General features: G+C 40.5%; 1 protein-coding gene across 1 annotated transcript; it reads right to left on the bottom strand.

Moving 5' to 3' along the window:
* Nucleotides 1–29381: 29381 nt before the first annotated feature.
* Nucleotides 29382–57455, bottom strand: RAB11FIP2 (RAB11 family interacting protein 2). Its single transcript, XM_027897012.1, has 5 exons — nt 57007–57455; nt 45634–46076; nt 44467–44929; nt 34197–34242; nt 29382–31151 (listed from the first exon to the last, which is right to left on the bottom strand). The coding sequence occupies exons 1-5, from the start codon at nt 57357–57359 to the stop codon at nt 30924–30926; spliced, it is 1533 nt and encodes a 510-aa protein (XP_027752813.1). The 5' UTR covers nt 57360–57455; the 3' UTR covers nt 29382–30923.
* Nucleotides 57456–72089: the final 14634 nt, after the last annotated feature.

The following is a 72089-nucleotide window of genomic DNA, read 5'->3' as shown; positions in this document are numbered from 1 at the left end:
GGTGTGTCTGATGGAGTGGATCTCGTGCAGGGTCTCCTCAGCGTTCCTGCAGCCTGATGTCATTTTACATTTCTCTTCAACAACAGACTATTCAACTTAATGTGACTTAATAGTGATGTGTTTTTTGCTGCTGTTCTAACTGCACACACAGCTGTATCAGTCTCAGCTGATGGAAGCTCCCCAGGCACACCCAGCATCAACACTGTTCGATCAGCCCTGCCATCCCTGGCCTTGTTCACTCGCATGCCTTGACCAATCCACCTCCTTTTCCAGGCATTAGTTTGCTGTCTCCCTGCTGGCTGTGCCCGGGCCTGGAACTTCATCCTGGAGAACACCAGTTCCATCTACTGAGAGCAGGAGTAAAGCCCTGTGATGGCTGGTTCAGAGCCCCTGGCAAAGGGCAGCTGATCCACTGATCCCTGGATGTGCAAGATCGCTGTGTGTGTGTCTGCCTGCTGTTCCCACCACCTGCTGTGTTTTGAGGAACCCTGAAGGTGAAAGCCCAGTGTTACAGAAACCTGACTTGGTAACCTCCCAGAGTCCCTCTGAGGCTTGGCAGAAAGCTGTGGAGTGATCAGCTCTTTCCTGTGGTGCTGCAGGGATGATGTGCATGGGATAAATTGAAGATAAACTGAAGAATGGAGAAAACCCCCTTTCTGAGCTCTGGAATTCCCCCTCAGACAGTGGCATTGCTGTTCAGTCCAGGAAAAACAGTATCTGGGTTTGCATCTACGAAAACCCCAGCTAGCAATGAGAACATCGTGCTGCAGGACGAGGATATAAAGGCACAATTCAAATTCCTTTACTGGCAAATCACAGAATATCGTATTTTAAGATCACAAACTCTTCACAAATATACGAGCTCGGAATATTTTATGAGGTTTCTGTAAGTTATTAATCTATTGTGGTTTATTTAGTGATTGCCCTGTACCGTAGGGCACATTTTACAGTTGTCTTGACTACAGACAAATGATGAAAAATAAACAGGGATATTTTTATGCATTCGTAAACAGAACAGATCTAAATTTAGCTTAATAAGAGCTGTTTATTCAAGTACTGAAATACTTAGAGTGAAATATTTGTAACAATCATGTAAAACACTAGAATTCAAGGTTGCCTTGGCACAACTCTGAGAGCTCACTTTTGGCTTTTCTCATGCAGGGAAACTCCCTGTGTGTCCCATCTGTGTCACTGAAACCCCCTGACCAGAGCACATAATCCCACCCAAACCAAGGCTTTTATGTTGAAGGCAAAGTATATAAAGTAAATAAACTAAAACTGCTGGAAAAAACCCACAACCAAACAAAAAACAACCAAACAACAGTATCCTTTGCAGTGGAATTTTAGCTCTGATTTTGGGAAGATGCATGCAGGTGTGTATCTCCTGCTCTTTGTGGGATTTTCGTCTGCATTCCAGCATGTGTGCTGGTGAACCACTGTGAACTGAGTAATCTTATCCAGTTGATTTTTTTTTTTAGACTTCATTTTAGCAAAGCTTAAAATTAAAATTAGCCTCACCAATAAAAATGTTGAGATATTTGAATTCAGTGGAGCTTTTGAACACTGGTTAAATTTTAAAATCTATGCTGGTTAAACATGAATTATCATTTCACTTATGTATTACTTTTAAAAAATATTACAATATAGAAGAACTGTAGAACTACACAGCCATCCACTAAAGCGAGAATATAAATTCCCCAATCTAATAGTTATTTGGCTGAGCTAATATTGAAACACTTAATAGCACTTAAACAAAAAAAAGTTCAAATTTCTTTTAAAAGTAGTATTCTGATCATGAGATTTAAATTATCATATTCATTAGAGAAATCCTGTGCTGGGAGAGAAACTCTAACATTGTGTTGAACTGAACTGACACACAGAAATGTATTTGCCTTAGAAGAAGATAGACACTAATGTGGGATATATTGGCACAAGGAAATATCCTTTGTCAGGGCTACTGTATTTTTTTCCCAGAGCAAGTTATCATTTAACCTTCCCCCCACCCTCCTTTTCTTTTTTTTTTTTTTCCAAAAGACAATATTTTGAAAGACTAAAGTCACAGCAGTTGCAAACCCCGACAGGAGCCTGCAGAAGAAGATGACGTCTTCATTTTCATTCTAAACATAAATAAAAACATGAGTGTTTACTTTTAAGCCCGCAGCCCAAAGCTTCTGATTGATGCTAGCTGGGAGACAGGGGCCGAATAAAGGGCCATTATGTTTTGCTGAGAGATGCAATTGCCTTGAACTTGCCAGGAGTTCAGGTGTGGGTATCCCTGTCCCCCGAGCGCCTGCAGGAATGTCGCTCCCTGCGCTGCTGCCCGTGCATCTGCCTCGTGCAGCCCTTGTAGGCACCGGCTCCATTTCACCAGAATAACTTCGCTATTCATCGACAATGAGGTTCAAATTGTACTTTTCTTTAACACAACATTAACTCTCAAAGAGCTGGAAATTCGGTATTCTGTTCCCCGAGCTTAGATTCCAAATCAGTCACTGAGAACATTATATGAGCAGTAATCCCATTAAATATATCATCTTGCAAATATCTAAATCCAGTTAATTAACTTGTATTGCAAAAGAACTCCAAGATATATTTTTCAGTGAGCAAACTTACATTTTAGGTTTCTAATTATATCAGAAATAAGTTTCATATCTCCTTTTCACTCATAAAATCACCTAAAAATCTATAAGCATTGGCAAAATAGGTGTTACATAGAAATCAAAAAAATCTGAGTGCTCTTTGTTAAACTCTTCTGGAGAGATTATATACAAGAGAGGCCCTCTAAATGTTGAAAAAGAGGGACATTGTCTAAGAAATTTGAAAACATTTTCCACTTACTAACTAAACAGGAACAAATGGCTGGACAGGTAATAACTGAGGTCATTTTGCAGTTCATGGTGAATGCACTTGGAAATCAGTTTACTGAAGGCTAGAACTGGTGAGAGCATAAGATCCGTAGCCGAAAAAAAAAATTTTCTTTGTACCCCAATGTGATTTAAAAATTGGTAAAAAGAGATTTCTGAGGAGATATGGAGTAAGCTGTTCTATCATGCCCTAACTTAAGGGCGAGGCACTCCTCCAGTGAGGATAGATTCAAAGTAAACTGCAGCTTTATTTCACCATGTGATTTCACTTCACAAACAAATGCTAAAATAAACCCTGTCTCTGATGGTAAGAGAACAGGTATGTTTTACTGCAGCTGATATTTTGGATTGCAGTGTGTTGTCTCCCAGCTGCACTGCCTCGTGCTGCTCACACACCCACTGGCCATCAGGGTCCCTATGCCAGCCATGCCATGCCATGCTGTAACATCCCTGGGATCACTTCTACTCTGTGCTCATACACAAAGTCACACACGATTTTAGACAGAACCCCCACCAGCTTCAGGCATAAAGGGCCCTCTGTTTTCAAATTGTGGTTAATGGCAAAGATTAAAAACCAAAATGGGGCAGAAAGGATAAATCCTGCTGTCTTTTAAAAGACTGACCACAACAGACAATATATTTGCCTATTAAAGTAGAAGAGAGAATATTTTAGAAACAAATCAGCCACAGCATGTGGTTTGGTGTTTTATTAATTGAATTCTGCCCATATTAGCAAGTATTACTACTTTTTTCCTTCAAATTATGCCAATTATGACTTCTCTTGTGAAAATAATGATTCATGTTTTAGATTGGGTTGTGTGAACATGAAACAAAAGCAGTGTGGAGTAAAACTGAAAAGAATTTCGAATTATTTCCCTCCAGTTTATCAGTACTTCAGGTCACAGTCCACTCACCAATTATCCAAATGGTACTCGGTCTCAAAGGGGCTAATAACTACTTAGTCATCAAAGAAAAGCTTCTGGGCTTCACAAAACCTCCCCAGCCACATCCTCACTTCCAGCTGCCATGAGCTGTGCCGTGGCACTGCAGCGTCACTACACAGGAGGTTTCTTGTGAGAACATCAAATAAAGCAGAGTTTTTAGACCTTGGGCTGTAGCTGCAGGCATGGCTGTGATCGTGCATCCCTTTCAGATCTAGGAGTTAAATGGCCAGTCCTCCAACATAAAGCCTTGAGGTTATGATATAGCATCATCTGCAGCTTACAAGTAATAAAAAAATGCAAGTATTTTTCTCTTCATAGATTAAACAGCTGCTTCTTGAGTCCAAAGTGACCTTGAGCAGCACTGTTGTCTGCAGCCCAGTGCACTATCTGCACTTGGCTCCTTTTCAAGGGCTTGGACAACAACTTAATGCCAGAAACTTCACCTCACATTTTCCACTCAGACATGACAATTGGATCAACAATAAAGGATATTTCCTTTCCCTTTTGGCCACCTTGAGAAGCACACATCATCATTTCTTCATCTCTGGCCTCTGGCAGGAATGCACAGTGGACAGGTAATTTACTCTACGATATTGTTTACTATTTAAATTTAAAAAATCCGAAATCAAACCCTTGTGATTTTTCCTGAAACCTCTGAGATATTATGACTTGACTGTAAAACAAAGTGTGTTCTTTTAGCTTGCCTAAATATTCAGGTTTATTTCCAGTGAAAGGGTTAATACCTGTATTTTACCCTTTTGGGATCAAGTTGTTGAAAGAGGGAAAGCTTCATGCACCGCAGGAACCTGCACTAGTACCCTAATGACAGTATAATTAGAAGTATCATTGTGGTAATGATTCTTTTCATCTGGCAAGAGGCCTCAACAAAAAAGATCTCTTAGTCAGTTAGTTTAGTTTCACCTGCCCATTCTCCTACCTCTGCAATCCTCCTTTTCTAGGTCAGCATCAGAAGTTAATACTGGGTGTCTGACAAGGCTTCAGACTTTGTGCTCATCAAACTAATTAAAGAGAAACACATCCAAAGCCTGGTGAATTATTTTACTTTTCCAAAATGCTGCCCATTCATCTTGTTTAAAGATTTACCTGGCTCAGTGGGTTTGGTTAATGAAAAGGACAATGGGGCTCTTGTCAGTGGAACCTGCAGTCACTTGGTTCAGGGTCAGCAGGTTGAGCCAGAGGCCTCCATGTCTATATTTAGTCTCTCTCTACTTTAAAAATCCAAAGGATTGAAACATTACTGATTTTTATCAGTATGCCACAGTGTGGAGGCAAAGACGGACACTGTCTTGATCTCCAGCTTCATTCAACTCTTTTTTTGGTTTGTGTAAGTTAAGTAGCACACAGCAGATCCCCCCTGGTTGTCCTGGGTATGGTTAGGTAGGGTGGCTTTGTGATAACACTAAAACCAAGTCTACATGTGGGGTGTGGCCTTCAAGTAAACTTAAAATGTGGTATCCGATAACTTGCTACTGGGGAAAATTTACACCAATTATTCACATCTCATAAACTCTGAAAGGACAACAGAAAACATAAAATAGGGCATATGATACACCTGAAATACCAGTGAGCTTATAAAATAAAAATAAATGCCTTGATCCTGCAAACATTTTGGCATAGTTAGCCATACTATCACAAACATCCTTATTATTCAATTGGAGCTTTGGGTTTGCCATAAATTAGAAACAAGGTAAAAAGTCACCTCCACGTAATTCCAAACCCAGTAATAAAGTAGATTTCTGCTCCCAGTCAGTGTGGTCCCCTTTGTTTCAGCAAAAGCATGCAATGTCTACATGACTCGCTGACCTTGGACTGCGTCTCTGTGTCCCCCTCTCTGTTTGCTGCTGGCTGTGCTGGGGAGGGCTGAGGGTTCCCCCTCTGCTCCCCACCTGCCTGCAGGACAGCAGGGAGGCTGCTGGGAGTTGTTGCCTCCCTGTGGCACGGGCAGCCAGCAGGAAAGTGCCCAGCAGGGATTATAATCTGCCCTCTAGTGCTTCATACAGTTAACATTTGGCAACATTTAACGTTATTTATGCATTACATAATTACATGCTCATTACATAATTATTTCATTATGCAACAGTGGCCGTGCCCACGCTTTACACCTTTCCAAGAGGTTCCTGAATATCATCAGTGCGCTGAGCATCCGGCAGATCGCTGATAATTACGGGTTGTGATCATTATAACTCCTTCTACTGATATGTTTAGAGCCGTATCAGACACAAATCGTGCCTGCTGTCCTGGCCAGCCAGTGCTGCACGGAGCCATCTGCAAAGCACACACCGAGGTTGTGCAAAACAGCCACCCAGCGCTTCCCTGCAGCGCCTGGGGCCAGCGCTTTCAGCTGTGGGTGCTGTTGAGCAATGATGCCCACATCCTCTCCTGTGAGGCCCAGGAAGATTTCCTTACTGGTTTAATGGCCCCAGAAGCAGGGCTGAAACACAGCTTTGGCCAAGGCACAGCACGAGAACAAAGATGTTTGTAGTCTGGAGGGCAGGGCATGGGCCCTAATATTTAGTCTTGTGAGAAGTCTTTGACAAGTAAAGGGCTTTGTCCTGTGTTACTGCACCTTGCTTTTAAGGCGGTCCTTGAGGTTCTGTATCAAGAATAAATTGCATCATGCCAGAAGAGCTCAGCAGTGCATCATGGCAGGGCTCTACTGCCCCATCACAAGCACTGTTTCAGGGATCTGGAAGGGCTTCCATAGCTGCCCCAAATGCCAAGCCTTCTTCAGGGAAGGCACCATAATCCTGCTGTGACCCTGCTCATTCAGCTGGGCAAAAACACCAGTAAGGTGTCAGGAGAGCCTTGGTCCCTCGTTCTGTCTGTGATGGACACTGGTCCCAGTGCAGAAATGGAAGAACACGTCCTACAGTGCTGGCTGTGCCTCCAGGAGTGCTGGGGCACAACTGCAAGGAGCACATCCCCCTCTCCCTGACCCCAGAGGTGCTGGGTGCTTCATGTCCCATCTCCCCCAGTCAGCACAGCTGTGGAAACCCACCCTCGGCCAGCAGTCACTTGAGCCTTGCAAATAAAACCCTTCTGGGCTCAGTCATTTTATCTGCCCTGTCATCTGGGAAATGCTTTTGGATAAAGGGACATTTATTGAACTGTCTTTTATCACACAAGTATTTCTACCAAAGAAAGATTTCCAGGATTCAACTCTGTGTATTTAAAATGAAAAATTCAAAGAAGTTTCATCGCTAGGCTTTCACTTCTCAATAATTATGTCTTAATTGTTCTGCGAGTGTGTGTTAAAATTTGTCAGATATTGGAGTAATTAGCATAGAAAAAAATCCACCTTCCTTCTGCTTAATAAATTGAGAAGTTGTATTCTAAATGCTGCGTTTGAAATGTAGTCATGCTCTGGAATCCTCCCTAGATTTTAAAATAGGTAAATACTACACTGGCATGTTAGCAAGGGAGAAAAAAAAAAAAAAAAGAAAAAAAAAGATTTTAAAGACAGATGAGATTGTTGGAGGAAAGAAAAGTGTCATCTTTTCCACATAGCAAGTTAGATAGCAAATATAGTCACCTGAGGAAAAGGAGATCAGACACCGAACTCAATTTTTATTGTATTATATTTGAAGTACCACTTCATTCCCATGAGAGAATTTCATGCAATCTTTCACACTGTACTTCTGCAAGAGCCATTTGCAACCATGCTGCCTATGGCTTTTCAAGACCTAAATTTCCAACAGAGGAAGGTAAATTTTTTCAGCGTGTCATCAGTCATAGTGCACCCACCCACCAAAGCCTGAACATTTCCTGCAGCACCTTTGAGAGAAAGATTTCCTGATACCTGCAAGCCCTGTAAGAATAATATTGTTTACAAATGAGAAATTCTGGTGCCTGATATGCCAGGCAGCACTAGGTGTTAGATCTTCCTTCTCAACACAGTTACATGGTTCCAGGTGTTAGATTTTTCATTATTTAAGAGCAGGTAGAAAAGCCAGACAATAAGTATTCATAAAATGTCAGACGTTCTCCAAAGGGATGTTTGAGTTAATACAGGCCATAAAGCTCTCACTTTTATTAGGTTTGAAAATGATAGTTATTTGAAGGAAATTATGTCACTAGTTAAAATATTTTACCAGAAGAAACTGCTTAGCACCATATCTTTAAACCACCAAGAAAGAAACTCCAGGGTTTCCACTACATTACAGCCTTCTGACAGCTCTTGTTGGTGTTGCAAAGCAATACGGGTAAAAATAAGGAATAATCTTCTCATCCTGGGTCAGAATACCAAGGCCATCAACACTGGCTTTGCTCAGGACATACTCCCAAGGATTTTTTCTGAAGCTGCTTGGTGGTTAGCCGTTCTGGCAGCCCTCTGTGTGAAGTCCTTTGCAACGCTCCATCTGCATCAGGAATACCTGGGAGCACACGGGTTGAACCAGGGTCAGCTGAAGGCCAGCTCACCTCCAAAACACATCTATAGCTGGGTGCAGACAGAGAACCAGTTTGAGAGCAGGATTTAGAGCCCCAGGGCGATATGAAACAGCTCCTGGCACTGCCCTGCAGCTGGAACGGTGCTGGGGAGGTTGTTGTTGCAGCCCCACTGTGTGCCTGCCTGTGTGCTTAGCCCAGCAGAGCAGCGGCAGCTCAGGGGCTGGCTGGGACAGGGGGATGGCAAACACAAACCTGCAGGGTGGTTCTCCTCACTTTCTTGTTCTGTGGCTCTGCAGCAGCCAATGTGTTCCCTGGAATCAGCCACGGGCACCTCACCACTGTCCCATCACAGCAAAGGGTGGCTCCAGGAGGGGAAGGGCCAGGAGACACCAGGTCAAACAAACAGCAGGGACCAGGGAAGCAGAAGCCATGTAAAAGATGCTCCTGCTATTGGTGAGGTGTGGATAGAAAACAAGAATCAAGCTACCTGGGTTTGGATGCAGAACGGGTTCCAGCTCCTGCCAGAGTTTTGGGTCTGTGACAAACACTTACAGAGTGTGTTTGTTTGAAGTCTTCAGATCAAACCCAGTGCATAAACCTTGCTGTCACTTACACCTTCCCAAAATTCCCAAGATACTAAAAACCCCAAATGTCTAGAGCAAGAGGAAGAGAAGTAATTCTCTGAAATAGCTGAAAACTATGGATTAGTAATAGCTGAAAACTTAAGGATTTCACACTGACATAAATAGATAGTAATTTACCTGTATAGCTTTACAACGCTCTCAAGAGCTGTTCACCTCTTAGTGAAGGATTATTGCTGTTAGTACACTTGCATTTTAAAATAGGATAGACAAGTAAAAGTATCCCATCACTATCCATGTTTCTGACCTCCTGAAAAGGGTCAGAAATCAGGTACACTGCATAGGATATTAGCTAATTAAGAGGTGGAAGGGACATTTATTCTGTATAGTACATGTTTTCTGAGCAGGGGCAATCAAATCTCTTTATCTGTTATTATAAAATACTCTGAATTAGCCAATAAATTCTGTAGCAGAGAATGTTTTTTGTCATGTCTGTCAAAGTGCACCATCAAAATTGTTGGTGACACACTGGTTGTGGTACAGCTGATGGTTTGCCTTTGTGACTTTTGCTGGTTCCTTCAATACAGTCATTCTGAAGGCCCCAGATGTTCAGTCTAACAACTCACAGGCCTTATTTGTGTTACAAGCCCCCCACTCCTCAGTACGGCTGTGCTCACTCCTGTAACCACAAAGTAGGTATTTCTTTCAATAACATTCACTTGTCATTAGAAAAATATCCTAATTATGAATTCAGAAGTGACAGATTGTGAGATTCAGTTTGCAAAGATGATGTCACTGGTGGGGAATTGGTGGGTAACCTGCAATTACCTCTTTGAATAAAGACATCAGTGTTGTATCTCGAGAAATAATGGCTAATGATATGTCTTCCAAAAGGAAATAGCGTTATTAATTACCTTACTGTGAACACACCACTTATTGACAGCTTTGAAGGCCATTCATCCAATTAAGTATAATGACTAAAAGCTTCATTTGGCCTTCATGGTTATACAGATGGGCTAAGAACAGAGAGCAAGATTCTGATTTCATTTATAACCTTCATAAATATTCAGAGAAAGTCACAAACACCCATGGAGCTACCCTGGTTTCTATTGCTGTGATTAGAGTCAGACTGTGGCAGGTAATGATGGTATAGAAAGCACTGTAAATTGATACCTCTAATACCTTGAAGACTTATTGTTGTGCAATAATACAATCTGTCATCTCTTCTGATTGTTACTAAGCACTTTGCTTCCAAGCACTTTCCTATCAACATTTAGGGGGTTTTTCTTTCCCCAGCTATCATCCAGGCCTGCATACATTTCAGTGACAGATGATTTAGTTGCAATCGCTGCCCTAAGTTAGCTCTTAGTGACACAGCTAATTTTTGCAACATTTTGCAGTTTCCATATTGTTTTCTCCCTCTGATTAATCTAACAATCATTCTAAAAATCATTCATTCATATCATACTTCCCCTCAGTTTCATGGATTTGCTGCTGATTGTATTCACACACTGCTGTTCAGAACAATGCAACTGAAGCCAACAGAATTTCTTTGGAGAACAGAATCTGACCTCAGGTATAAAGAATCATTTTTATGGACCCATCTGGGCATCTCTAGAGCCCTCATTAACATGCCACGTTGCTGATTAATTATTTTAATGGATGGTAAGACAAATCCTTGTGCACAGGACAATGCAGGTAGATGTCTCTAAGATAACTGTGTGGCTTTTAGCATTGCTTCTGCCACCACTGGCTTTTATCTCTGAACAGCAACAGGTTGCTAACGATGTGTAGTTATCATTTTCACATTTTGGAACATCAAAAATGCTGACAGACTAACGTGGCAGCAGTTTGCAAGCGCCCAGGTGGAACATCAAAGACCTCACTAAAGGTTTAGCACACACCAGAGGTGGCAACACTTTTAGATCTGCCTGTACCACGGGTCTAATCGCCCCGAAATCTGACGCTGGTGCTCACATGACACCCAAGAAATGCTTTTTTTGTTGAGTGCAAAGCAACATTACAGCCAAATGGCAAAGTGTCTGCAAGGGCTTTGTTCCTGTGCAACACCAGAGAGCCAAGAAACCCACAACCTTGTAACAGCTGACATTGTAGAATAACTTAATGCTGCCAACAGGTCTTGGGAGAATGCAGAATTATATGTAAATATATCAAGTAAATGTTTCTAAGTGATAGGTCTTCACCTTGTGCAAACAAGTTGCCAGAGCAGTATTTATCCAAAGGGTGCCTGATGCAAAGGAGTCAGATGGGTTGTTTATGCAGAGGCATTCAGTCTGCATTGCAATGAGTGCAGGCACAGAGGAGAAGTGTTTCTAGAAAGCACCCCCTTCATGGGAACGACTGTGAATGAAGGGAATGTGGTGGCAGCACTTTGAAGCACCATTTTAATACTTTCTGCCACTTTGCACTGCCTGTGTTCATAACACTCAGGGCTGACACAAAAACAGGGAGAGGAACTGTTACTAAGCAGGTCAGAAACACAACCAGTTTGTGGATGAGCCTCCCACACCTGTGGAGGGTACCAAACTGTGGAAAACACACTCTGGCCTGAGGATGCCTGGAAACCCATCAGCCCAGGGACAAATTTACTGTTTTGAATTTGAAGCCAGTAGATAATAATCTGTTTTTGCTTGTTACCTGATTTCTATTACCAAGGTCTCTTACTGTGGCAGACAGTGCTAAGGACTGGCCTCCTTTGCTTTTCCTGGCTATTCTTCAGAAATGACATCTGGCCCCACAGTTTCTAAGGCAGGGCAATCATTTCTGTTCCTAAGAAAGTGGGGTGTGGGGATAATGAAAATACAAATAAAACACAAGTGGAGCAGATGGAGCCAAGGGAGGACTCTGTGCTTTGGAGCTGTGCAGCGATGCAGGGTGGGCTCCACAGCAGGGCTCTGCAACCTGGCCGGTCTGGATGGAGATTCAGACTCAGCTGTGGCCCTGGAACTCAGAGTTTGAGACATCCTAATTTATGAAAGCAGGAGTGAAAGTCACAACTTGGGAGATGCAAGTTCTGAGCACTCCAGTGAAAGCATGGGGAGGGCAATGCCACTGTGCTTCAGAACACCTGCCATAAGCCAAACTATCTTTTGATCCTGCAGTTGGTTACATGTCAGTAACTACACAGAATGAGGAAAAAAGATTCAGAAGTCTCATAAAATCACTAGGGCAACTGTTTTAAATTGATCATATCATATAAAAAAAAAATCAAAACTTATTTCCAAGAAGTAATCAAAATATATTTTCCAATAAAGCATTTAATTATGGCAGTTAGCATGACAAGTAGAATAAAAGAACATTGCCAGTGAAGATCTATTTTCTCTATAGTATCTTAATTCAGGACCTCATTTTCCAAGCCTGTTTAACAGCAAAATAGCAGCATCAATTTCATATGTTCTTTTTCTTGTTACTAAAGGTACTCATAAGCACCAGGTTTTTCAAGAGTGCAGCTTAAGTCAGCAAATACATGATAAAATTTAGGGCTGTCTCCACAGTATAAAGAGAAGAATGTAAAGCTTTTTACCTTGCAAGTCCACAATATTAAGGCAAGGTTTATGTAGGCTTTCAGTTCCCTAAACCAAGTCACTTGGTTTAAGTGGGGCCTTTGTAGCAAAAAAAGGTGGATTTGAAGAAAATGTTGTAAGTGCCTAAAGTAAATGAAGAGAAAATCATTGGTAACAGCAATGCTGCCAACCAAAAATTACTGAACTCAGTCCCTGTGCACAGAGACCACCATGAAAAGAGTAAAGTCAGAAGCAAAGCACAGCAGAAAGAATGACATTGCATGCCAGAGCAGTGCATGGCAGATTACACACCTGTGCTGCAAACACCTGCCCCACATTCCCTGCTGTCCACAGCAGTGCTGGTAATGTCCTATTAACTTTGGGTTCCATTAAGCAATTAGTGGCTGACAATGTTTTAGGAAATCTAATGCAATACTTGCACTTCCATAATTTACACCAGTAGCCAGGCTATCTATTTATCGTACATAGCAGGAATTAAAACTGAAACAATAGTGTGGAAAATATATCCCAGTAAATTATCTCCACTGCATCATTGAGACAGAAATGAAAATGAAAAAAAAAGAGATAAAAAATTAAAATTTTGTCAGGAGCACATTAAAAATAAAATAAAATAAAATAAAATAAAATAAAATAAAATAAAATAAAATAAAATAAAATAAAATAAAATCTGTGTTCTGTTTAGTGTTCTTGCCATGAGAAAATCTCCCAATGGAGTCAATGAGAGATTATCTTGGGCAGGGAGTACTGAGCTGGCCTTAACACATTAAAAGATAAATCATATATAGCTGATGCAAGTCGGGAGGGGGGAGGGGAAGGAAAGTGTTATGGGAAATGTTTATCTTCTCCAAATCTTCCTGGAGGGCAGTGTAAAAAAAAAAAAGTTGATGTGATTGAAGCATTATGTCTTTACTTGCCAGGGGAAATACAGGATGTTAGGAGGTCGATTAACTTGCCTTCACAGTGCGACCATGTGGCCCTAAATTTGTATCATAATTGACTTTTTCTCTTCTGAAGTTCTCCAACTGCAAAGGCACACTCAAAAGGTGTGTTCACTGCAGTTAGAGAGTGGGATGGGAGATGGGGCCACATTTACAGCCAGAGCTCATCTGAACTTTTTGCAAATATGAGGAGGGTCAGCTCCAAGAGTGTAGTTTAGGTCCATGCTTAGCTATAGGTAATGGAGTCCAAATTGTGACTCCTTTAATCAGAGGAACTACAGAGCAATACTGCTTTTGTCAGTGTTGCTGGGGCTTGCACTGAATGTCTTGATGTGAAGACCATAATCTGATCTAAAACTTGCCTATTTATAATCTGCACTCTGTGAACTGTGTGTATAATTTTGTTCTGATCTAGGATAGACCCTCTGCTAAATAACTATTTTTCTGTGGCTTCCCCCAGCTTTGTAACTAACACTTTTCTTTGATTTACAAAACAAAGTTCTCCCCCTTGGTTGTTAGGGCTTTCTGTTTCAGGCTGGGGCAGCGCTCCTGGAATGCAGCAGAGCATGAGTGGGTGCTGCACCTTCACTCCCAGCAGGGCAGAGTCTCCCAGGAGCAGCACCCAAAGGTTTGGGGAGGGCCTGACCAAGCTCATCCCTCCAGCAGAAAGCACCGGAGGCAAACACGTGCTTGCCAGCTCATGCCTCTAAAGACTGCAAGAACAAGCTGTTCCAGAGCATATATCATGAGATTCCCAACCTTGCTGACACCTCGATGCCTGTTGGAACACCAGTGAACAGCATCATTACTCCTAAACTCGTTAATAAGGTCGCTCACTCTCGTGTGGCTCTGCAAAGGTGTAAGATTATCCACCTGCATTAGAGTGAGCCCACAACTTCTCCCAGTGCCAGTAGAAAATAGCCTTATGGTAAAATTACATCAAATTAGGGATTAGGAAATGTTAAGAATATAAGTTTATAAAGTCAAGTGTTTCAAAGCTGAAAAATAACAAAATTAGGGTTGTCTTATTATTCTCATCTGATTTTTCCCAGAGGATGTACTGTGCTCACATTAAGAGCTGAAATTATACTTCTTGTTCTTGCCCTGCCCTTCTCAGTTGGCAGGAGGAGATGAGCTTTAAAGACTCATTTCTCAGAGACATTTACAGGCACTCATCTGGCTCACTGTTTTTCACTTGTTAACTATTTTACAACCTCCAAGCGACATGAACTGGTGCCAGTGCCTCAGCAGAGGATGTGGGAGCTCAGAGCCCACGGTCAGTTTGGACTGGTGGATGAACAAAGAAGGATTTTTCAGGAAAAGGAAAAACGTGTGATGTGTAATTGAGGACTGCCACACTGGCAGAGTACCACTCTCGAGGCAGGTGACTCGGACTGAGGAGCACATTTGGGGTTTTTTTCACTTCTCCCAGTCCACATGGCTGTCACCACTCCAGGACAGCTGTCAATGTCCCTGCAGGCTCCTGTGCCCTGCTGGACTCGCAGATTTTTACCACACCTCTTTGTAAATAGCTGCTTGGTCACACCAGTGGGTCCTAATTAAGCCTTTTAGACTTCTCCATTGCAGAGTCCCCGTGATCTGTCATGGAAGGGATAACTTACAAACAAACCTGATCCTCTTCACAGGGATCATCCAGAACAGAACAGCAGGGCCAGGGGATGGTTTGCTAATTATGTCCCCAGCCTGAAAGACAGTGGCTCTGGTTCAGCTTCCCTCCTCATTACAGCTTTCTGCATGATTCGTGGCAAATCGCCAGAGCCATCACCTGCCAAGGGATGCAAGCACAAAAAGGAAGGAAAGGAGAAAATGCAGGCACTCAGGTGCAGCTGTGTGACTGCCCAGGTCACACGTGCACTTACATCTTCAACAGCAAAACTCCCTCCGAGCCTGTAGCCCAGCACCCCCATCCCCTGAGGGCTCTGCCCAGCTCTAACACTCTGCCTAGATGGGTGGCACTGCCTTCAGCACTGAGCATCCACCAACACCTCCCGCAGCTTCGTGGTACCCAGTGCCACCACCACTGAGTTAGAGAGCTGAGATTGTGCCTCCTGCCTTCACCAGCCCTGTCCCCTGTGTGCTCCCTGCAGTGCTGGCAAAGCTCCAGCTGCACGAGTGGAGTGTCCTTGTGCCAGCACTGCCACAGCCAGTGGCAAAAGCATCTTCCTGGGAAACAGATGGGTTGGACCCAACACAGCCATGCAGAACAGGACAGAGGACCCGAATTTCTTATGGCTTGGCCAAAGCCTCTAACCATTAATGTGCTGTTTATCCTCCTCACATTCCTCTTTCCCTTCATTAAAATAAAATTTGAAAAAGGCCAGTATCACTTCCATTTTTAAAAGGAACTACAGAAGCATCTTAATTACAGAATAGACACTATCTGAGTGGAGTCTACATGTCACTTTGGCCCAATAAATTAAAATACCAGCTTAAATATTTCATATTGTCCTTAAATTCACTTGCATCAATGTATAGTCTGCAGTGTATGGCAAAAAAGCTTTCCCACACATCAGTGACTGTAAAAAACTCTATAACCATATACAGAGTGTGTGGCAACACCAGAGTGAGTCCAGAGAAACAGAAGTGGTGTAATTTTCATGCTACAGACTGCATTTATGTTACTTGATTATCAAAACCTTCACTCCATTTGCTGTAACAAAGGCTCCAAAATTGGAGTGCACCTGTGGGACCACTGTTGACAAGATTCATTCAGAGATGTATCAACAGTTCGGGTCCCGGTTCAGGAGAAGGTTGTAGAACATTCACAGTTCATAAACCCCAACATAACAACTGCCAAGCCCTAAAATCTCTTGCTTTCAAAAGAACAATTCGCTCCTTTATACATCAAACAGCAATTTTCTCAACTGCAGTAATTTTGTACGTGATGATAATTCGGATGGAAATCAGCCCAATAGTTCCTCAGGAAATGTAACGCAAAGAAACTCTCTAAACTAACTGGTGCTCCTTTTTCAATATTCATGTATTATTTAAATACTTAAATAGACTTTCATTTCTTTGGAAGAACTGGGTACCTGTGCTCTTGACACTTGCACGGGTCTTTCTCTCCCAGGATTAGTCTCACTGTAGTTTGCAGGATTTACCATGACTACTTATAATCACTGGTTGAAAAATTGACAGGCCAAGGGATTTTTCCCAAGAAAAGTACTTTCTAGGCTTAAGAAACAGATATCTTGGTAATCAAATTCAGAAAGGGAAGGCACATCCACGTAGAGAAAGGCCACTGTTAGCTGGAGTGTGACAGATCTAGTCCATATTAATTTGTACTGGCCTGATGGAAATCCAGGACTTTGCTGGACTGACTCCTGACAATTGCAGATCCCAGGCAAACAGAACAAGATCTCACTGTGGTGACTTTCAGACTGACCCATTTGGGATAATTTGCTTCACAAAACCCCAGACTGGGAAACCTGGGAGTTCTTCCCAACTCCCCCAGCCCCAGGGAATGCCAGACCCACTGCAGATTGAACTCTGCTTTACAACACCTTGCAGTATCACCAGAAACCCTCCAGGTTTTAATTACTGTACATTAAGTGCCCTAAGCCTTCCTTAGAAAAAAAAAAAAAAAAAGCTAAGAAGTCCATCAAACCCAAACAGTAAGTAAATAAATAATAAAGTCCATTTCAAAAGATTTGTTGTGTTCTTTTCAGTTTTGTTTTTTTTGTGTGTGTGTGTAAGTATGCCTTTTTGGACCAGGAGTTTTGCTTCAGTTCAGTGACCTGAGATTTCAAAGGTAGGTTACAGGTTCCAGCCTAACCTTGTCTCAGTTTACTTCAGGGGAGTGAGTCTGAAGGCCACTGGTTCTGATTAGTAATTGGTTCATCCTGAAAAAAGGCTGAAAAAAAATCCAACAGGAATTGAAAAACGGAAGAGACCATATTTTCTTCTTTCTGCCTCTGTATAACACAGTGTAAGAGGGAGAAATTTATCATTTCTAAAATTATGAAGGATAAGGATGAATGTAAGTAAATCGATTCAATTTTCTAATTAAATACCATATTCCCTTTGTTTAGTAATTGAATTTAGATGAATTTATATTGTTTTCTTATGTATCTAGCCTACTCAAGATAATTTATTTCAGTAGCATCAAGATTAATTCCTAGATTTTTATCCATTGAAATTATAATTTCTATACAAATGAGGATACAATCATAATCCAACCCATAATAAATGCAAATAGAAACAAATCTATACAAGATCTTAAATAATGGATACAAGATAAAGTGTGCCCTATATGTAAGCAAATTTAAGACAAAGTTTTGGCAGCCTTAAAGTTGTTCTCCTTGCTTATTAATATCAGTTAAATTAAATATTTATATTTGGGCTTAAATCAGCTCAACATGGCTTGGTCTCTCTTGGCTTTACTGCAAACCTCTAATGGCACATCTCCATTTTCACCAGAGGACTGGGCTGGAGAATCCTGACAGAATATTTAGATAAAATTTTATCCTTTTTACAGGCTGGCCCCTTCTAACATGACCCTCGAAGAACACATAATACACAGTATTATGATAATTTTCCATAAAGCTTGTGGTTGTCCTTATTGCTACAATAATAATTTTGGTGTTAATATTGCTTGACTATTTTTCACCACAATAAAACCATAAATATTAATATTACTTGCTATTATTAGTAAACATAGTAACCTCCATAGTAAACATTAGTAAACTCCATATTAGTTTTCATTAAAGTTTGCTTTTAGATTTCTAGAAGCAGGAGTCAATTTTAACATCAGCAGAGAGGCAATACTTACTTTTACACATCTCTGGGGGGTTCTGAGATGTCAGTTTAAATTCAGTGTTAGCAGATCAATCAGCTGACTGGAAGAGCTAATCCCATTCCCACTGCTGACAACCATAGTCCTGTTAACATAAACAGGGCAATGTAGAAGAATTATGGATTACAAGGGGCTTCTACCTGTTTGTTTGTTTTTACATCTCAGAATATGTTACCCAGTGCAGTCCTGCCTTTTGAGATTCAAAACCACGAGAGCTGGTTACACTCCTGTGAAGAAACTATTTAATTACCCAGATTTCCTGGAAAGGTGATGTTGCCTGAAGGTGCTGGAAGCTGGACTAGATGATCCAACCTGAGGTCCCTTCCAAGCTGAGTTATTCCATGATGAAGAGACATCCCATCCCAGTGAGTCACTGGGTACTTTAAAAACTGACTGGGAATTTCTTTCCCCCCGGTGCTTTGGTTGCAAAGAAATAATTCAGCTTTCTTGGTTAGACTTGCTAATGCCCTTATTGCACACACTGTTTCTTCTGGAATGGACATAAAGCAGACAAGGTGCTTAAATTCAGCTTTTTCCCCTCTCTAAGGCTGTGCCATTATCTTAGTTTTTGAGAAGCTTTTCCTGCTGCCCCAGCAGACAGTCCCCTGACCCCAGGGGGGTGCACAGGCAGCAGAGGGAAGGGCTTCCAACGGGGCAGATCCTGCAGGGGAAGGAGAAGCTCCTGGTGCAAGGAAAAGCTGAAATCAGGAGTTCACCTGCAAGCTGTGGAAGGCAGAAGAGATGCCTTGGGGTCTAAACAACATCTGAAGATGAGAGCAGGTCCTGGAGGGTGACAGAAGGTTTGAATTGACTTCCTTGGCCAGTGACTCCCTGGCATTGCAGTAATATTTACAGACACACACGCTCACCTTGCATCAGAAAAGGGGAGGCTGTTTGGCTCAGCAGGACTCACAGAATTCCTGCAGAATGAACTGGACAGCAAAGTGCCATGGATTTGGCTGATTGCACATGCTCAGGAGGAAGCATCCCTGTCAAACACATTTGAACAATTACTGTAGCAAATCTGTCAGGTTTGAAACTCAGTTTCTGGGCTGCTTGAAGGAGAAATGCTCTGCAAAAGCAACACGTGGGGTTTTCTCCTCATATTTAAAGAAGATATTTACAATAACTTACTATTTGTTCAAATGGTGAAAATCCCTTTTAATTGCATGTATTTTCTGAAAAACTTCATAGCTACACTAGTTCTATGTGTAATTTATTGGAGAAGATTGAGGTTTTTAAGAGGATCCAGCTGTAACTTGCCCTGAGCACTGTACAAATTCTTTAGTAGGTGCTTTTTTTTGTGTCTGAGTGATTGAAAAAAACACCCAGTAGTTTTGTTAATCAATGCAAAAACTTGTTTAAACATATTCAGAATTGTGTTTCTGTTTTTACTGAACGTAATTCCTCTGTTTCTCTTATTAAGAATGCTTTCATACAAATGATCAAAATGATGAAACCTTACACCTCAGATTCACACAGAATTTGAGAAAATGTAATGGTGGTAACTTTTGATGTTTTCTGAAGTAGGAAGACTACAAAATATCTCTATCTCTGTTTTGGCTTGGGGATAAGTACTTTAAAAGCACAGCACATTATGTTCTTTTGCCCAGAAAAAGAGAAGTAAAATAGACTTTTTTTGGCAAAATAATTATCCTAACTTCCACACAAATCATCCAAGCAAACTGAGTCTGATCTCTTCATTGCAGCCCTTCTGGGAGTCAACATTTGGCACCACTGCACGCCTGTGCTTTCCAATTATTTGAAGGAAAAGATAAAGAAAAAAATGAGGGAAAGTTAAGATCTTATTACAAACCATCTAGCAGTGATGGTGTTTGGTTTAAATACTAAGAACATAAACAATAAAATCTGCTCTGCTCTCATGGGTCACTTGCTGTGCCTCAACTGATTTATTTCTGGATTCAGAGGTGTTGTTTAAATGTTCTACCTGTGCAAAGCAATAAAATGCAGCCAGGTGCCCAATATCCCCAATCTCTCTGTCTGCTGCCTTCACAGAAATGCACTGGCCAAACATTCCTGGAATAACAGTTTTCCTTTTGAGTTACGAACCTAAAAACCACGAGCACTGCCAGAATTGCATCATTCTCTATGGAGATAAAGGGAGAAACAAAGGAAAGCCCCTCCTGAAATTCCTGATATTTTTACCCAGGCAACCCCCCAGATCCCAGTGGAGACTCGGGACTGTAACTCAACACATGATTTTGCATAATTGGGCTCATCTTAAATTGCAGCCTTCTAGTGTTGCTAACCCTGCAGTCTGACCTTGGCTTTAATTTTTAAAAGTTTACTTTGCTGAAGCTTCTCCTTCTCAGCTTCAGTGATGCTCAAAACAACGAGAGAGCAGCTAAAAACTACAAAGGGGGCAAACAACAGAGCAATCAGCAAACTTTTCTGTATTTGGATGCCATTTTGAACACAAGTGATATTAGGAACAGAGCATGATTTAGATGTGCTTTGACATGGGAGATGATACGGGGGGAGATAAATGTTTTAAATCCAACTCTGTTTAAGATAAGCAGAGCATACAAAGTAGCTACTTGACTCTTGATTTAAAAGTCCAGTTATTCAGATACAGGCTTAAATGTACAGAACTGTACCTGGAAAATAATTTCAATGAGCTGTTATATTAGTAATGAAAATACAGCACGCTTGGGCAGGATGCCATTTCACTTGTCATTATTCTACAACTAATTTTTACAACTTGCCAAAGTGCTCGCTCTGTTTGCTATTTGAAGCCAAATTTTAAGTACAGGTGCACCAATAGGTAAGAAAGTATTTCAATAGCTGAAGAAAAAGCTGATATCCAGAACTGGAGCTGTGCAAATCAATGTCTTCAACTGCTCAGCTGTGAGCCAGCAGAAAAAGACTCAGAAAGAAACAGGCTGATGCTATGGCCAACTCCCCAAAATCCTGGGCAACAAACACATTACTTTTTGTGCAACTTTAACATCAGACAAGCCAAAATATTTAATTCCCAAAGACTGGTATTTATATTTAGTCCTAAATTTCCCTCTGTGTCAGCAAATCAAATTGCTGCTTTGAAAACAGGTGGGATAAGGGTCCAGTGCCCTGGATCTAAGATAGTCATTAAAACAGGGGCAAACTGGGACTAGCTGTTAATATTGAGATTTAGTAGCCTTTTAAGCTCATTTTGGCCTGGTACAATGCCAAATTTTTGCATTAATTTCGAAGTTTGAAAAAAATAATTACACTTATTAGGAAATCCACCACTTGATACTTAGTTAAGGGTCTGGAGACAAAAGGAAAAAAAAATAAATTTGAACAGGACTGAGCCTCCTGAGTTTTGCTGCTCATGAGAAATGGTCTGAGAAAAAGAGATTCATGTTTTTTTGGCAGATATGCTGCCAGCTTTTCTCACAGGAAGAAATAGGCAGTGTAAACTCCAGGGCCACATCAAAATGAACTCATTTTATACCTGTGGGAAGCAGGGGGGTTCAGTTTTCCAGTAGCCTAAATAATTAATATCCAGCAGTTGAGAGAGTTGATAGATTTCACATTTCACAGGAAGATTTTAATTGTAAAAATAACTCCATCAGCCTGACACCTCCCCTTTATAACTGCATCACTGTGCTTATGTGTCAGCCTGAACAAACCACCGGCTCTGTTACACTTTAGTCAGACTAAAATCCACAATTTTTCTTTCTAAGACAAGTCAGAGGTAGAATCAACTACAGAAGTAAAAAATTTATTATTCTGTGTATCTCCCATTGCCCTTTGGGTAAAAAATAAATAAATAAAACCAAGAGCTTGTACTTCAAGCAATTTACTCTGGAGGGCAATTTGTGTGCTGTTTTCCAGGCACTTGGAAAACCTGATAAATCTGCTGCTGTTTGTGTTCACAGCATCCAACACACTCCTCAAGTGTGATGCTCACCACGGCCAGGCAGTTACTGGCTCCTGTAAGGAAGCAGTTATTGCTTCTCATGTCTACCACTGGAAAACTCCACAAGCTCAGTCTGCACCTTTCATACTCTGAGAGCTGCTGTTCCCTTCTGCAGCTGCCTGATGTATTAGCATTTGATCAACATCAACACAGCAACGGACTAAAAGCTGTTTTACTTCCTCCCCTTCTAAAATTAATCTTTCTCTTCACAGCTCCCAATTGCTAAAGACCATCACCACTGAATGCTTCTCTCCAGCTATTTCTGAACAGCTTAAAACCTTGTGAGCCTGAGAGAGACTGTGATTGTGAGAGAGGCTTTGGTTTCTCACAGAACTCTCTTTTCTCCAATGCCAGCTTTTTTTTAACACATACACAAAGTACAGCTGTCCCCTCAGTGACAGCAGCTGCCTTCTGCAAGTCTGCACATCTCACTGAAGGATTCAGGGAAAAATGTGGTCTCTTTATTCAGGTGAACTGCCCAAAACTAATGAATTGAGGCTGAATGTTCCCATAGTTTTAAGTTAGATGAGGAAGACACTGAGCGTATTTAACAGAACATATCCTCAAACCTGGCAACTTTTCAGACAACTTAATGATGCCCCACATGACATGATCAGCAAATGTTACCTTTTAGTCTGAATGCTCTTTGACTAACACACTTCTGGGTAATAAGCCCAAACAGGAACTGCAAAGGTCTGTGAGTCTGAAGAGACACAGAACACACTGACCATCCCACCCTGATTGATTTGCACTCAGAAAATCCTCCTTTCCCCAAAGACCAAAGTGACTGTCTGCTCTCAGGGGACACACAGCTCATTCAGGAGATCCGTTCTCACCTTGGCATCCCTTCTGCCGTGGTTTCTCTGTTTGGATGTGGCTCTGAGTGCTCCTCCCAGAGTTCAGGATAGTTTTCCAGTGAGCTCTTCAGAACCTCGCTTTGATGCCGGTTTTGGCAGCCAGCTCCCAGCACATATTTCAGTTGTTACTTTAGGAGTAAGGCCCCGTCCAAAACAGCCCCAGAGCCCAGCAGAGGAGCAGCCTCCAAATATGGTGAGAGCAAAGCCGGTCTCTGGAGCAGTTTAACACATCAGCCTGCGTAAGAACGAAGGGAACTGGAACAAGTTCTAAATAACGCTCTAAATAGACTGTGGTGAAATGTTCAGAACTCAAAACTACACGGAAAACCCTGCAGCAGATAAAAGAACAGCTATGACCCTGCTAGCAAATATAACTGTCGTCATCAGCTCCAGCAATAAAATGCTGCTGAAACCCTCTGAAATCACGTCCAGTGAAACAAAGGTTAAGGCCAAGTCCTTAATTCAGGATTTGGTTTAGAGAGAGCCAGTGAAGTTTATACCATGAAACACAAAGGAGGAGGTTTTTTCCAAAGCAATTATACCAGACAGTTACAATAAAAATACTTACCAGAAAAAAATACAGATTAGGTATCCAGCAGCTGAATCTGAATTCAGATCACACAGTTCTTTTGGTTTTAATTAGGATTATTTTATTTCTCCCCATTGTTGATGGATGTTCCTTTCACTGGTCTCTCAGTTTCAAATTTCTATTTCACCGTATTCTGTGTGAGGATCATGAGGCCAGTTACATGAGGGTCTCAAACAGCAGCAACATTAATCAAGTGAAATGTTACATGTATTGTAGCCAGATATAATCTGGCCACCATCAATAAAATTTACACAAGTTTTTAATGTGAAAATATAAGAAAGTAGGAAGTTTTCCGTATCTGACCCTGGAAACACATGAGCCTGGTATTCACATGCAATATACTTCACAAACACACCAAAAAGCCAAGACCACGTCTCACAAAGCAGTAACACCTTTTAACTTGGTCCTTACAAGCAGCACCCAGCACCTGCTGCAAACTGATTCCTACTCTCTCGTCCCCCAGCTGGAAAGGAATCAGGAAGATTTGATGTTAGGCTGTTGGATAAAGGAGTGCCTGAGGCTGCACAGCCAAAGTTATCTGCACTGCAGTCCAACACAAAGGCTTGCACAACTTTTTAGGAAAACCTCACTTCTCCCAGAGCTCACTTTTAACTTACACAAAACACAAAAGAGTGTATCAGATACTTTGGCTTTGTGTACTTTGGAAAAGAATAATTTGGAATCGCACGACTGCAATTTAAAATATGTAACTGTGGTAGCTTTTGAATCACAACTACAAAATATTGGAGCACATATCTGTAAAGGAATTAAAGCTATAAATTGCATGAACACTTCAAATTGTTTCTTGTTACAGATGTTTAATTATTTAGTTTAAAATAGCATGTAAAAACTCCTTAAAAACAGCACATTTAAAAATGCTTATCCAAATGCAATTGCTATGCACAAGGCAAGACTTCTCATTTAAAAAAAAACCCTGACATTTTGTATTTTGTGCTTCAGTGTTCCCTAAAAATAAGCACTAAGTAATCTACAATTAGCAAAATATAAGCATGTTTAAGCTATGAATTATAAGCTAATGAAATAAGCTGCTTTAATAGGAAAACATTTTATTAGGAAATGGAAAATACTCATAGACTGAGAGTCAGCAGTTGCTTCTAAAGGATGCCATTAAGCTGCCATTATTTTGGCAAAGCTCTGGTCTCAGAGAGGCATTGCAGAAGTCCTTGGCAAATTCCAAAATATTCATTAAATTTAAATGGAGACCCTTGATGTCTGCTGTAAAGGTGTCTCAGGGAGTCAGTTTTCAAGGAATCCATAATGCAGGCAGTAAGTTACAGGAGAAGGAGACACCCACCACCTGAGAGGGCCCCAAATGAATGATTCAGAGAAGGAGGGGATGTGACACATTTTGGTGACTCCTGAGATCCACACCTACTTCGAGGAATAGCAGAGGCAATCTGGCCAGCCACGGGCTGCACGCTCCAGATTTCCTCAGACACTCCCCAACTTCGCTAGGAAAGCGGTTTGTTAATCCCTGAAGGTAATGCTGATGTCAGGGGGGGCCATAAAAGCAGAAGTGACAGGTGGCTGATGCCTTGTGCTTCTGCCTGACACCTGCCCCCCATCCCTGACACGCTGGCAGCTCACCCCTCTGGTGAACCACCTCCTTTTGGGGGGTTTCACCCTCACACTGATCTTGCTAGGAAAGCATGCTGGGGTAGGTCCTCCTGTTAAAAAAGAAAACCTGGCACATGCTGGGCAAAGAGATCCGCTAAAACCAGACTCCTAGCCCTACTAACTTTTTGTTGATGGTGTGCTGCTTCTACTCATTCCCTGTATGTCACACAGTAGATACTGTTTAGGCTGAAACAAAAAAACATCCCACAAAGTTTCCCCCCTTTTTAATATTCAGCTTCATTTAAATGTTTCATGCCCCTAAAACCTTCATAAGCAGCTTACTTTTAAAGTATAAACATGTCAGTGTTTAGCCACAGAGGGTACTTTTCTGTCCTAAATCATCATCCATTTATCTGACTGATCTACATGACTAAATGCTGTTAAAACACATTATAAATACATTGCAATAATCCCCATGTAATAGCCACTGGCTTCCAGCACTGAAAATACTGATATTTATATAAGCATTCCACAATCAATGCCACAGAGTTTCCAGGTTGGGCTGTACTCAGTGTGGCAGCCTTCTATTGTCATTACTCAATAAGAAGTTCAAACAAGAGAAAACAGCTTACTTTAGCAGATAGTCTTATTCCCATCTCTCATAAAATGGCACTATTACAAAACAATCCAATGAAATAAGGCAACATTTAATTCATTAATGGAGAATAAGGGACGGGATTTGTTTTTCATCATCATTATTTATAACTTCACAAACATGCCCAGTGTTACACAAAAGGGCAACGCATCCCAAGTGAGCTGCAGTCAGAACTTGCACAACACTCCCATAAAAACAAATTAACCAACCTAAAATATAGAAATGAAATCCTGACTTTAAGAGTAAATATTTATGGCTCCATAAAAAAATATTTTTGTAAATGCAACCCGGAGAGAGAATCGTCCTTAACGATATTCTGATTTCAAGAGTTTTTAACTGCTAAACTGTATTTAAAATAGCCTTGAAAACCTTTATTGGGGGGTCAGGATGGTTAATAATAAAAATGGGCACATTGAAAACAACACCTATGGGGCAGGGCGGTGGGGAGGAGGCTCAAGTTTCCCGTCAGTCTGGCCGGGTTTCTTCTGTCGAGTATGAAGAGACATACGTGTCATGTTTTCCATATCAAAATCTGAAGTGCTTGTCCTCATGCTGAATGCAGTTCTGGCCCGCAGTGCCAAAGAGGTCCTGGCAGTATTTACACGCCCAGGGAATCGGGGGAATGGTGCATTTAAAGGGATTGCAGACACAACATGAAAAAAGGTAACACAGATTAGTACGTTTAAGAATATGGCATTATTTTAGTGGCTACCCTGCAAACAGCTGGGATACTCATCTGGAGCTGTCCTTAAGGAAACACTCCTCTCTGTGGTCTGAGAGCCTTAACAGCATGGCTCACACAAACACACACCTCAGCACAGCTTAGGAGTTACGTGCTTGGCATAACACAGATTAATATCACAATTCAAGGAGTACTGTGGTAGTGCATCGTGGTGCTTTATTAGTGTTAGACATGCAATATTTATTTGATGAACAAAAATTAAAATATTAAGATAACATTTTTTAATCAAATTAAAAGGATCTGAACTTGCAATAATGAAACAAAAATAAAGTTTTCCATGCATTCTAAGTTTATAGTTCTCGTAAGTGCACATAGTTAGGATTCTGTACCATTATTAAATGTAGACAAACTACCATTGATTGCACGAGACAAAATAAACCCTTAAGTTATAAGTAATGTTCGTATCTTTCACGGACTTGCTATATAACCTGGATCTTCAGCTTTTGATAGCACATTGTAATACAGGACATCTGGAAGCTTCTAAGATGAACAGGAATGGCTCTACCACTCGTGACATACAGTGGCTTCTTCGATGTAGAAATTATAAAAGATACAGCAAATGCCCACCATGCTTCAGGGATTCCATCACGGGAAACAAACCTCAAAACCCTTCACAAACACACTAAAGTGCTGCCTATTGCATATTAAATACTTCCCGTGACTGTACCTACATTTTTTCAGTTACAAAGCCCTGAAAACAGGGTTTCCTACCCAAAGTGCTGACAGACCCTTAAATCCAGCATCCTCCACACAGCAGCACTCTGATCCTTCACCAGGAACCTGCAGAGAGCAAGCTGCTCCCCACCACTGCAGGAGCCCCCAGCTAATGCCTCCATCAGACCCACAGCAGCAACAACTACAGAAAGAGGGGAAAGCACCAGCTTAATTTACACAGCTGATGTAGGACAGTAACCTGTCTGTAAAGCTGGAAGTGCAAATAAACCTCCAGTGCAGCAGTAAACACGTTAAGACAGCAGTTCTGTTTGCTTCAGGATGCATCCAGGAAAGGGCATCCTCCCCAGAAGGAAATGCAGACCAGCAGCTAATGAGCATGATTTTCATTAGGTCCCCAAATCATGAAACCCTTCTAAATGCAAGGCAACGTTTTTCACAGCTGGAAAACTACAAATAGCTCCTGACACAGAGCCAACAGCAATAAATGTAGTTATGGATGATCTAGGGAGAATGCTACATTCATTAGTAGGTGGAAAACCAAGCTAAACATAAAATACAGCAGCAAGAGGTAACATATATAAATATTAAACATCCTTCTTGAATGGCAAAAAGTTTAAATTTCTAGCTTACAACAATAAAGTATGGCCTTCATATTTGTCCTTTAAAGAAAGCAAACACATGGCTACGAGCAGAGCTGTTTCAAAGGATAATTTCAAAGTACAGTGCACGCATGGATGAACTCCTATGCTAATTTTTGAGAGGAAAAAGTCAAAATAATATGGAGATGTTCAAAATTTTCATTCCTACGTTTTAAAGGGCAAGAAAAACTGACTGTAAGTAGCAAGTTATTATGGTTTTAAAACGATGTGCAAGAAAGTCTACAATTTTATTCTGTGGGAGAAACAGAACTTTCTTTGTTTTCAACATATAAATTACTCTGCATGAAATGTTTTAATTTGAAAGCTGCATGATTCAAAAAACACATGTGGGGTGAAGATGCTTTTCAAAAGTGATCTCAAAATACAGAACCTAAACAGAAAACATGTATGTAAATCTTTCAAGAACTGCTCCAGAAGCAGCCTGTATCTTTACCTAAAAGAACCCTACAAAAATGTTTTCATGGTTGCAAATGTCCCATTCTGCCCCCCTAAATAACTTTACCTTTACCTTTTCCTAAATTGCATTTGTCATTCTCCCCTCTTTCTTGACAAACTGTTAGAAACAAAAGGTGCTTTTATTTAACATACAGATCAGATAAAGACTAGATAGTACATTCAAAGCTTCACTAAATTTCTTCACTAATGCACAAAAATTGATCTTTTCGCTACCTTTAATCTGCTTATCATTCTTGGTATGCAAATATGTCAAATGATCTGCTTTTAGTCAATTATGCAGTTTGATATTCTACATTTACATTCTAAAAGGAGTGATTTCAGAGGTGCTAAATATAGTAGAGTTTCATTTTAATAATTATAAGTTGGCTTGCACGTGAAAAGTCATTGGAGCATATTCTCTGGTTAGTTTCCTTGTTAATCCCCACTGGTGTGTATGATTTAAGCAGTGTAGATACTAGAGATGGTCTCATACCAGTTAGCTGAAAATGACTGTGGAATTCCAAACAGTTGCACAACACTTCCCCATTAACATGAGAAAACCACTTGCTTCGGCCAAGCACTTGAAAATGTTTAAGAATTTTTATGGAAATACTGAGTAACTGAAATACATCTTGGTGTAATTAGGAAATTAAAATCTAATTGAGTGCAAAACCTAACTTCCAGCAGTAAACGTGCCATACCCTAGCACATAACCTTTGGCACTTCGAATACATCCCAACAAATTTACAGTCATTTAGAGCTGAAGTGGGTCAGAAAGAACATTCAGTGGTGGATGAGGTACTGAACTTGATAAATCCTTGGGCTGGCAAGGACACAGCGTGATGAGTGAGGGGGTTCTGCTGCTCAGCCCTGGGAATGCAGAGCTCTGCAGGGCAGGGCTGGGATCTCTCTGCCCAGCCAGGCACCAGGATCTGGGCTGAGGGATCCCACATTCTGGGAACAGCACTAGGGGGATGGCAGGTACCTGCTAAATCAAAGAAGGAAATAAAGGAGAAAGAGCCCCAAATAGGTAAATGAAATCTGAGAACACTTGCACAAAGTAGCTTTTTTTCTAACAGGAATGATTCTGTGCTGCCATACAATACTAACGGCGTCCAAGGCATTCAGATGCAACTTCTTCACTTAAAATTATTCAAGATATTACCAATTTATGCAGTTTTAAAAATGAAAATATATTTAAGTCTTTTACAACGACAACCAAAAAAACTGGAATTTCATTTCAAGCTTTTTTGCCACCTCATCGACAGCCGTTTCATGGTGCTGTAAGAAAAAAACCAACAGATCAAGAAAAGAAAAAGGAAAAGACAGCTTTCTTAAAATCAAACCTAAAATATTCTCTGTACTTGTTAATATTATCTTACTGTTTCACAGCAACAGACAATCCAACTGAGATTCTTATTAAGGAAATTAAAAATAAAATCTCCTTATGATGATGTTTTGAGGATTCTTCTCCTGCAGTATTTCCCCATTACACAAACATCACTGTAGTTTGCCAATTCATTGAATAATAGATACCGTTTTCATGTGTCATTCCATAAACAATTATTAAATGATCAAGAAGATATTTACTACATTCTTCTTTCATTTGCCTCAATGAAAACTGACTTTTAGAACTATTTACATGGATACAGATATTTTAATGAAAAGTCTAAGTACTCTACATGTGTTTAAGCAACATGGCCTATTTCTAAAGGCATATACTTTGTTGTCATAAGATTTAAAAAGTTAAGACATATATCATGTAAAACTCAACTTTGCATTGAGTCAGTTCTACATTTTTTGAATTATCGTGTCTATTTAAGTCAGCCTCTCCATTTCTGCTACATTTTTCATTGCAGTAGACTTTGACTGAACAAAAGTACTCATATTTTTATTCCATACTTCTCTCCAGTCCTACCTCTGACTCTATTAACACTGTTCAAAGGACTTCAGCACATAAAAAGGCATGCAGTAACTTCATACAAAAAGATCCTCGGAACAACCTTATGCCATGAGCTCACTACCAAAGTTCACTCATCATACACAAAATTCAGCATTTAAGTGTAAAATAACTGGTTCCAGCATATGCCATGACAGAAATGGCACGGGTTCTTTTACATTGTTATATAAAAAGCATATTGTATAGAATACAGCATTTACTCTGCAAAGATTGTGCATCACTGTTCTCCTCTAATATGTGTAGAACTACACTCCATTGCAATAACCCACGCTGAGCTTTAGTAGAATACTACACTGGCTTGAAAACAGTGGTCTTGATGGCATGCTGTAATAACAGAACTGATACATTTGCCTAACACCAATAATCATTCCAGAAAACATCCGTAACAGCACAGGCTTCCCAGCTGAAACTGCCACATGGAGAACACTAAGCTATTGTATAAACTGCATGGACGTATTTAATGTGTGTTATTAACTCCATTTTAAGTATTCTGTACTTAAAGGTGTTTTCAAAAAGAAAAAAAAAAAAACAAGTTACTTAGGTAGTTCAACAGAGTATTACTTTTGGCAGTCCCTGCTAGTGTTTGGAGTTAAAAAAAACCCACAAAAACCCTACACCACTGTCCCGTCTCCCTGGAAGGTGATTCCTGGAATTTCTTAGGAGAAAAGGAATGAAGAGAAGTCAAAATATTAAAGTGTGATTTCCTTCCACCAAAGCATTCAGCAGGAGGTACCATCAAGTACCGCTATCTCAGCTTTTGGAGAATTTTCCAGCTTTCCGAGAAGGTTCATATGGCACTCTGAGAATACTGGGTGTTTCTTCCATTACTCGGACAAGAAGATTGTCAATGTAATCCTCGAGTTCACGAATATGGGTGTCCTTCTTCTTAAGCTGCTCTTTATGCTTCACCAGCTCCTGCAAAACCTCTTCGTAGGTAAGGTTACGGTATCCAGCAGTGGCGTCGAAAGGGTTTCCTTCCTGCAGGTCAGTTCAGAAAAAACACCCCATTTCAGTAAACAGTTCAGCAAATTGAGGGGTTATTGCTTTGCATACGTTTCTCATGTGCATCTCTTGACAGAAGCAACTTCTTTCACACAACACACCCCTGCTTGCTCTAGATCTTTTCCCTCCAACACTCCCCCCCCCGGAGCAGAGACAGGTTGCACAGTTTAATGTGCAATTCCCACACTGCCATCTCAGAAAAAAATGCTCTGCTCAGTGAGGTGTACACACAGTTAATGACCACAGGAATGGCAGGTCCGTTCTGGAAAACCAACTATGTGGGAACCTTTATTACTGAAGAACAAGAGAAGAGCCCTGAGAACTCAAGCCCTACTGTAACTTCCGTGAGTTCTCACTTTTGGAGCACATTACAGCACAGCGTGTACTCAGCTCGAAATGGCATCAGCCCTCATCTGTCTTTCATATTCTATTTTCAGGCATCAGTGGTTCTCCAGGCCTTGGCTTCTGAATCACATAATAAAACTTCCAATTTTAAATTTCAGGTAAAGGTAAAAGGCTGCATCTTATTTTCACCCAAGCACTGAAACCAGAAGTGTGTGCTTATAAAAGACCTTGCTTGCTATAAAGCAGGAGGAGCCCAGAATTAAGCAGCAGGGAACATTATTTCTGTAATGATTTCTGATGACTCAGTAAGTGCAGGTATTAACAGAGATGGACGAGTTAGTCCTCTTAACAAAGGGCAACATGTGATCCAAACCACTATAAACTTGAATGTCTTACTCTGTGTCAAGAATTAGCTGTGACCTTAAGTAACCAGACAATGAAGAATTTTGAAATGTATAGCTGGAAAAGATTGTGAGAACTGGTTTATACAGGTATTAGCACCGCTAGACATGCTAAGCAGCAAGTTTTGTCTCCTCCAGGAATAGAGAAAACATTCAGAAGATATGGAACCTAAAAAGCCCTGAACCTCTAACGGGGCAGAAGAACACAAGGCAGCTTTTATTTACAGCAGAAGCATGCATTAAAAAATATAATCTTGCTAAGAAGCTAAGAAGCACAGAGCATACTAAAGCCATATCCAATTCAAGTCTGTGTAATACATATGTTTTAACGATGCTTTATCATATTCCTGCTCCATGTACATCTTTGGGGGGGAATAATTTATCACATTAATTATGCAAGAAAATTCTATTTAAAGTACAGCAGTACTTAGAAATAAATTATTGTTAAAATTAAGAAGGTTTTAAATGTTCAATTTGAGCCAATAGATTACATTTAAATGTATAAGGAACACCTATGTCCTTACAAAAAACCAATTTTAATGCAAAACATTAATCTTATAATGAATTATTAAGGGAAAAAAAAGGATTCTAAAGAACAAGATATGCAAGTTATTGTCTCATCTACAAAGTGCTACTGGGGTACACACTGACAGGCAGAGGAAATGGCACGAGATAAAATGAAGGCCTGGCAATCTCTGATCATCTCTTCATTGTTCTAATGAGGAATTCTGCTCTGGGAATATCATCTAAGCTACTTTCACATCTTTTGTCCTACTTGCTTCATCTTCCTTTCAGTTCTTAATTAGGCCTTAAAGAGCTCAGCTGCCCTTTCAACTGGCTACTGCTCCCATTTAAACACTGCTTTCAGAGACAGGTGTTGGCATCAGAGTGGAAGACATACAAACATAATTACTAAATAATATGCACAGGGAAGAAAAATAATAACTTGGTGAGGGCTATTACTGCAGAACCTAATAATAAATTACTTCAAACGCCTTAGAAAGCAACCTTGAATATTTTTAAAAAATCAAATGGTTTCATTCAAAACTAGGGTTGAGATGTAGTTTCTTCCCCCCCCTAATTTGTATTTTGTATTAAATAAACGCCACCTCATAATCCTGCGACTGACATTTAGGATAGCTGGTGTTCCAAAGGAAAAATCATCAAGGATTTCTTTTATCACCTTTAAATCCTATAAATAAAACAATTCACATCTTATTTCTTAAAAGAATTAAACTGATGCTTTTACCAGCAATAAATTACATGATTTGCAGTGGTGCATTTGCAAGCACACAGGAAGTGTAATTACGGTTACTTTACAGACAATGGCTGCAAAGTTAAATCAGTTTTTTTGATGTCGCTTTTTGTCAGAGATTAGGTAACTGCCTGGTAGAATTCAGTTTACTATCTGATCAAAGGCAGCCTTCAAATACTCTGACATCTCCCACCAGTAACTCACATTATAAAAACTTGGGCATTTACAATAACATCAATTGTTATTACAAATCATTTACATAAACCAGCGAAAAACAAACAGTACAAAGCCATATTTGCTTGTGAACCTTGTTTTCTATATATTTTAAAGACTGAAAACAAACCCACTTATAAAGATTTCATCTATGCACAGAACAAACCAGAGTAAGACCACATTTTCCTTCAAACAAAGACACTGCCTCAGATTTTTTTTTTGTCTTTTCTTCGTACACAATTTATTCTTGGTACTTTGAGAAAGAAGAGCATTTTGAATAATATCTTTTAGAATTTCTATTTTTCAGTGTTTCCTGAGAGGCTGTTCATTTATTATGTGTATTATTAATCCTGTGATATATCAGTTCATTATTTCCATCTTGATTTGCTGTCTACAGACTGTCCTCAAGTCTCTGATCAAAGTAACAGCAAATTCCTGTTTGGTCAATTAACACACCACTGCCTAACACAGAGTTCCTCACCTGACCATTACTTCTCTAGATTAGTCATCTAAAACACCCCCAAAGAAACAGTTTGGTTCTCCTTTTTCCTACTTTTTGTGCAAAAAGACCTAAATTTTCCTTTCCTCATCCTCACATCACAGGTAAACTGTGTACTGAGTGTAAAATTCTTCTTTATTCCCAAATCTACATTAAGCCTGTAATTTTCTAATTAGATTTTCTGGGTATGTCAAAAGAAAAAAAATCCAAACATTTCCTTATAGGAGCTTAAAAAAGAATATAAGGCTATATCGTGTCAGGCACCAGTTGGCATTTACTGATGGCTTTCTATAACATTCATAACTCACCGATTTTTTCCTGAGATCCTCAATGCCAGAAGGATTCACATGAAAACTGTAGGGAAAAAACCCAAAACAAACAAATATTAGCAGTGCACGCTTATTTGACCAAAACATCTCCTAGAAGACAGTCCTGAATTAGATATATAGATATCATTTCGTTAGACTGCCTGTGCTGGCTGGGAGGGTGATATTTGTTGACTGAGAGTTACAAAAATACGTCCAGACTTTTTAAAAACAAATTTTAAAGCTAGGGTAAAGTACAGAACATGAATTTTGTGACTTCTTTGTTATCCAAATTTATAAGCCATGTATTTCATGGTGTAAAAGCGGAAGGGACATAAATTTACAAACAAATTATGTAAAATATAAACCATGATTTTTTTTCTGTGGAGAATTTTTGTTTATGAGTTTTTGTGGGTTTTTTTAACATTTCTTTTATTCTGTACAACCTTTTTTCATTTCCAAAGCAGGCAGTCTTTTGCTCATACAGAAATCCCGTGGACCATCTGCTGAGCTGAGGATATGAGACAGAGACTGCGTTACAAGAACAGTCACAACCAGGAATCAAGTTGTGGCTGATTCCCACGACACCTGTTAGTGACAGTGATCCCCAGCAGCCTGCCTGCCTCGCTGCAGAGCAGTTTTGGATGAGGGGCCTCTCTCGTGGGGCATTGTCTCAATCCCAAGGCAGCCCCTCCCTGGCAGCCCCCCTTTGACACCGATGTGTCACACTCGGGATGAACTCCCTTCACTCAGGGCTGATCCCTGCACAAAGCAGCCAGTGAACTGACCTGCCGTGAATGAGCCCCTGAACACCAAGAATGTCCCTGTTTAACCAAGGGTGGCCTTAATTTGGGGTATCTTTCTTTCGGGGCTGTTTCCTCGTGTCAGACAAGATACAGAATAATAGGGCCTGACTGCTCAACTGAGTGACTCTCTGAAAGGTCAAAAAAGCAAGAGCTTTTCCCTGCCTTGAATGACTTTATAGTTTCTGTGAAATAAGTCCTAAGACTCTTTTGCATAGCAGCAGCTTGAAAGGAAAGCATTGGTTCTGACCATGAAAAGTTTCTGTTTGAAAATTACGAATATAAATCACTGGCAATATGGATTAAATTTTTTTTTTTTTTAAAGCAGTAAAAAACCTGCAGTTGTTTCTGTAACATTGTGGACATCACAACTGCAGTTCCAAGAGAGCACATCTGCGTATTTTACATGGAGAAATTTGAATACACTTGCAAAAAATGAAAAACTATTAAAATATTCCCCAATAAAAACCCCAAGCCCCATGAACACCCTTACTCATATTTTAAAGAGATATGTGGAAAATATAGTGCTTCTCGAGGAAGGAACAGGTGCTGAGACTGCATATAAGGTTTTTTTAAATCCAAGTGTCTGTTAAGTAAGGTGGGAGCTCGCTGGCCCCGCTGAGCCCTGCGGGGTTTCCTGCCAGTGCTCCCTGCCCGAGGTGAGTGTGAGCAGATGCAGACTCCCACCTCTGCACCCGGATTTCACTGTCCCCTCAATAGAAAATACTGTCAAATTACGAGTGTCTTAAAGTTAGGGGAGTTGTCTGCTTGGTGCACTGAAATTAATGAGAGCATTTATTTTTTAATTTCAATTTCATCTTAATAATACACCCCTGAAGTTACCATTCTCCCTTGATTACTGGCAATAATTACAGAAAACATGCCTCTAGGACTACAGCCCACATGCTGTACAACCATCACAAGCCTCCTTCAAGCAGCCATTATCTTGACTTCCTAAGAGCATTCTGAAATCACTGATCTAAGCAATCATAAAAAATAACGTTGCTTTTCCCTGTGTTACAGTCCTAGTTCATAGTCATAGTACTGGTTATAGTCCCATTTTTTCCTTCCCCAGGGGGTGATAAACTGGCAGGGAACTTCTGCTGTGGAGTAAGTTCATGTGTTCACAGCTTGGGAAAAAGCATCTTTTTGTTTTTTGGAGTTTTTTTGAGTGCATCTTCCTGTGAGCAGTGATTGTAAAAATCTAGCATTGTGGGATTCTGTCATGATTTTTCCTCAATTATGCCCAAACGACATTTGCCTGGTTTACAAGTTAAATAATGTTTCTTTCCTAAGGAATGGCCCTTCTGCCAGCTCACTCTGAGAACTCCAGTCAGACTGGGTTTCCCTGGCTCATCCTCCTGCAGCCTTCATCGAGGAGTCAAGTAATTTTGCACCTCCTGCACCCACCCAGACCCAGCCACGAACTCCCCTCTCCAGCACCGGGCAGTCTCACGTGCCTCAAGGTGATGGCCCAGGTCCCAGAACGACTGCTAACAGTTTGCCTCTTGCAGGTAATAAACTTTCTTTCACTTGGATCACCCTCAAGACAATTAGAAACTACAAGAAGGGGTGTAAATCACACCGGCACGGGTTACAAATCAGCTGCAGTAGGATCATGGAAGTGACAGTGACCGAGCAAGCCATCCAACTTCCACACTGTCCTCACCCTGCTATAGCTAGAACAGACTTCTCCAGTCTAGCACAGCAATTAGTTCCATCTCACTCATCTGGGAATCCAATTAATTTCCTTAATTCCTTTTCTAAAGTTATTTTAAAACATATATTTTTACCAGATTAAATCATATCCATTATTTTATTGCTTTGGATATAACTTTTTCTTTACATTTTTTCCCTGAACAGTAAAGTTGGTTTGAATTTCTAGGGTTTTATTAGCTTGGATGTCAATTTTAGCCCATCTGAGATGAGAACCCTTTCCTATCACCATGTTCCTGAGGGGTGAAAGCAATGAGAGATAAAAATAGTATAAGTTAATAAAGGAGACAGACATACTGCAGTGCTGATTCTGCAGAGTGTTTTGGATTACTCTTTCATAACCATAGCAAGCATATTGTTTTATACTTTATTGCAATTTTTTCTATTTCAATACATTTCACTAGAATTACATGAAACTTTACTTTTTTTAATAACACCTATTTTTGATGGTAGTTAAATATTTACACTGCATGTTGATAATTTACAGTTTGTACAGAAACTGCAACTCAGTGGAGCTGAGTTTGGGAAGTATCACAAGCTCAAGTTTATGAGTGCAGCTTGTAATTTTGCCTTTTGAAGTTTAATGGTAGTTGAAAATTCAAACATTAGGTCTAGTGGCTGCTTAAATATTTAGCTTCTGAATGCCTGGAGATTAAAACAATCTTTATGAAATCTTTCCTATAACTGATTTAAACATTTTAGTGCCTGAATCATTTACTCTGACAACATAATGAATGGGAATCAGACTCCTAAATTATGTTCCATGGAAAGTGTATTTTCTTAAGGAGCAAAAGCTTTTTACTTATCTTTTGCTATTCGTATTAGTTTTGTGATCACTGCACTGTATACTATTAGAAATTAAAATTAGGATATTTACATTAATCATCACTATTCAAAGTATTGAAATCTGTGTGAATATTCTGTAAAATACCCATAATACCAATAAGCTGAGGTTTCAGTTTTCTCCTTTAATATGGAATGTCTGCACACAGGTAATTACCAAAGCTCTACCATATTCATTTTCCACTGGAGTTGAAATATGTTTCTATTCTTACTTCTTGGTCTTTGGACTGATTCTTGCTACAGTGCTTATGCATTTTTCTTTGGATTCTCACAACATATATCAAAACCTTAAATTATTAGGATGCCATTTAAGTTATTACCAATGCACTAGAAAAAAAAAAACCACAACCAAAACCAAAAGAAACGAATAAAATCAGCTACAGTTAATGAAATTCAGAAACTTAGCCTTCCACAGAATATTGTTGGCCTGCTGTGCCTGGCACTGCAGACCTCACTTTATATTCTGAGATGGAATGACTGTCATGTCTGGCAGCTAAGGAAGCACAGAATAAGCATATTACCACTTCTTTTGCAATTAGATCCTGGGGAACATCCCTTAAGACACCTCACCACATAAACTGTTCTGCTCTCAAGCCTTTTGGAGCTCGTGTCCTTGGGGGACACAAGAAGAGTATCAGGTTTTGTTGCTATCACTCAGTTTTCTTAATATTATTTTTAAGCCTGATGCCAAGAGTGAAGAAAATGGACCAAAAAGCCTGAACTCTTTTTGTAAGACACAAGTTTTATTCTCTAGAGACCACCAAAGAACTGTCATACTAAAAGCTGTGCCAGCATCTCCACTAGAAGACCCTATTATTGCAGATCTGTAAGTCAACCAAAAGAAAACCCACAAAAAACCAAACAATCCTAAAGTAAAATTTTATGTTGAAACTTTCAGAACTATTTTTGAATGATTAAAAAAATAGAACTCATTTTTAGCTCCTATAGTAAAACAGAATAAAAAATTGTTCCTCATGTTTACATAGCTTTTGCACTTATTAATAAAGAAACTGGATGTAACTATTAGATTATTTTTTTTTTTTAAATAAGATAGAACAGACCATGCATTTTCCCTTGGGAAACATAATGTGCCTCATGCACGCTCTCAGAAAAGATTTCATGTGCCCTAATGTGCACCAACAGACAGTGAAAGCTTGAAAACATCTTGTCATGCAGCCAGCAGGATGAACTTTCCTGTGAGTATTCCTAAAACAGTCAACTAATTAGGAGCGATTTCTGGAGAAGCCTCTGAAAAGTCAAGATTAATAAATACTAGTATTTCTACAATATTTCTGTAAGAATTGATTGCTCCAACCCCTCCTAGTGATGCCCCAAATGCTGTGACCATTGCTTTGTAGGAGCTCTGCAGAAGACTTTGTTATTCTCTCATCCCATGCAGGGATCTCTCTAAATCAGATGGTGACAGACCTGGCAGGACAGACTAAGAATCCCTGCATGACTTCTGCTTGCTTTGTAACATCCCTGTACCTCTCATGTACCAGCAATGTATTTCTTTTGTTGAAATAACACTCTACTGACAGCTTCACCACACTGAATTAACAAATATTAACAGTCTACAGTACAGGAAAAGCACTGGCATGGTCCATCAATATTCTACCTTGCCTGGAGATCACACTGACTAAAGTCCAGTCAAATCTCAGTCGAGAACAGAAAAAATACATTCATTTCAAGAAAAGACAGTGCAGAGGTGCATTGTTCTTGAAATGAGGCATGCTAACACCTACAGAGGAAACCAAATTCTGAAAATAGCATAAATCACCTGATGTTGTTTCTTGACCAACAGAGACATAAATATGCCAGAGTGTCAGAACAGACTTTATGACTCCAGCAAGCACAGTAATAAACTCGATAGAGAAGAACATTTCTGAGAAAGGCATCTGAAAATTAGAACTAGTGAACTGTACTGTACACTGGATGACCCATTTGGCAAATAAATATACAGCCACTACAACCCTCTGCTCTGGTCAGGCAGCTTTTGGGGGTCGTTCCAATGGAGCTGTACAGGATTGAAACCATCCAACAGTCACTTATCTTTGATGATGGTGGAGCTGTTGCACTAATTACCTGGGCAGGGCAACACCACGAGCTGGCCAAGCTTCCTCAGCTGGCTGACCATCACACACACACACACAGAATGTTAATGTCAGTGGAAGTGGAGCAGACATCAGCTGCTCTTTGAACTCACCATGATCCAAACGCTACGCTCTTATCCAGAGCCTCGTGTTTTCATGGCACCTCACTTGTTTCCTAACAAATCTAATAATGAACTATTCGCAGTGCAGGGACATTGGAGCTGTCTGGAACAGGTGACGCTGGAGAGGCAGGCAGCTCTACCAGCCACCTGTGATGAGAGCACAGGGCAGAGAGGCTGCAGAAAATAACCAAATTCAGAAATGACGAAGCAGAAGGATGCAAAAGAGTTTAAGGGTTGGGTTGCTGTTTCTCTTCTGTTTCTGTCTTCTCTGCAAATTTTAAAAAACGCTCAAGCAGCAAGAGAACACAGAAAAAAACCCCGAGTAATATTTTTATAATTTATGCTCCAATTGACGAGTGACTGTTATAAATATGAGCATTGTTCATAATTGTTACACTGAACCCCAGTAAGACACACATTTCTTTCTCCTCCGCTATTCCATCTTCCACACTGGTTAGAATGTAACATATCTATTGTCAGAACTTGAGATAATATTAACTGGTATGTAGGCACAAGCTTTATCTTCTTTTCTCTGAAGTTTAACAGAATAATAATATTTTAAAAGGGTTTTTTTTTAACGCCTCTCCCTATCTGTGCATACACATATATGCATATACAGACACACACTTACCTGGTCTGTGAATGTGGATGTATTTTATGTACATAATTCTATATAACATTATACACAATGTTTAGTGGAAAGCTCCCAAGCACCTTTCAGTTCCATTTCCCAGATCTGGAGTTGGATCAGACGAGTAACAACCTGTCAGCTTTAAATATTGGCCTGTTTGTGTCCCTGTGTCCAGTGTGTAAGATCTCGGTAATTACCTAAACTCCCTTTCTGTAGGTCCTGTTAATTACCCGTCTCCTGTCTCACAGCACCTTGTTAATAACTCGTACAGTCTCTCTAAAAAGGTCCTAATAACACATTAAAATTAAAGATGCTTTTCTTTTAGCACTTGTCAGGTGGTGCAAATTGAGAAATTTTCACATCAGTTTATTAGCCCGTAGTGTGTGTCACGCATTGTCCCAAACAAAAACAATTGCAGAAAAACGATGCACAAGGTTTGGCCATGGCACAAAACAATCTTTGTTTTCCAGGAGGACCTCAGTTTCTTTAACTGTGTTCAGTGCAAAATCCACGTGGCTTCTGACTGCAAATTAACCTCTTGAGAGCCATGACAATAGCAGTGATTGTGAGAATGCGTTCAGTTTAAGGCAATATTAGGTCAAAGTTCCAAAGCAGTGGATTAAGAAGTAGGAAGACAAAGCTATCCTTGGTAAATGCTGGCCTGAAGAACACTGGAGATATTATTTGCTTAAGAATTCTTCACTGGCTGCATAATATAAAACCCTTGGAACTAGCAGATTTTGTAATATTTGCTAAAATAGCATTTTTTGTGAAACTCCTGCATTTTTAAATTGCCAGGAAGTCAGCTCATAAATATCTGTATTACACCTACACACAACAATAAACCCCCCAATCTTAACACTTATCTAATATTGCAATACAATATCTATAGAAATGGGAAAAAATACTAATTTATCCACTCAGCATTTGCAGGAGGTAACAAAATATCAGCCCCATTTCACAGATCTAAGTGATTTAGCCAAAGGCTAAGAAAAAGCCTTTGCCAGGTCAGTGATTAATAGAAATTAGGGGTCCATATTTTGTGATTTCCTGATAACTAGTATTATACACAAACCAAGCAGGTTTTGTTTTGCTTTTCCAAAATACTTCTTAAACCTTCCTGAAATGAAAATAAAAAATAATAGTAACAAAAATAAACAATGATTTTCAAAAAATAATAATAAAAAAATTTCTTTTAGAAATAAATCCTGTAGCTGTTGCTGAACCACTTCTACATTTTTGGTATCATCAGCTGCGAGACTTGTAGAAGATGTACCAATCTTCATTCTCCTCATGAACAAGTCAGAGTAGTTAGTGGCAGAGCAGTCATACAGCCAGCAGGAAGGATGGGCTGGGTGAAGGGCTATGCAGCAGCTCTGCTCTGCAGCTCACCCACCCAGCACTTCTGTTCTCCACACTTACTGCCCAGTCAACATGACCAGCCACAATTAATGAGGATGGATGGAGCTGAGCCCGACCCAAACCTCACCAAAGCCCCTGAACAGCCTCCCACTGAGTCTGGAGCCACAGCTCCACCCTGCCAAGAGCGTGACGTTCCCACTGCACACAAGGAGCACTTGGTCTGGGGCAATTTCTTTTTTTTTATGAGGGTGGGGGGGAAAGAGTGGCTGTGGTTTGAGTTTTCCTCCTTCCACTTTGCTATATCTCCAGCCTGGTCCCACAGGCTGCACGTCATTTCATGGTCACAGTGTGCTCCTGGGATACACCTTGAGCTGAATTCCATCAGACAGGAACCAGTTCACATCCCCAGGACTGCTCCATCACTCAAAGCAAGGCTTAGCTAACTGGGGCTAATCGGGAGATCCACCTGCAAAGCAAACACCTCACCACAGCAGAACAGTGGTTTGGGACACACCTCAACAAAAACACCCTGCCTGATTTGCTGGCAGAAATGGTATCCATCCAAAAGAGCTTAACAGCATGTTGAGTGAATAACAACCAACTCGGTGTCTAAATTCCCTGTATTTCTGCATAGTAAATTCCTTACCCAGCCTCATTTATTCTGTGCCCACAGATCCGTACAATTCTTTCTTACAGTATCACTAGTTCAAAAAATTAAAAACGGGACTCTCTTCGACAAATCCTCCACAGATAAAGGGTAAACTCAAACTGTAAACTTATTAAATATGCACATTTTGTATTAGTTTCTACTTCAAAAGAAAATAATTGTACAAGACACATTTGAAAGAAAGTAAACTAAGTCTAAAAGGTTTGCACAGAACATAATAATGGAACACATAAAAATCAAGAGCTTCTAACTGAACTTATTGCATGCTAGATACTACTCCATAATAGCTGTCTTATAGAAAAGGTCAAAATGTTTATTTTTTTCTTTTTGAAAATAAAATAATATCTATTTGTTTTATCAAAAGTTTATGTTTACATAAAAGTCAAGAATTAGTAAAAGAGACTCTCATACAAAGAGGGAAACAAATGACTACAGTCCTTCTGAATGGGCACTGTGATGAGCTTTTTAATTACAAAATAAACAAAAAAAAAGTCCATCTTGATTACCATTAAAGATTTATATTTATCAAGATCTGCTGCATTCAAGAACTTCAAAAGATTTCACTACTTATATCTAGCATCTGCCTGAATACAGTGTTTCATTTTAAAAAAATAAGATGCTATGTAGTTTTAATTGTTATTTAAATTATTTCTCTTTAAAGGAGCTTATTTAAATGGAAGTTTAACTTCTGACAAACCAAGCTACAACCTAACCTTCCTCTAATCCAGAGAAATCCTTTATTAAATAAACAGAACTCCAGGACTTCTTGTAAATATGTTATTTAAGACACTAGGAACTGACTTCACTCATAGAAGACACCAAGAAGATAATTTACTGAAGTCTGTGAGAGTTTCTAGCAACCAGATCTTTTCTATAGCAGCTCCATTTCAGTCCATTAATCTAATTCACATCCATGATTAGTTCTGTAAAGAAAATGATTCTAAGATTAAATCAGGAGTGCATGCATCCTAACCTATGAGTACAACTGAGTTCAGATACAATAAGATCACCCTGTTCTAAAATCTTGAAGATAACAAGAAACAATTTTTTATTTCTTTTTAAGGAACTACTCCCATGTAATTAATTAAGGAGTTAATACACAGGAAAAGGAAAATTTGTTAGAACCATGTTTACCATTTAAAACAGTGATTTATTTTCCAATCTTAAGATTCCAGTTTGGAGCACTGTAACTTTAAATGCATTTTCTATCAAACTTAAGTCCTCAAATAGAAATTAATCATTACCTTGAAAAAAACAAGGACATTAATATACATAAAACAATAAAAAAACCTGAATGCAAATGAATAAAAGTTAATTATTGGACTTTTAAACAGTTATCTATTGGGAATGGTATATGTGAGGGTGGGTGTACAGGGAGACAAACAGTATCTTCCTCACTAGCAAACAAAAGCCAGAAAGAAATCTAACTGTGGGTTGCACTTTTTTTTTTCTTAAGGGCAACAAGTAAAGTATCGATGGACAAACAAAGATTACAATGGATTATTTAAACCAAAGTTTCTTATCAGCCCTGGTAACTTAATTCACTCTGCTCAACACCCAAACTGCTGCCTTGTGCAATGACTCCAACACAGAACTCAGCAAAGCCACAGGGAGCCAAACCAATTCAAGAGAGGTGAGTGGCCATGTGTATGTCCCCATTTACAAACAGAAACAGATTGCACTTCATCCTTCCCTTAGACTTGAAATTTTTCCCTCTAAAAGCCTGACTTAGGGCAATGTAATAATTAGCAGTAAGTGTTCAGTGGAAGCAGAAGACTTTCAGGAAGAATCCATCCTGAAGCACAAACAAGGTCTTCCACAGATGATTCATTCACAGTACATATCAGTAATAAGAAAGTCACTTCAAAATGAAGAAAATATCAAATTACATTAAAAAAATTCCTAACTTTTACTTGGAAACAGACAAGCGATGATATAAAGGTATATGAAGCACGAAGACGGTGTTCCTCAACACTTCACATTTTCATTTATATAACATGCTCAAGATATCAGATTGAAGTACAGCAAAAGCCTACCTTGAAGATGGCAACATGCTCGTGGGCCTGAAGTTCGTCATAAACGGATTAGTCGGCTCATAATCAAAACTGTCCTGATGAGCCTCCCCGAATGCACCGGGCGATTTCAGGTCAGTAGAGCTCTCTGATCCCCCATTGCTGAGTTTATCTGACCTCCTGCTATCTTTTTTCCCAGTCACTCTTTCAAACAGACTAACCTTCTCCTTTTTCTCTTTTTTAAGTTCTTTCCTGATTTCCACGGGTTTGGAAAACAGGGTTATGTTCTGATCCCACGTGGCTGGGCTCTCTTCAAACGGGTTCCTCTGTCTTGGCAGTGTGGCAAATTTTTGGGGTAACGAAGCACTCACGTTGGTAAATGGGTCATTTTGTGCTTCAAGTGCAGCTTCATCAGCTGTGCTGTCAAGCTGGTTCATTTTAGAAGTATCAACACTTAATGTCCTTCTGTGTGGAGATTTTAGACTCCCTGCAAACAATCTGTCATTAGTGTATTATCAATAGACACAATATCACAGTTCATGACATGCAGAAAACCCATTTTAGCTTAGATCTAGAAGCTCTGCAATGGAGTGTCAGTTCAAAATTCTGATGAGCAACTAAGCTGTTTAAAAAAAATAAAATTAACAGCTTCACTTGGTGGTTGAGAAATGTTTATAGATAGACACTACAGGAAATTTTTGTTTCCTGTGTGAAAACTGAGTTCTACAAAGAAGACAGCTATGACTAGTGTGCCATTCCAGAAAGAGACAGTAGTCTATTGCTGCATAATAACCTGGAACACAGCAAAGTATTTTCAGTTCTTTGTATAAATCACATTTAAAGATCGGTGATAGCTTTCAACTTTTTAATTAAACTTATTTCTCACAAGGTGCTATTTTGCCTACAGACCCCTCTAGAATGCAATGCTTCACTGCAATATACTCTCAAATGAGAACATAAGAAAAAAAACCACCTAAATTATCATATATTTTCACCAAAATAAGTTATTTCTTATGCTCAGAAATAGGAATGATGAGGTACCACCAACTAAAGGAAGTAAAAAAAAAAAAAACAGCTCAGCAATATTTATTTACTTTTTGGCCTTGTAATTACGTCATGAACTGAAGAAACAGATGTAGGATGCTCTAACAGCAGGGAACTGTGATTGTAATGGTCATGAGTTTTACTTACCCCCTTCATCAACCGACCCAAAGGACTCCAGCTGACGCCTGAAGAGGTGGGAGTAGCCGACGGTGCCGGGTTTCATCTTCTCTGAGGAGACGTGCGGTCCTGTCAAATCTGACATCGAGTGGGCTGAGGACAACCTCTGAGGTCCCAAAAGGAAAGGTTTTTTTGGTTTGGATTTCATCTGGACTTCACCACTGCACACCTCTATGTTTGCATCAGGAATGTGAGTGCTTGGGATGATTGCAGACGACGTGTCCGAAAACGTCCCGTCGTTTTTTCGGCCCTTCATTTTGTCTTTTAGCTTAGCAAAAGGGGATTTGGTTTTGTCCTTCATTGACAAATCAAACATACTTGCTGTCATGTTATTCCTCATAAACTGAATATTAACCTTTATTTCTCCTCTGTCTTTAGTTCTCTTCCCTTGTCTGGACTCCAGGGGAAACCACCTTAAAGGAGAAAAAGAGCAAATTCAGTTGTGTTTCCTGGAGGCTACTCGCTAAACTCTGGTTAGTGAGTTAATGCACTGGGTCGGTACAACTTGAAATATGAAAACCCAAATCCTGCATCAAAGATTCAATTATTCCTGCACTGAAAGGCTTCTTTGTTTACATTTGTTTTTGAAGAGAAAATAACTAAGCAAGTAGGGAGCTCTTTAGTGTTCACCTGTTTTGAAAACCAACACCACCTCTGGAAGCTTATTAAACTTCATCAAAGCTGATGGGCTCACATCTCCTTGTGAAGGAGGATTTGTACCTAATGTTAATGATAAATACAGATACATTTTATTATGCTCTTTAAAAGAACACTTGATAGTGTTCAAGTGTTCTATATTTAGCAGTGATGTATATTAATGTATGCTATGTGGCAGCTACCTCATCTGGTAACCTTTTCTCCTTTGGGTTTGCTCAGATTCAGACACCAGCAAGCATTTTCTCCTCTCTCTCTTCCTTCTAGCTGCTGGTTAAGATTTATGTCAACTGTACCAGCAAAGAAATGTCTGAGACCTCTAAACAGCCAACTACTATTTCAGTTCTGCAGCTGCATCCCTGTGGATGCTGACAGCAACTCCAGGAGCATGAGGTGCAGAACTGTGAGCACGGAGGTGCATCTACAGCCATCCTCTCCTCTGCAGCTCACCAGCAGGATTAACTTCAGAAATATTTCCACAGGCTTTGGAACCGTGATGTAAATCCCCACTCCTTGAAAAGAGATCAAAGGTGTGATCATCTGCTTCAAAAAGCCAAGTGCGCTTCCTTGCCAGGTCCAACTAAAGCTTTATCATTATCCAAGTGTCTTATTCATTCCCTCTTGTGCTCCATTGCCCCATGGAAGCATCTGCAGAATTATGGCTCAATCTGCCCTCCACAGCTTCACCCAAATGAATGACCCAGATGATCCCTTCTCCACAACCCTCACCAGCAGCCCTTCCCTATTTCAAAGGGAGCACAAGGGCATATTCCAGATCCAGCAGTTCCAAAGGAATGCTCTAAGCCCACAGCCAGGAGAATTGCATGCACACAGATTAACAGAGCAGCTCATCACCACGAGGAAGCAACTTTTGAATGGGAGACCAAGAAATTAAATTGCCTATCGGCACAGATGCAAAACTGATTGCAGAGTTATTCATACATTATTCAATCCTGTCAAATACAGAAAACAAGGTCAGGAAAGGAGAAAAATAACCCTCAATTTCCTTTCATATTTCATAAATATTTTTAAAGGGGACAGCTGAAATCAAATTTTCAGGCAGAGATACTGTTATTTGAGTTAATACTTCTAAAAATGACACACTAAAGAAATTACAAAAGGATAGAGAGTATTAAGCCTTTTTTTGTTGCTTTGTGATTTTCACAAGGTTTTATGTTTCATACTGAACCAGAATAATTAAGATATATCAGACCTCCTCTGTCCTGGCACTGAACAACATGAATCCAGACCAGCAGACCCAGAAGTTCGAACCAGCAGGAGGATAATTAAACCTTTAGGAAAAAAGTTTTTCTTCTGTTGTGAGGTAACTGCATTTATGTATTTTAAATGAAATGCAAAACCTGAAATATGCGTCTGAAGAAGATGGATTGTTTTTCCTTTTAGTTAATAACGTTTCACTTCTTTGGTAACTGATTCCAGAAACACTTTAAGTCATCTACAGACTCGTTACAGGAAACACACACAACAGAACCACAAGTGAGTTTTCTGTGTGCTATATAATACTGCAGAAACGGGAAGACAAGACAGCCCACTTTCTTTAAAACTCTTATTTAAAAGAAAATCTGTTCACGTCTTTTCTTAAAGAAAAATACAAAAAATACACAGCCATAACGGGCAAGCCCTTGCTCAGAGAGATGCTGTCTGTGCAGATAAAAGCTCAAACCAAAAATCACCCTGAAACTGAGAAAGTGCTCCCACGATTCCTTAGGCAGACACTAAATATCCACATAACTACAAATAAGGCTCGTGAGTGTTTCAAGAGGCTTAGTAGGCAGAGAGGACCTCACTTTTTGACATTTAAAATTGAATGGCTCGGCCTACACTGTAACAAAACATTCCCTTTTCCCTCTTCTCACAGGTCCTAAACATTACTACTGTATCTCTGATAAGACTGCTGAATTTTCTTATGTTCTTACTTAGGAACTACCAAAACTCTAAACTGGTGTATGGCACTTGTTAACTTGTTTTAGAACAATATCAAGACACAAATTCTAAAGTTTTTGCTGTGTGGAAGAAAGCATCTTCTTTTTAAAATTAATTTCACTCAATTATTGGCATTCTTATTATCAATCACCAAACACTCTGTGTCACTGCTGGTGCTCACCTGCTGACAGTGATACCTCCACTTCATATTTTGAAATTCACCTCTCCTTCACCACTACAAATAAGTTCAGCTGGGAAAACACTGAAACTCCCCTGACCCACAGAAGACAAGAGAACGGCGTAAAGGACTGAGCCTCGTACCTGCTGGGACCAGGTTCAACACCACTGCTGACTCCAACAGAATTTAATCATAAACTCTTCTACTCCAGCAAAATTCCTCTGGATTTCACTGGAATTTCTATTTGAATAATGATTGCTGGATCAAATCACTGTATTAAAGACAGATATTTAATTTTCATAGGCATTTCGAGGAGGTTTCTTTGTTACCTTGGAGAGTTTATCTTGTTTCAGTTATAATGAAGGTTCCATATGCTTCAGCTCATAACAAGACAATATGAGAAGCAGACTCCAATCACGATTTCCTTCAAATTCAAAGGCAACTAATTACTTTTTTAAACAGATGAGAACAAATGCAGGCAATGCATTTGTGTGGAGCCCCACGTGAAGGAGCAACTGAGTCTGTAAATGTTTCTGATTAGAATCTGTTTTGACAACAGATGGGCGTGAGCAACAAATAGAAAAAACAGCGCTGTGTGTAATAGAAAAAAGAACTGGAAAATGAAGTCCACTGTTTGCAGATAACAACATTTCAGTCCTAAAATACCAAATTCCACTACACCACTGCCAATTTAAGAAATTGTAATGTATTATAAAAGCCAATAAAACTTGCTATTTTGGTTTTGTTTACAGTACTTTTAGCCACAATAAATGCTCCATTTGTCAGGCTGCCACGAGCTTATTCTATAGAAAGTCTGTACAAAGTAGGAAAATAGCCAATAACACACATGAACAAAACAGGGTGGCTTTTATGAGAGCAGATGCCCTTTTATTTAATAACCAAATATTACATCCAGTCTTGCAGACAGTCTTTATTTAAACAGACCTTGTACAAAGTCTGGCAAATTTTCCCAACTTCAAAGGAAGCCCTATTGCCTTCTGAATCACATTCATACTTCTTGCTCTCACCTTCCAATGTTCTGTAGGGCAATGTTCTCCATACACCCTCCAATTTCAAATTTTCCCCTATGGCTTCCATCAGAACAACCCTTGCTTCTTTCTCTCATCTGTTTTTGAGTGTGCTGATGGGCTTTGCCTGCCCTGCATGAGGTTCTGATAATTTTTACTTTTACATAATTGCCATACTCTGTATGCTGACAATTTTTGAACGTGCAAAGAGATGATCAACATTCAAGGCTGAACAGGAAAAACGCTGCTGACCAGGCAGTCCTGAAAAGCTAAACCTCTATCTGAAGAAACACGGCTACTTTCTAACCAGGATAAAATCCACTGGGTTTGGCCATATCTACAATTAGGGGTGCAAAAAGCAAAGACCATTTTTTTCTAGCAAAGACAATAACCACCTTCTGCATAGCATAAAGTAAACTGTGCAGTGTTAGCAGCTGTGAACCCTTCACCTTAGTAAAGACAGGCAGGAAGAGTGAAGGAGAAAACTGAAATAAGCTACTCTAAATGAGCAAGTTACCAAATCTTGGCCTGCCTATTCCATTTAAATAGCTGGTGATCTACAAGTGTGCTGACATTTCCAACACGTTTTCTTCAAATGTTTTTTTGCCTCCCCCCTTTTAATTGAATTTGTCCCCCAAATCTGCCATGGAATTCGACAGTTCCAAGTCATATCCCTCTCCTTCCTTTGAAGAAGCATCACTGAGCCAGTTCTGCTCAGCATGTAACAGGGACCAGGACAGGCTGACAGGATGGGCAAGAAAAACAGTAACAGCATGGGTAAGAAAAACCACTACATAATTCCAATTACATTTTAATTACACAGTTTAACTGCCTCCAAAACCACTGGGTAACTTGTCTACCAGTTTCAACAGATATCATAAGTCTTCCAGCCAGAACATTCAACCTGTGCATGACAGATGATCTCCTGACTCCTGTCTTCTTGCCAGTGCCAAAGCTGGAAAGTATGGAAGGAATTTTCCCACTCATTTTCCTGCTTCTCAAATACACTGCTCTGCACTCACTCTACTCAATAATTATCTATTGAGCTGATGTAGATTTCTTTTGCTGGAAGCATTAGTTTGCACCCAAAGAACTTTATCTTAATTCACAAATTATTGAAGGAATATTTCAAAAAGCCCCATAATCATCACAGCACCTGCAAGGCCTCTAACCTCGATGCTACATGTAAAAATCAGCATCCTGATCTGAACACCTTTAATCTGCTACACAGGAATGAGGGGGATTTTCTATACCAGCAAATACTTCTAAACCTATAAAAGATCATCAGAATGCCAGTGACAGAACCCGTCCATCAGCTGCCACAGGCAAGAAGTACTTCTTCATCTGACTGCTATCAACCTAGATACACTGAAGAAACTTGCTTCAGAAACCCCCACTGACACAAATGTCCACAGCTAATTGATAAAAAACAACACCCACAGCCCAGAGCTGACATTTTCATTAGCAGCATATGCACTTTGAAAAATGCAGAAGTACGTTTTGTGATAAATCATTCTGATACCAAACTGAGAGACAGCCCCAAAAGTCAGCAAGTAGGAAATTAAGGCAAGGGGCTGAGCACAGACTACATCGTGCATGAGGGGAAATTAGGAAGAAAACAGATTATTTATTAAAATAAGTGATGACACTCACAAAGATGAATACTATTGCTTTCTGGAAGCCAACTGAAATGACATATTCAAAGTAAGAGTTTAAACTAAATATTGCAGAGTGACATTGTAACACCACAAGACATATGGGAACTGACAGACATCACAACACCCTCACTATGGAGTTGGCCAACAGTGACTGGAAACAAAGTGATTAAAGTGGTCTTAGTTTACTTCTTATTTTGGCTAAAGGCCATGTGCAAATATTTTTATTTTAGAAACAAAATAACTGAAGGTATGAGAGTTTAGGCCAGTTGTTTCAGTTGTGTGTGTGTGCACAGACAATGGGGAAACATTTCAATCCAGATGGCACTTACAGTGACTCCGAATTATGATTTACTCAGAGGATGTGCATGCATTTGTTGTCAAATGTAAATGCTGGGAATATTACTAGATAATCTGAAAATACCAGAAGTTTTTCTTTTCTCCCATAACCAGCTTTCTCCTCTGTTCCTCACTACTAACCTTCCTTCATCTTTTTACATTTACTGACTGGTGCCACAAACAATTCCTATGGCATCTCCAGGCTCCTCTTTTACTTCTGTGCCTTTAACCAATTTCTCAGTCACTACTTTTCTTACCTTTGACTCGAGTGGAACAAGATTCTTCTCTTGCTTTAAGCATAACATTTTGACATGTTCTGTTACAGCCTGCTATTTCCACTGCTGCTGAGGTTTATCACTTAAAATGCATTTTTCTGGTTTAACTTAAATTTAAGACTAAAACTTAGTACATAATAGTGTGCTATGTTTTGTAGAAGCATTATTAAAAAGGCACTACTCATTAACAAGCTCTGAGTTCATAACATACTATTTCCCAGACTGCTTATTCATAATTCAAGCTGTATTTGAAGCCACCTACTCGAGTGCCTCCTCTTGCTTGTGCTGCTACAGGTGAGAGAGAGGACAGAGCAGAGGCAGCTGAAGATGGAACCTGTTCATGTCCAAGCAGGAGGCTGCCAAGAAAGCATTGACATTAGTCTGGAGGAAGACACACAATCTGCACATCTTTCAGGAGGCTGAGCAGCACTACAGAGTAAGTGCCTACGGCACAGGGCTGTTGATCGTGGTCAATCGTGAGTTCTTTGTTTGCTCGCTGAGAAGCTGGCTTTGAATCTTTTTTATGATCAGTATAAGTAGAGAAGTATCTTAGATGAGGCCAAAATTCCTTCACTGTATCATGCTCAAAGCAGCATTTTTTTTCACAGGAGTGCTGCAATTTGTGCATGTGTGTGTGTGTAGGGGGGTGTTGCTGAGGTATTACAGACCCCAGCGAGAAGGGGAACTAAATCACAAATAAAAGATGTCTCCTCCGACATTTCCATAAGAAACAGTAACTCTACATCTCCTGCCTCCTCAAATTTATAACATTCCAGACAAGTGCTGCTTCTTAAATCAGCTGAACATACAATAAAATTAGCTGTCCAGGAAAGCTAATAAAGGAATGGACAATAAGCAGAGTGGAATTAGTAACAAGGATGAAGCAAAAGCTGATGAAATAAGTAACATTATGGTGAAAGCTAACAGAAATTTGTTCCTCTATTGCTGTGTTCTTTTAGCCCACAGGTGAAAAAAACCTAAGCACAGTCATTATGAAAAACGACTGGAAAATACTTCAGTAAATTTAGACATGTCAGTAAATGAGTATTTTTTTATTCCACGGTAATTCAAAAATTTGTTCTGATGCTATGCAGATTATCAGCAGCATTAAGGCAGCTATGAATTATAACTGAACTGAAATCACTACAAAAAAAGCACACATGCTTTAAAACAGTACATTTGTTGCTCATAATTTACATTTCAAATGCGAGAGCAGAAGAGGTGTATTTATTTTGCAAGAGCAGACCCACAAAACCTGTCATGTATTTCTCAGGATGGATTAAAAAACTCACACGATGCCACCGCAGGAAATAAAAGCCATGTCAGAAATCCAGCATTCAAAAACTTATGGCAAATAGAGCAGCATCTCCCAAGCTTTCTGAACTGCTGGAAAAGCTCAGTAAAATCTCTCCACACCTGAAGCCTAGTTAACTCTGAGAAAGGAGCAGAAGGAAGTCCCTGTCCATGTCCAGCTACAAATTCCTGACCCTGCACAGGGTGAGGGGCATCTTTGAGCTACGGCAGAAAGAAAACGAGCCGGGATCCTGCAGATGCTTTGGATGAAGTCTCTGGAACAGCCCTAGCAAGGGACCATCTGAGCCGCATCTGGATCTCACTGTCCCAGGAATTTTCATTTTCAATACCTCCCAACCCCGCCAGTTTCAGCCAGGAACAGGACACTGCCCCATGGCCCGTACAGAACTTTCACTATCAACGTTAGTAAATAGACTGCTTTGTTTCATTAAGCCTTGAGCCAGGGCAAGTTTAGTGGAACACAAGATGTGCAAATCCTATCGTGAGGCCTCTGCCTGAAAACTTCACTGCAGCGAGTATTTTTCCTGAGACGTGACGAATAACAAAAAATGTTACATGGAGAAAAAAAAAAAAAAAAAGGATTATTTTTCCCTAACCTAATTTTCCTGAATCCACAGTGACTTTTGAAATTTATTTCTTCCAAATTATAAAATATTAAATAAAAAAAATATGCAAAAAGCCAAATGTCACACACCCCATGGTCTTCCTAGGAATTCAAAATCAGCTGGTAGCCTTCACTTCTCATACCTCCTTACTAAAAAAGCACTAGGGAATTGCTGACAGGGTTCAGCATTGTGCAGAATATTAAATATCTTTTTTGCAATACCCTGGTGACTCTTGAGTCTGTCTCCTACAGCACCATATGTACAGCTGTGTTGGAAAGAGGAAGCTATTAAATATATTAAAAAGTAGAAATATTACCAATAGACACTTCATCAAATAACTGGATCTCATTCATCCCCAAACAAAGCAAGAAATGTTAAGGTTACATCAACATAAGAAAATAACTCTGGATTTAATAACAGCACAAGCCTGTTGAACATATTTGAAAGTAAAAACATTGCTTAATAAAACAGATTAGTGTTTCTGAAACAATGAATATAGCTTTCAACCACCAGAAAACTTTGTTACCAAAGGCACTGGATGTGGTCGTGAAAGGCACTGGGTGTCTCAGTTCCCACACCACAGTCACAGCTACAAAGCCTTCAGGTCCACGTATATTACCCTCAGTTTACTGCCAACACAGGACTGGCAATATTTTGTATCAAAAAAAGGAATTAATAAAAGGGAAACAAAAAAGAGTGCTTTGTTTGAGATCACATTTGCAAACACGTTCCTCTGAGTTTGCCCTCCTGCACACCCGTCCCAGTCCTGCACCCACATCTCCAAGTAACGCTTAGAGGCGACAGCAGCAGCACAAGCACACAGCCACGAAAGCTTTCATAAACATCTACACACGAAAACTTCCAAAAACAGCTACACACTTAAGGACTCGGAGTCACTGCTTTTTCAAAAGTGAGTTTCAGAAAGGACATTTTTGAGGTTTCTGAGCACCTAAAGACACCAACGGGAAAACTGGACTTTCAGTGGCTCCCTCCTCGTAAGAATTTCAATCGGCTTTAAGAGAGTGCACCCTGCCAAAAATGCCACAAGCCGCACTTTTACACTTACATAAGACTTTTACAAGTACGGCTGTTGGGCTCTGGAAGCCTAACACCCATCAACTTTTAATAAGATTTGCAATCTTAAATGCCCAAGTAACTCCTGAAGAAAGGAGCTGGGCTGTTGGTAAGAGCTCCCCACAGGCCCCCACGTTGTGCAGCCCAGACCGTGGGCAAGGCGCAGGATTCCCCGGCGATTTCAGCTCTGGGGGGAACTGCCTCATTCACAGAGCACCACTCTGTGAGAGAGTTCCTCTCTCACACTTAGAAAGAAAAAATAAAGAACACCGATGAAGCCCTGCTAAGCATAGCTTCAGGTATAAGTAGAGCAGAGATCTGAATGTTTAACTATCACAAGGACTGTGTTAATTACTCCACTTAAAAATTTCTGGAATAGTTTTGCAAGTCTCCAATCCTATTTTTGCTAAAACTGGTTCAAGAGCCTATGGTTCTTTTTCTAGGTTTTGTTACTCACAGTAACACATGAATAATTACATATTTTCCTCCAATTTCTGAAAATATATTGCTACCTATAGCCTTTACATTTAGTAGCATTCCTTCCTCGTTCACTCCCCTTTTTTTCTGTAGAGCATCTAGGTGTTGCAACTAAGGCAGTCGCCTACTAACTTGCAAGATAATTACAACTAATGACTAAAGAATTTTTAAGATGCATGTCTAAAGAGCACTGAAACTTCTTGAATCAAGTGTAAATAGAAATTAAGGCCCTGAGGTACAGGCATTACCATGTATTGCATCAAGGTAACTGTTTTGTCCCTAAAATGGTAAGCAATTAAAAAGCACAATACTCCAAACAATGAAGTCACGGGATATTCAGCATGGGCCTCTTCTTTCCCATTACATGGTTTGTGAACACCCTGTTTTGCTAAATATGTAGTTTACAAATGCAAACAAACAAACACCAGGGCAAAGCCAGCTTTGACTTGTCTCTGCTGCTCCTTCAACCTCGGCCACTGCACAGAAGCAGGACCAGGGTTTGAGGTGGTTTCTGCAGAAGCAGTTGTCTGATGAACAAGACCTGGATGGCGCTGCTGTATGGATTTCCACCTTTCCCTCTTCCTGGAAGTTCACAGCCCAGCAGGCAGTGCCAGACAAGTGCTGCCAGTCTTTTAGTCACTTTGATGCAGAGTCCAGCACCTCACCGCAGACCCACCACCACTGTGAGCACCAGAACTGAACAGATGAGATTCTTCTACTCTACTGAAGGTACACTGGAGAAGGAAAAGCACCTGGAGCAGAACTTCTTAATCCCTGTTAGAAAGATCTGTCAGTCCATACATCACTGCCTACACAGACCTCGCCTGGAGGTCTCCATGAGTTCCTAGACAACTTCTGTGGGACAAGCTTAACTAAAACAAACCCAAACTGTGCAGTTCTAGCCATGCCTGCAGGACACTCATACCCACAGTTTATCCCCACACACTTTGGAGGATAAATTACACAGGTACCAGACATCTTTGTGCAACTGTGTCCTAATTAGGAATTATAACAACTTTCCCATTTAGCTGAAAAACCCAGAGAATTAGATAAGTTTACAGATCAGCTTAATAAACTACGATGCTTTTTTAAAACAAATCTTTTTTTTTTCCATTCCAGTACCTGAATTTGCTGGCAAACAGCAAGTTTATTTGACAAAGGCTTGTGCAGGTAGTGATGGAAGCTACCATAACAGCTGATATTTCTCTTTTGTCTTCTCTGTTGAGGCCTGCTGTACAGTGCAGCCTGCACAATCATGGCTTAAGAATAATCAGGATCAGTAAAGCACTGCACTGTTGTGGTAAGACTTCATTAAGTCACAGTTCATTGACCACTAAAACATAAATATAAAATATTTATAAAGACGCTTGGTTGCAGCAACTGAAGGAAAACAATTTTAAAGAGAACGACACCAGGCTTCGAGGGCATCTGTGTCTCATGCATGGCCCAAACTGAGGTAGGAGTTCAATGGGGACATGGCCCTGTGCAGAACAAAGAAAAATCCTTAGAAAAACAGACTGTGATGAGTTCACGTAACACACAAGAATTTGTCGAAAAAGTTAATGTTATTGACGCTCCTTCCCTGTGCAAGGAAACCGCTGTGATTACAGTAAACTTCTCTGGAAGAGGTCAGGCCACCATGACATAACTGTGTACGTTAAGGGGTTTGACCACAGCGCTGAAGGCAGAACTGTTCTGATTTAATTTCAAAGTACATTGATAGTAAAGCTACCATATCCCACTCTCCCCAACTGTACAAGGCATACAAATTACAATGAAAGCAAGCCAACCATCACTTACTCTGTTTTCCGCCTTTGCTTGTCTTCAAATATATCATTCAGGCTTATGGTCACCTGTCCCAAAAACCTGTCCAGCCCCACCAGCGACCTGTGCATGACAATCAGGTACAGGATGTATTTTTCTGGATTCTCCTGCATGAGTAATCCAGGGAGCTCGAAGGAGGCCTCTTCCTTCCAGACGGGATCCAGGGTCTTCTCCGCCACCGAGGTGGAGTACTTCTCCTTGCCCAGCTGGATGATGGTGTAGGCATCGTTACTGCCATTTTTACCCTTCGGCTTCAGACCTTTGGCTTGAAGGACCGTAACTTGCACGTGAGTTGGGAACCACTTCTGGGCTTGCTCTGCCAGCATCATCTTTGCGGATCGCAGCGGCAACAGCGAGCGCAGGGTCCGCCAGCCCTCCGGGGGCCGCCTAAGGGCCCTTAGGGCGCACACACCTGTCGGGGGCCCGGCCGGTGCCCGCCCTAGCGCCGCGGGCCGCGGGTGCGGGTGCCCATCCCGCGGGTGCCCGCCGTGCCCCGCAGCCCCCGCCGCGGCCCCATGGCCGGGGGTGCCCCCGCAGCGCCGGCGCCGCTCCCGGCCCGCCCTGCCCGCCGGCCCGGCCCGCTCTGCCCGCAGGGCATCCCCCGGCCGCGGCCGCTCCCCGTGCCCGGCGGGGCTCGCTGCCGGCGGGGCTCTGGGCCGGGCTGCCCTCCCTCCTGCCCGTCCGTGGCTCAGCCGCTCGCCGCGCTGCCCCCCCGCCGCCGCCCGGCCTGACGGGCCGGCTCCGCCGCTTCCGCCTTCCCCATGCTGCCGGCGGCGGTCGGAGGGCAGAGGGCAGGGTTCGCCCCCTCCCTCCCTCCCTCCCTCCGCTCCGCTCCGCTCCTCGCCGGGCACCGGGCACCGAGCACCGAGCACCGCCCGGGGCAGGGCAGAGCCGCGCCGGGCCGGGCCGGGCCGGGCTCCCCGGGCCGCAGGGAGCGCTGGGCTCACGGGGCCCTCCCGGCTCACAGCCCCGGCCCGGTAATTAATTCATCGCTATTTCTGTTTCTGGAGCGGGCGGGGATCCTGCAGGAGCGGTGCAGAGGAGGCAGCCGGAGTGAAGACACCGGTGTTTGTTATTAGCTAATACCGGCGGCCCGGGGCGGCCATGGGCTGGGGACCCTCCTGAGCCCGTCCTGCTCCGGGAACCGCTTCGTTTGCCACCCCATCCACCCACCCTGGCAATTCTGGTGGATTGCAGTGAGAAAGTGAAAGTAATAAAATGCAAAAATATATTAGTGAAGGTTAATGTAAAATACAATAATAGAAGATAAATAGATAATAAAATACAGCAATAAAAGGTAAAAAAATACGATAAAAGATGTTTTGGGAACACGTAATTTTTTTGAGGGAGACCATGGAGACTGTGTGTTTACGTGCTCATCTGAAAGTGGAGTCACTGATATTAACGTTGTTTCTACCAAAAAAACCCCCAAACAAACAAAACCCCCAAAACAAACAAAACCCAAACAAACAAACAAAACCCAAACCAAAACATAAAACAAAAACAAACAAACAACCAAATATAAAAGAGCATTAGGGTTGCAAGGCTGTGTATCCCACCCTGCAAACCATAACAAGAAGGGAAATCAGATAATCTGCCACCCCTCGCTCATGAGTCCCCAGCTCATAGGTTAGTGAGCAACAAAAAGCTTGGAAGACCACCTTGTACTGCTGAGACCTACAGGAAATTAAACAGTTAAAGCTGAAGGCGATTAGAGAGGGTAAAGTGTGATGCTGCCCATGGTTCTTGACAGTGAGCGAGTTATTGTCCGAGGTCAGAAAAAGTAGGGGATCACCAGTCAACACACAGTCATCCCCCTGGGTACCAGCTTATGGTACCCTCTGTACACAGTTTCAATAACTACTTCACTGACCCTCAGATTTTGACTGGGAATGATAGCTGTGCCCGCTGTGAGTCCTAACACAGTGCTGGCAATTCTCTTCCGTGCTGATTTTTGTTGATATTGGAAAAGAGATGGTCCAGTTGGAAATAGAAAATTCAGAACATGTCTTGGGGCCGTATTTAGACAAAAACATGTAAATGGATTATCTGGGGTAGTCATTTCTGAAAGGGTTATAAATGCTATGGTCATCTGCCTTGGTTTGTAATGCTGATTGTCAATTAAGGCAGCACATCAGTTCTCTGGGGTAAATCACCATCCTCCTCACCTGAAAACCCCTTCCTGTACTCTGCGGCTGCCACTCTCCCACATCCTCCAGTGTCTTTCCCAAATGTTTCACTGCAAAGCTTCCAGGGCGAGCTGCTGTGCTTGGGAAGAGAGTAGCAGCATTTCAGGGTGGAAGAGCCAGAAGGGATTATGGTGACAGTGCTCTGCAGGAGACCTAAACCATGAGGGAAAGCCACAGGGTTCTTGTTGGAAACCAGAGAGACATGAGTACATCAGAATATTTCTTAAATGAATTTTACCACATACAAGTTCTGTTTTAATACAGTATTCTTCGTTGCACTAAATAGAAACCAAGCATGATGCACTCATCAAACCAAAACAAGAAATGAATTTTAGGTACGCAGAATGTACTTATTTAATCAGAAATTTAAGTCGAACATCATGTCTTGCATGCTGTGTCTTAGGAAAAGTTTTATGAGTTTTTATAACAGGCAGGATTTATGCTTTATTAGTGTTGTCTAATTTCTTACGATTCCTAAACAGGAGCTGACTGCAATACATATGCAGGCAGCTGAAGAGGGGAAGGTGGAAGAGCTTTTGCACCTCTGCAGACAATATGTCAATACAATACCCAATCTTCCTTTGCTGCTTTCAAAAATAAACAGATTAATAGTTCCCTACCCCTTATGTGCAATCTGGCATGTGAGAAGAGGAACGTGGAGCCTTTCTCATGCCTCTCCTCTCTGCTCAGCTGGTGCAGGAGGCACTGGGGAGATGCCCTCTCAACTCCTCCACCGCTGTGCTTCATAAAAAATTCTGCCCAAAGGTGCACCAGATATATTTTACTCCCTCTTATTTCCCTCCAGGGTCAAGCTGTAAGCTGGCCTTTTGATTTTGTCCTCTTTAGAATAGAGTAATTGTCATCTTCTGGAATGAAACATGCAATATAAATGAGAAAATATCTTGGAGAAATAATGATATCTCCAGCAACACAGTGTCCCCTGGCACTATGTCAGAGCATTAATCCAGAAATGACTCAGACTCCCATTTACTAAGCCACCACCACTGCTCAGTGCCTGTATGCACTGTAGGTTTTGCTCATCACTGTCCATGATTTAGGGAATATCACATTAGAAAATCCATTTTCATTTCTCTGCACCATTTTGGATACAAGACTGCACCATTCCTTCAGTACACCATAGATATCCACTGTTGTTCTGCAATAATAATCTTTTAAACTCACTCTTATTGCTGTATCGTGTTTTCTGTCCAAGTCCACTCACTCTGGGGATGTCCTGTCATGAATTTTCTAGTCCTTGGTTTCTTCTAGAGGATTTTGAGCTCAAAACATTACATTTGGAGTTTGCACTTGCGTATCTCCCTTGAATGCTCCATTGTGGTAAAAAGGATTTCTCCCTGTGGGTGGTTGGCAGCTCCTGGATTGTTCTCTGCCTTTGTCCCTCTTCTTTGTTCTGCTACTACCTGGAGAAAGCCAGGTGAGAAAAGCAAGCCCAGAATTCCTGCTGATGAAGAGAAAGCTGGAGTTTCCAGCCTAGGAAAATTGTTTCTGCATTTCTGATTTGCAATAACTGTCCTATGCTGCTGGTGGCTACTCCAGCACCCCATCTACTTACCTACTTGTAGGTAATGATGAGAGTGGGTTTAAAAAATGATTGTTTATTGCAGAACAGTGGATATTTATGGTATGTCTATGGTGTATGTTTGATATGAAGCCTTAAACCCCGTGTGTGCTGTTGATCTCTATTACATGTTCTTCCAGTCAATTCTGACCCAGGGAATCAACATTGTTTTTAAAAGAGGGAATTCCAAGAATTATGGTGGATTTTTTTCAATTTCAGTAACTTGTAATAACCTCTCAGTTCTCCCTCCTGAGCACCCAGTACATCTGATAGGCCTTGATACTCTGCCTGCCCTTACGAAAGAAAATGCAAGAAAATATTTTTGTTCCACATTCTGCTTCTCACTTCCAGTTGTGTCCTTGCTAAAGAGGATCAGAGCAGTTGTTCTTTCAGTGGCAAACTCTAGCAGATAATTTCGTGATTTAATTCCTCCCTGATTTCTGTTTATTAAGTAGGAAACATTTTGTTATTTTTTTTTTTTCTAAACGAAAATGCTATCTCTTCTTTGAAATTATTTGCTGAATAATTCTTTGTTGGCAGATCTCGGGCGATGTGTTTGCTTTGAACGTTACATCGTTGCGAGGAACAGGCTGGTTTTGTCTAGACATGTGAGAAACTTCTGCTTTCTGCCTTGCTGACTAACTTTCAGTAGCTGTTGCAACTGTCCAGGCTGCATGTTTTCCAGAAAGACCATTTTTGACACTGCACGTTGTTGCCTGCTAGCATTATCTCAGCTGTTGTTATTTTTTCAATTAGTGATTTCTTCAGGAATTCACCAGAATTAATTGACTGCAGAAATCAAATAGCTGGGCTCAAACCCACCACTGTGAATTAGGAGGTTTTTCCCAAGCTACTGTTTTTGTCTACTCTCTTGGTTGGAGAGACATTCATTAAGCAGGAAGCATTTGGATGTAAAAAGCTAGATTAATATTCATTAAATTTGTGATCGGAACCCAAGTTTTGCATCTCAGAATGTTCAAGGTTTTCTGAGGCTGGGTGAGTTAGGCCACTGTCCTGCTCTGGGGGCTTCCTTTTACCTTTCACATTCACTCTTATGCAACATCTCTTCACTCTTCACCTGCCTTTCTTGCATTACTGCAGTGAACAGGGTCATACAAGGAACAGCAAAGGAAATATGTCTTTGAAGAGCAGAGTGGGGGCTTGAAATCAGGCAAACACCCAGAGAATTATCCATTGTTCTGATAGACATCCAGTGCTTTTCAAGAGGAAACCTGGAGTCAAAGATATGGGAGTGCTGGGTGCAGTATCAGACTTCAAATAAATGCCAGGTACCACTAAGAGTGTTGGAAGCATCATCTTTTTTGTTCACTTTTAGCTGAACGTGTTTCACAGCCTTTCAACACTCTCATCCATTGTGAAGTTCAAAGAGGCTTAAATGCTGTAAAACAGTCATCAAATGCTATAATTAAACTTGCCAGTCATCCAGATTTGACCCAAACTGCCTGTGTCTCAAGATGTTAGTCAGCTGTCTGGGGGAGATTTCAATTCCATCTTTTCAGAACATGAAAACACCTAGTTCTCAGCATCATTTGCACAAATTGCAAGCAGGCAAATCCTTGTGCTCTTCTGTCCAAGCCTCCCCCTCGTGCAGAGTCCCTGAGCACCTCTAACCTGCCGTGGTCATACCTCAGCCCCTGAAAGGCCATTACCCTGCCCTGCACCTGCAGGATCCAGGCTCTTCAGCAATACCAGTCAGCTCTTCAAAACTAACCCCTAAGGGCTAGATTCAGATTTACCCTTGGCTCTCCTAAAACTGCGTGGAAACCTCCAGGTTGACCCACAGGGAAGTACCTGTCCAAAAATCACAGAAACACAAACTGGGGCTCAAACTGGAGAGTTACACTGAAGTGTAAATTGGCTTTATGGCATCTGTTTTTAGACTTAAATAGGCACATTCTCTTCTTGTTTTCGGACACATCCAATGCTTGAAGATCACAAATAATTTTTATGCATTGGAAATGGACATAATAATATAGTGAGAGTTGAGGATAACTTTGTCATCTCTGCAGAGAATGATGGTTTTTTGTGCTTGACAGAACCTAAGAGACATTAACAATAGAAACAAACATTTTCAAAATTTTGACCTTCTTTCTGGTTCCCTGATGAACCAGGAGGGATAAAAATAGAGATTTTTATCAGTGTCTAAGGCTTCTTCAGAGGTATTTTTTTCTGGGTTTAAATAACTCCTGAATTTATTCTCTAGATCATTTATTCTTTATGGGGTCTCCAGGGATCTCAGAGACCATTACCTCACAAATTCTCCAAAGTTATCAACTCACTCAAGGAGAATCTCAGCAAATACCAGAAAATTATGTCCTAAAAGAAGTTCTTTCAGTGGAAGTTCTGAACTTCTCTGCTGGTTCTCCCTCTCTGGGACCTCCAAGGGCTTTACAGGACCTACATATTCAACATCAGTAGGCTGTGAGGACAGACAAAAGGGAATTATTTTTAAAAAGATTAAATTGTTATATTTATATCATTTGTTTATGTAATAAGTTAGCAGCAAGGGGGTAAAATACCTACCCCCTTTCCAGCACAGTGTACGCCTTTAAATGAGCCACAAGTCCTCGCTGAGGTTGGGTCTTCTTAACTAAAACAACACACTTAAACTTCCTGCTCATTCCCAAGACTTTTTCCCAGGCATAGCTGCCCCCAGAATTTATTCCCAGGGATTTTTCTTCTACCAGAGGACTACCCCGTGTCTCTTCTGTTGTTGAAGGGTCTAATGGAATCCACCTGCAGCACTGAGCCAGCCGTGATTAATCTACAGTGAACTGCAGGGTCTCAACACCTCCTGCCTGTCTGTAACAAAACTCTTCTTCCCTGATGATGCAGAGAAAAACACCAACTAACCAATTCAATAACATAAAGTAAAATATTTAATGAATGAAGGGAGAAGGATTGATGTGTTTGTTAAACTTAAAATTAACATGTCTCCTTTCAAACCCTGATGAACCAAGACGTGGATTTTCTAACTCTTCACCCCACATTGCAAAGCTGATATAAAGCCCCCAGAACAATATCTGGTATTTTGGCAGAATTTTTTTCTCTTCCCAAGTTGATGAATAATTTGGATTTTTATACCATATTTGCCTCCTAGCAATATAAATTTGAATTTGGCTTCATCAAGGTCTTAAGATAAATATGTGATTAGTGAAGGAATCTAAATTAAATCGCTGCAGTTAAGTTTTATGTGTGTTAAATGTATGTACTCCAAAAACTCTTCTCCAATGTTAAACCCCTCCTTTCTTTGAAGTGTGGTTTATTCTTAGAAAACTCAAGCTGCTCCTAGAATTCTGCTCCCAGTAAGAGACAAATTGGATAAAAACAACTTCTTGAGAGGAGAGAGCTTGCAGAGCAAGTAGACATGAAGTGCTGCTTGACAGCCTTCTATGGCCTTTTGGTAAGAATTATCCAGTAACTAGTAATATAGCAGATAGAATTTCACTTTTCCAAAATATCTGTAGTGCATCTTCTTCCCAGCACCATAAGTTGGAAGGATTGTGAGGGCTATGGGAATACTGCAGATTTATTTTGGCACTGCCTAGTGCTTCAAGCGTCCTGGAAATCAGCACTGGATATGTTCTCATACTCTGGATGTAAATTAGCCATATGTGCATTAGAGTCATTATTTACAGATTGAATTGTGCAACTAACTATACTTAGGGCCTTAGATAAATTATTTCTATGTTGGGTCCAATTTTTGCTGTCATTTACAGTAATCTAAATCTAGGATCACTCCACTGCAGACAGTGGGGTAATTACTTTGAATTTTCTCCAGTGTGACAGAGAGCAGAATTTAGTCTCTGATTCTTATTTGCAGCTCTGAAGGCCTTTCCCCTACACTAGTAAATTACTGAGGCTTTTCTGCCACTTTGTCCACTCTTGCTTTAGAATTGTGCTCATAAAGTGCACGTGCTCATGAAAGCAGGGCGAGGCGGTCAGACCTGGGTGGGTTTGGAGTCTGAGTAAATAAAAATGACAACAGTTACCTGGTGTCACAACCTCTTTTTGCTTTGTTTTTCATGCTCCTTTGTCTTTGCTTACAAAAGTTTTTAAGCCTCGCTAAAAAGGTCAACACTGACAGTGTTAAAATGTAGACATCACCCTCTGAGCTTCTTCACTCACCGTTTCAAATGGCCCTGGTGTTAAAAAAAGGGATTTGTCCTTACCTTGGGGTATCCCCTGTATCTTCATGGCTTAAACCAATGTCCCTCCCTCTTTTTCCATTGATGTTTGACAGCATTGTCTATCTAACCGTGAAAAAGCAGTAAATTACAGTAAAAGCTCTCATCTGCTAGCAAATTAAGAAATCAGAGATGGAGCATACTAGCCTCGGTAGAAAAATAGAAACCATGCTAACACACCAGCAACTGTTCTCTAGAAACGCTCTTGCTGATGTTGGGGTGAATGGGATTGTCCATGTAAGAGCACAGATGTCTCCTCATCCACAGCATGTGATATTAAGGCATACCAGTGCTGGATGCAGCTTCGGAGCTGCGGTTCAAAAGCTCATGTTAGAGGAGCACACTGGGGTACTGGTTATATCTTTTTCAACTCAGTATTTCTAATGAGAAGAAGATGTCTGAATGTATTTTCTGTAAGTCATAATCATTTGAAAAAATGCATTAGCAGGCACAGGTCTCACAAGTGATTTTAAATCATCTCCATATTTTGTTTTCCTTCAGCTTGTCCTTTGTTTCTTCGCTGCTGCTCAATCTGATTTTTTCTCTCCCCCTGTTACTGGAACAGCATGTCCACTTTCATTTCCAGTGATAGAAAAGGCTGTGTGATTGAATGCTTCACTTTGGCAATCAGATATTCTTACTATTTATTTATTTAAAGGTTTTTTGTGCAGTGTCCTGCCACTACCTGAGCCCTTCCATTGCTAGTGACAATATCAGGATATCACAGAAATCAATAATTGCACCATTGCTGAGTTTGAGCTGCATGGTAATGCCTGGAGAGTGCTGACCAAACAGGCACAAGAGTAACATTGCTGTGCAAATAACCTTTACTCAGCAAAACTCACAGGCAGTTGTAGGTACCAACTTAACTATCACCCCAGCCAAGACACAACTTCTTGGGGTCACCACTGGAATTACTTAAATTGCAGAAACAGAGATTCACTTCAACATTTAAGTATCCAGTATATGTTCCCAAAGAAGACAATATTTCAGACTTTTCTATTCAGTAGCAAGTCTGAAATTTTAAGTGTTCGTGAGAAATAGAGGAGGTAAAGAGGTTGAATTCCCAGATACCAGTGTTGGTGTGAAGGCAGGACTGCTCAGGTAGGTCTTACTGTGGTTCATGTACCAACGTGGATTTTGCCAGTCAGCTCAGCTGAATCAGACCTGCCCCAGCACATCCACGGCCATAGGGATGCCCATGACTAACATCTTTCCCTGGCTGGGATGCCTTGCCTGGAAACCTGCACCCAGCCCAGTTCACAGCTCTCCCTGTGTCCAAGAGCCTCCAGTCTTGACTGAAAAGCTTCTGGGGTGAGGAACCCACAATCCTTTTGTAGAAGTTTTCCTGATGACTAATTAACCTCACTGTTAATAATTCTATCTTCTTTATCTATTGTCAGAACTTGACCATTTCCAGCTTCTCTGTCTTGATTAATTTTTATATGTTGAATTACAGAGCCATTACAGATCTGCTGCACGTGTAGGTATTAATGTATCGATCAAGTCTCTTAAGCTTTCTTGATAAAGTAAACAGATTAGGTTGCAAACATCTACCCCTAAAAGGCAGATACTCCAGATCTTGAAATCATTCTTTTCTGATCTATTTTCAATTTTCCATGGCTTCTTTGAAGTGTGAACACCAAGACTAGTCATGATATTCCAGTAGTTTTCCCACCAGCTCACACACAGCTGTAGTTCTTGTGCCAGAATCCCCGGCCCAGTAATTCTGCTGCTAGCTTAGGTTTAGGAAATTCAATCTAGGGTATTAAAAACTTGCTATATATTTTTTTCTGCATAATTGGAAAGCAGTGAGAGATCAAGCAAAGGATCAAATCTGGGAGGGAAAAAAATAAAAAAGTTTCAAATTCTCAAGTTAATTGTCCTGAAAAGTTTGGAGACATTTACTGCAGAGATACTCTCCCATAGAGCAATCAAGTGCTGGCTGTAAGTCTGTTTATGCTTTGGACACATCTGTATGGCAGCAGCATAAAGAGTGTGGCATGCTGTTTAATATCTGTCAGGCTTCTTTTTTAAACCACTTAATAAGCATGTATGTAAATTCTGCGCAATAAAAAAAGTTCTAACAACTAGAACAAGAATAACCTTTTATGTGGTGGCTCCCACCCTTAATCCCAGCTCCTACATGCCAGTTCCTCCCCCCACTTTCACATCCCCATTTCTTGACAGGTGCCAGGAGGTTTCAGAGTTTCCTTGTGGCTTCACCATGGGAACTGCCGTTCCACCAGGAATGAATCTGACCCGCTGAGCAATAAAGCTGAGGAGAAGCACTTACACCATAGCCAGGGTGGGGGATTGCTTATTTTTCTGTTGGCATGTTCTCCTCTGGCAATTTATTTTTTTTTTCGCCAGGGAGAGTTCCGTGTTCATTCGACCTTCCTCCAGCTTCACCTTGAGAAAGGAACAGGGCTTTGGAAAGTGTCGTTTTCCCAGGAACAGCTGCTGCTTTCAGCATCCAACAGTCTTTAAATCCATAGAAGGCTAGTTTATATGGACAGGGAAGCATTAAATGCTAGGAAATGAGGGTCTTTAGGTAACTATTCCAGATCTGCTATATTCTGCAGTTGCAGCAATTGGTGGTGTAGGTGGTGTTCTTTTACTGGCTTTTAATGAGACACATTTATTACTGCCTTGCGATAAACCAAAGTGAAGCCATAAAAGTGACTTTCATTGAACATTTGGTTGAGTTCTGCCTGGGTCTTATAAAGCTCCATTTGTTCGAGACTCCAGTTTTTGCTCTACGTGCCTGCCACCTTTTTGGTAGCAGCTGTTATCTCCTGTGGTGGTTGGATACAATAGGCTTGCCTTCCAGGACACAGCACGACCTTGGCTCACGGCTTGTGTGAAGGACAGGTGGGATCTGATCCTTCCTAATCTGCTAGATCAGCAGAGTATCCCAACTACTCGAATGACCAGGCAGAACATGGGTTTGAAACTGCTCGTGTTCATTTGTTAAAATTTCACAACAGTTGCAAACGGTGACTGTGCAGGTTGGTAACAGAACTGAAATCTTAAAAACGAATCTTTGTTCAGAGGACTGAAGACCTGATGACTTGAGAGATCTTTGATAGACCCAAACCTTCAGCCACAGCATGGTGATAAAAATAAATATGCTTTTTTTTTTTTTTTTTTTTTTAGGTCCAGCAGTGAATTTAGGGCTTATGCATTTTCTTCATCTACTGGGCTGGTTCACATTTCACTAAATATGAGTTCCAATACTGCAGCTAAACTCTCTGGAAAAATTGTTCAAGAAATGTTCTTAACAATTCACCTCCGTAAGTTAATACCTATTAAAACCTAAAAATGAATTAGATTTGGAATTTCCTGGATTCCTGTGTTTGTCATGCAAATTTTCAGTGCTGTTCTTTTTATGATAATATGAAATAAAGTAGTTTCTTATAGTAACATTGTAAATCATTTGCTTTCTATTACACGCAGCTGGTTTTGTTACAGTAATGATTTTGTATGGGTGCACACTGCAGTGCGTATGAAAGGCAAGGAAACATTCTCTTTCAGGGCTCACATGCAATTGATGTTTGTGCAAATGTAACCAGATAATGACAAAACAGTAATTTATTATAATATATTAACGAGGTTGGTTTTTTCTCTCCTCTCCCCAAACACACCTTCTCCTAAGCTGCCCTCCCCCCCTGCAGCAAATCCTTATTTTTCCTGTTTACAAACGCGCCTCCCCGCCCTTGCAGATGCAGATTACAGTTTTTCAGCTCACTAGAGATCCAGAACCAAAATCTAAACCAGCTGGTGTTTTTACGCGGGTGTCTTACTTTAGCTTACTCCAAAGAGCACGAGATGAACGGTAAGAATTAAATAAACCGCAAATTATTTTGGGGACTGTCTGGTTTGTATTAGAAGTAAACTTTTCACTGCTGGCTGTTGTTTCAAAACTATTGCCTCTATTTTTGATATTCATCCTTGGGATCTAACACAAACTGTGTCTTACTAGTTTAATCCATTGTTAGTCCGTGTTTAAATATCTTTTATTATAGTCATGTGCTATAAAATAGTTCTCACTGGAGTTTGCTGGCTCAAAGCCAGAGGGTAATGCTCCTTCAAGTGGCACAGCGCAGTATTAAAAGGACTTTTTTCCTTTGGTGTTGGTACTTACCAATTTCACACCTTGAAAAGAGCCTGACTACATCAAAATGTGATGTCTCTGCTTCGAGTGCAGGGACCAGAAAAATATTGTGGCACAAACCGAGAGCAAAGAAAACATTTCAGCTGTATCAACAGGGTATTTGTTTTGGTGCCTGATTAGCAATTTGTGTAATTCCTGGCTGGAGAGCCTAGAAATTATAGACATATGTTTTTCAGGCTTCTGTTTTTAAAAGTAAGTTTGTTTTTAACTTCCTGCAGCAGAATCACTTACAGGACTACAATGACCATTATTTAGCTCACAGTTAACATTAAATTAATTCATTTGTATTTAGAAAGATTTTTTTTTTTTCTCCTCTGAAATGATAACTGAGTGAAGGGTGTAACATCTCCAGTTCAGACTGACAGCAGTTTTGTTTCTCCTGGAGAGCCACAATCCTGCAAACACCATCAGTAAAGTGAATAAAGAATAATAGTGTTTAATGACGTGGACCTTCGATTCTGCAAGCATTTTGGCCAAAGCAGATTCCTTCCCTGATACGTTTCCAAACACTTCCAGGTATGGACCAGGTTCCATTGGGATGATCAAGGGCTAGGACAAAAAAATTGCTACCATTATTCATTGCTGTGGTCTGTACCAGCACCCTCATTCTAGGCTATTGTGACATCCAGTTCTGGTTTTTCTATTATTCCTGGGGAAAACATGCCCAGAAAGGAAGGAAAGGGACTGTTAGGAGCAGTTAACCTCTGCAGCTTCCAGGGAGAGCACTAACATTCAATATATGCCAAACACAGGCCCATTAGGTTGAATAATGAGTGAGCATATCTGAAACTTTGTACAAGACAAGATGAAAACAGATTGGGCAGGCTATTGTACCACACTTTATTACCTAGTGAAATGTAATTTGATCCATTTGCAGGAGGAAGAAGCAGAGATGCTTGTTTCAGAATTCAATTGTTCCAGAAAGATGTAAGTACCCCGGTGTTGTTATTTTTACATCGATTTTTATGAAACACGTGTAGTTACATTTTTACAAGGCAGTGGGTTCTCTTAACGATGTCAGCGAGACAGGCAGTGCAAATGTTAGGGGGCTGAGCACATTCCTCTGTCAAATGACAGGGGGCAAGAATATACAGTCTAACTTCAGTCTCAGAGAAGTAAAACCAGACACCAGACGAGCTGCAGTCAGCTTGGATCCTGGAGAGGTGACTTTCTGCTATCGCTTCATTCTTCCAGTCCCCGGGTGGGGATGTTTGATAAAGTGAATTTACAGACAAAAGCTTGAGCTAGTTTGACCACACAGTCTTTAGAGCTGGAATTTCAGCTCTGTGTGAACTCAGCTATCGGTTCCAAGGTGTGGTGTTCTCTGCTTTGACTTAGATCTGTGTTCTAGAGATTTTTACATTTTTTTTTTTAAATTTTGAAAGTGATAACGATTTTGAATTTTGATCCTGTATGCCTGAATTGGCAGCAGGCACGTTAGCAAAAGATTATGCCTGTATCTCTAAAAGGCAATCAGAGGATTTCATTAGCATAACTTCCTTTTCTTTTTTTTCTTTTTCCCCGAGAGCCTTTTTAGTTGAAATAAAAAAAAAAAAAAAGAAGAAAATATTGTCAGAGAAAGAAAAAAAAAATTGAGAAATGGCTCTGAACTTGGCTGTTACATAAATCACAGTAGAATTGCTGTTGAGCTGGGCCTTGTTGTATTTGGAAAAGCAGCCACTAAGCCAATATCAAATGAGACACATATATTTGGATACGAAATTCAGCTTGCTGCATACCTTTAGGACAGAAGAAGGAAAAAAACCCCCAAGCATCACACTCCATTATTGTTATGGAAATACTTAACATGAAACAACAGACTTTAAATAAATTAACCCAGGAAGCCAGACAGTAACCCAGGCATCTTAAACTGTTGCTTTGTATTGAAACGGTGTGTGCGAATGTACCTGCACACCACTGGTGCTTTTCTGTTGTGTTTCTCTTTCAGCATCAGAAGACACTCTAGTTTTCAGGAAGCCCTTCAGAGCATGTGGAAAGTATCACCAACTTCACAGATCTTGAAGCTGATTTGTTCACTTTTCTGTCTTGTTTTATTTTTCTTTTTTCCAACTGTGTTGACCCTTTTTTTGCTGTGCAGGCTCTCCAGACTCTCTAGTAGGCTAAACCTCTCCTCACAATATATTTCAGACTTTATGTAGTCCTGTCTTGTCTTTAAGAGGAAAGTCCCCATCTTAATTTCTTCTTCTTTCCTTTTATATAATTTGAATACTTTAAATGATGCCTTACATGTGTTACAAGAATATTCAATCCTGGACATAACAGGGAGGGACCTCAGCTGCAAAATTCAGGTTGTGATGCAGAGCCACAGACTGGAAGAGGAACATCCAAAGCAGGGCTTTGGTTCCCCCCATTCCCAGTGCACAGCATCTGTATGAAAAAAGGTTCCTTAAAGCTCTTTGAAATACATCTGAATGCATAAATAGATTCCAATGGTTTAAACGTGTTTGAAAATCCCAAATGCAGAGCAATTGTGGTGCATTATACCTATCACTTCCTCACTTTCTTTTTTTTTTTTTTTTCCAGTCTGCTTTTAAAGGAAGAAGCATCTGAAATCCATAAATTTTATTTCTTTATACTAATTTAAACACTACTGTAGATGCCATGAAAATATCCATACATTTAAAACCTAAAAACATAGCTGTATAGTATGTTTAAAGATTTATCATATTGGAATAGTAGATAGAGGCAGAAAAACCTGCAAATCATTATTTAAAAGTCTGTAGTCTTAATGAAGAACTTTACCTGTGGTGAAGTAGTAGTGCAGGTTTTTACCTCATTTGCACAAATATGTTAGCTGACTATGTAAGTTAAATCAAAGCTGGTTTGAACAAGCACATCTGTCCTACTTTTTATTATCTTTTTGTTTAGAAGATATGAACTGTTTT

Source organism: Empidonax traillii, unplaced genomic scaffold (genome assembly GCF_003031625.1).
Source record: "Empidonax traillii isolate 1590-97213 ecotype Southwest subspecies unplaced genomic scaffold, ASM303162v1 scaffold525:size621053, whole genome shotgun sequence".
Taxonomy (NCBI): domain Eukaryota; kingdom Metazoa; phylum Chordata; class Aves; order Passeriformes; family Tyrannidae; genus Empidonax; species Empidonax traillii.
This window is presented reverse-complemented; position numbering and strand designations above follow the sequence as displayed.

Bases quoted from the DNA above. Each gene is read 5' to 3' on its own strand.
- RAB11FIP2 (XM_027897012.1), bottom strand. From the start codon at position 57,359: ATGATGCTGGCAGAGCAAGCCCAGAAGTGGTTCCCAACTCACGTGCAA. The intron at 46,077-57,006 runs GTAAGTGATGGT...TTCTCCTTTAAG, and splicing joins AAGCAAAGGCGGAAAACAGA to GTGGTTTCCCCTGGAGTCCA. The intron at 34,243-44,466 runs GTAGGCTTTTGC...TTTTCCCTACAG, and splicing joins AGCATGTTGCCATCTTCAAG to TTTTCATGTGAATCCTTCTG.